Source organism: Copadichromis virginalis, linkage group LG14 (assembly GCF_057382275.1).
Source record: "Copadichromis virginalis isolate Kocher_CV1m ecotype Utaka linkage group LG14, C_Virginalis_male_GT1.1, whole genome shotgun sequence".
NCBI lineage: Eukaryota > Metazoa > Chordata > Actinopteri > Cichliformes > Cichlidae > Copadichromis > Copadichromis virginalis.
In genome coordinates, this window is record NC_140631.1 from 25,716,272 (window position 1) to 25,788,360 (window position 72,089).

General features: G+C 42.4%; 2 protein-coding genes and 1 long non-coding RNA gene across 4 annotated transcripts in view; 1 reads left to right on the plus strand and 2 right to left on the minus strand.

Moving 5' to 3' along the window:
- The first annotated feature begins 3,148 nt into the window (after nt 1-3,148).
- Nucleotides 3,149-10,419, plus strand: tmem160 (transmembrane protein 160). The gene is made up of 4 exons (XM_085430142.1): nt 3,149-3,456; nt 3,653-3,677; nt 8,273-8,365; nt 9,094-10,419. Exons 1-4 carry the CDS (start codon nt 3,235-3,237, stop codon nt 9,408-9,410), a joined length of 657 nt encoding a protein of 218 aa, XP_085286268.1. The 5' UTR covers nt 3,149-3,234; the 3' UTR covers nt 9,411-10,419.
- A 3,639-nt stretch (nt 10,420-14,058) lies between these two features.
- Nucleotides 14,059-51,047, minus strand: npas1 (neuronal PAS domain protein 1). Of its 2 annotated transcripts, none has more exons than XM_085430144.1 (12): nt 50,373-51,047; nt 40,479-40,646; nt 38,800-39,038; nt 28,503-28,570; nt 26,784-26,873; nt 20,395-20,569; nt 20,134-20,246; nt 19,576-19,772; nt 19,287-19,393; nt 18,935-19,082; nt 17,495-17,607; nt 14,059-16,375 (listed from the first exon to the last, which is right to left on the minus strand). In XM_085430144.1, exons 2-12 carry the CDS (start codon nt 40,571-40,573, stop codon nt 15,273-15,275), a joined length of 2,448 nt encoding a protein of 815 aa, XP_085286270.1. In that variant the 5' UTR covers nt 40,574-40,646; nt 50,373-51,047; the 3' UTR covers nt 14,059-15,272. The 2 variants fall into 2 exon arrangements, with proteins under 2 accessions (XP_085286270.1, XP_085286269.1); XM_085430143.1 differs by having other exon boundaries at nt 20,134-20,249.
- Nucleotides 51,048-69,010: 17,963 nt separating this feature from the next.
- The window catches only part of LOC146694056 (uncharacterized), a 6,328-nt gene continuing 3,249 nt past the window's right edge, over nt 69,011-72,089 (minus strand). The window contains exon 3 of the long non-coding RNA XR_014923873.1: nt 69,011-69,224. This is a non-coding gene — a long non-coding RNA (uncharacterized LOC146694056). The remainder of the gene's footprint in view (nt 69,225-72,089) is intronic.

Genomic DNA, 72,089 nt, shown 5'->3' on the forward strand with positions numbered 1-72,089 from the left:
AAATATGTGATTAAAATATGAATATGGCTTTTAAAATAAAAAATTGGGGTGGGAGTAGAAGAGGACAGAGAGTGAAAGAGGCTGGTGAAGATGTAAATCGGGAGAACTGGAGGACCAACTGTACTGCTAGCTTTGCTTCAAATAACTTGTACAACATACTGTCAGTTTTAGTTATGACTTCCATCTCTACAGCATCACCACAGCTAATCCATTAAAAATGACATCCGTTATATAGTATTGACACAATACCCAAATGACAGAAATGCAGAATATTGTTAAAGTCCAGCTTGTTTGTAATCTGCTCTTTAAAATGCTGTTTCATTTCGTCCTGGCTGATTTGGCAGAACAACACAACACAACATGCACATCTACATCTGCATTAATCACTGAAGCAGTATCGTCCACTGCAGGTGCAGTTGTACACTTGATTCTGTGGAGTTGTGCTCAAAATAATATGGCAGCACTAGATTTTTTTTTAAAAAGACACTGTTCATTAGTAGAAATTCCTGAATGGGCTTAAAACCATCATCTGTGAACACGATGTGTCAGTGCATCCTCAAATACATGATGCAACTATGATGCAAAGAAAAAAAGATGTTCTCAGTGCACAGTTAAAAAGCCAGAATCTGTGATGATGATGATGGATGATGGTATGGGGATGAACTGGGGCATGTGGCTGCACATCTGTGAAGGCACCACTGGGACTGTATAATATACAATAAGCTGATAGAGATATGCATATATGCAGCCATCTAGATGATGTCAGTTTCAGCAAAACAATTCCAGACTATGATCAACAGCATGGCTCCTTAAGATTAGCAGTCTCTGTGCTAAACTGGCCTGCCTGCAGTCCACAAATGAAAAACATATTGAGATATTGTGATGAAATCATGTATATAGAAAGAATGCATTATTTTCAGTATTATCACAAGAACAGCCAGACCCTCAGCTGTTACACAAAGTAAGGCAACGAATTGGTAAATGCATCTCTATCTTCAGGGTTTTTATCAAAGCATCACAGGCAACAATTCAACTCTTTCATTCATTTTAAATGCTAATCATTAAATTCTGGCACCCCTCAAAAAAAGACAGGAACTGGAGCTGAAGAGGTTTTCACTGGAGTGAAGAAGACAAAGATAGAGAGGCAATGCTGAGATAGCTGATGGCTGACCTGTGCAGATCAGGGATAGTGGATATATTGGACAAAGGATGCTGAAGATGGAAGAGAAAACAGGGTTGAACAGTGGGAGGAAAAAGTAAAAGAATTTATATACAGACAATCCACTGAGTGACCACTGAGAGAAATTTGTTTCTCAGCAAATATTTTCCATTACATGCCACATTACGGATTACTGCTTAGAAAACAGCATGTACACAACACAGTGATTATTACTTCACCAATTGTTGACAAATTGTCCATACAAATAAGTATGACAATGATCATTCTTTCTAATATACAGCTGTAGCATATAGCAAATTTCACTGTAAGCTGTATGTGTGAGCGCTCTCTGTAAATGTTTACTCAAACATCAGTCTACCATTGTGTTAGAGAAAGTAGCGTGAGAATGACCACAAGGTCAGCTGCAGAATTACATCAAAGATTTGGCTGTCTGTACACACACACAAACACACACACACGCACACACACACACACACACACACACACACACACACACAGAGGAATAAAAATACAAACTCCCATCTGCGCAGCTCTTTATGCTCCTCATGCTGAACAATCAGGTACGATAGGTGTGGTCTTTCTGGGTCCCAGCAGGCCGACAAAGACAAAAGGCGTACAGGAAGAAGCTGTCTGCTCATCCTCAATGAGAACACGCGAGAGCACAAACACACACACACCCACACAGGTGTGGGGCATGTAGAGTGATACAGTATTTGGGTATCTGACACTATTTTTAAATTGAGGAGAAGAATTACAAGATTATCTTTTAATTAAGAAACGTCTGGTTGTTGTCTTCAGGTTTTTTTTTAATGATTGACATCATCATGTTATTATCTGCTAGCAACACAAATTATTTTGTTAATATTCATGTAATATTTATTCATGGCCTCTTTTTGGAGTCTATAAAAACTTAACTGACTTTATTACAGACAGAAGCTAAACTACAGGCTTCGGAAAAAAGAAGTTTCCACATGACTCTGGGCAATCCTGAAAAAAAGTTCATAAGAGTTTGATTAGAAAATGATCAAAAAAGTATGGCTGATCATGAACTCCTCTGTATACCAAAGTATTCTAGAGTCAGATGTGAGGCGATCTGTCCAACAGCTAAAGTGTGGCTGGAATCGGATCTTGCAACTGGACAATGATCCCAAACAGCAACAAATCTACAATAGAATCACTGAAAAACAAAAAGAATCAATGCAACGGCCCAGTCAAAGTCCAAACTTCAGTCTAAGTTAAATGCTGTGGTGGGACCTTAAGAGAGCTGTGCATAAACAAATGTCTGCAAATGTCAGTGACTGAAAGAATTTAACAAGAATAGGGTGGACTTAGTTTTTCACAGGACTGCACAGAGTCCTGTGAAATATTTTCCTTTCACATGATTGTATGACAATTTAAAAACATGAACACAAAATTTATTTCAATATGTGACCAAATAAATAAATAAATAAATAAGCTGCCCAATAAGCTGCCATAACCATACATTTGACGTTTTTAGACCTGCTCAGATCTAAGCATGTTTTTCTTCTGCATATTAAAATATTTCATATTTAGATTTCATTTATTAAGATTTCGCGAATCCTTGAATTCAGTGAATGCATTTAGTTTCACATTGCGTTTAAGTTTTTGCAATCAAATAAATAAAGAAGAACGGAAATGGCCTGTGTTCTCGCGCCCCCGTGTGGCGCAAATGTGTAGTTGCAGGGCGTCTTCAATGACGTTGAGGGTAAATGTCAACATAAGCACTTGCGGAAACAGAAAAGTAAAGTAAGGTAAAGAAAAATAAAAGATATATATATATATATATATATATATATATATATATATATATATATATATATATATATACTAATTTCTACTATATATATAAAGATGTAGATATAGATATAGATATATTTGTCTTCCGACGGATGGTGGCGCTGTTTCCTTTCTGCCTACCTTTTACTGCGCCTTTACCTGAGACTCTTCCGGGTTGAGGGTTCACAGGGCATGCGGAGGTCGTGTTGTGCTTTTTCTTTCGGCTCATACTTTAGCTAGCAGTGGTTAGTGATGTAATGGCTTTCTTGACTTTGTTCATGAGAAGGCAGCTGCCGCAGGCCGTGTGTCACTACGCCCGGCTGGTGAAGCAGGTCCGGCCGCCGGCCGCCGGTGCCACGCTGCGGAGACTGCACGGCTCAGCCCGGCAGCGGGTCGCGGATAAGGGGCCGTGGGGGAAGAGCCGGGGGCCGGAGCAGCAGCAGTACCAGCTCACAGACCTCGACAAAGCCGACGCTTTGGTGAGTTTAGTCCTAATGATGCAGTAGTTGTGTTACAGCCAGTAGTGAGCTTTGTGTAATTTTAATGGCAGAGCCGCTTTTTCTTTCCTTTTCCCCTTATCTGAAGGAAGTAAGATGGAATTGTTTTGAACGTCGTGAAACTGTAAACAAATGAGGGAGTAAGTTTTGCTAATAGATTTTCTTCTTTTATTTTCAGATGCTGAGAAAGTCCCATGAAACAGGTAACGTTGCTGCTCCACAATACAGGCTGTAGTCCCAATTTTCATCCTAACCCTTGTAGGATTTCTGCAGCATGGAGCAAAATGAACTTTTGTATGTTTCTTCTCTGGTCAGTCAGTGTCGGACTCAAAGTGTAATAAGTTATACTTTTATCACGGGTGTGAATGTCATGGTTGTGTTTGCGTGTGTGTGTGTGTGGGTGGTTGGGGGGGCTTTTAATGATTTCTTTGAACTTTTTTTCGAGGGTGGAATGATTGTACAGCACACATCTTTAATTGCTTTGAAAAACAGGTTTGAATTTATTTAGGATTTTCTTTAGAGTCAGAAGCATATGTACAGCCTCAAATAGAGACAGCCAGTGTCTTTTAGTTTGAAAAGACTAAGAACATTTTACTTCTCATTAGTGATCGTGATTTACTGTAACTGGTAGTTTCTTTTTGACAGCACTCATTGGACAGACCAGTATTTAGAACAATGGAAAAGTCCAAGGTAGGCAGTGAAAATCTAAGAAGAAGAATTGTAGATGTGCACAAGTCAGGAAAGTCTCTTGAAGTCATTTCTAAAGAACTGCAGATTCCAGGATCGAACAATTGTCCGTAGGCACAGGTTATTCAGATCTGTCACCACTTTGTCAAACTTTGGATGAAGACCTAAAGAAGACCCTCATCCTCACATGAGAGGCAACTGGTTAAGATGTTTAGGAACAACCCAGGAACCAAAGAGGTTCAGGTCTGCATGAACTAGAAACTGCCAGAAGATACAGAAATAACCACCTTCAAGCTTGACTGAAATTTGGAGCTGCCCACATGGACAAACCAAATGCCTTTTGGGGAAAAGTTTTATAGCCAGGGGCTTCTGGAATGGCCTTCCAGAAGCCCCGACCTCAACTCTACTGAAAATTTGTGGACTACGCTTAAAAGCCAGGTCTGTGCCAGGGCACATACCAATCCTATCAAGAAAAGTGGTAAAATATCCATGAAGAATTATGCAAGAAACCTGCTGGTGGCAAGCAAATGCATCTACTAAGAGACATTTAACCAAATATTTGTGAGTATACATGTATCTACTTGAGTCTATTGGTATAGTTTTGACTCTGTGTGGATATAAAAAAATCCTAAATACATACAATTTGTGCACCCAGTTTTTTTTTTTTTTTAACGTTATTAAAAATGTGTGCGGTAAAATCATTCCACCGCAGAAAAAGAACAGTTCAGAGAAATAAGTAAAAGCCCCAACATTGCAGTGACATTCATGCATATGATGAGTGTATGTACTGCAATGCTTTAAGGTTCATTTGTAGTCATGTTCAGAGATTGAGCATAGCAAAGCAGTTCAGCTGCTGCAGGACGGGGCTCAAACAACACAAAACATCTTCCCGAAATCCAACCTGCATCTACAGTGGCACCTGAAAAATGTCTTGCACGAATAATCTTTAGAAGAGAGTTAAAATATAGGCTGGTAGGTCAGTATATTCTCCAGTATATGGTTAGTATTTAACAGAGATTACATTTAAGTTGAAACAATTAACTGGCAAATCAAAAATGCATGTAATAATTAAAGTGGACATTTCTAATGCTTGCATCTGGCTAATGACAAAAAAAGAAGAACATCTTTAATTTCCTTTTTGTCCCTTTAAGCCAGCTTTTTTTCGTACTTTCGTGCTCTGTGCAGACAGAAAGTTTGGAGGCTGCAGGTGGGTCGAGCTGCTGTGCTCTTCATGCAGAGGTCAGACTAGAAAACTGACTGAGACCAAGCCTTTAGAGCAGTATACACAGGCACAATACAGTGACCTTAATACTTGAAATTTTGGCCGTGTTAAACATGAACCTCCACTGTCACAAGAGACAGTGCACATGGAGCGCAGGTATTTTCAGCTGCTCCCTTATTTCCCAAGAGGTCGCCACAGAGGATGGATCTGCATATTTGATTTGGCACAGATTTTACACCAAATGTTCTTCTTCCTGCAACTTTATCCAGACTAGGAGTACACTAGCTTGTGAATTCCATTGGGGCTTCGTTTGTGTTTGCTCCAAGTTCAAACCCTTCACGTCTTAGGCAAACATGTTTATAACCTTGAAGCCACAACAGCTTACAGGTCTGTGAAAAACTATGTACACTCTCTGATTCAGGAGCTTATAGGAAAACTTGAAGGAATCACCATCTGTGTGACTTTATCAGTCTCTCACATCACTGGAGGAATTTTGGTTTACTCGTCTTTACAGTGTTACTTGAGTAAATTCAAGTTTACAGGCATTCGTTTATGTACAGCTCTCTTTTTCCCAGCACAGGTCCAATCAGGTTGAGGTCTGGCTTTCTTTTTCTGACATTATAGATTTAAAGTTGTATATTTTCTGCTGTGCCTGGGATAATTGTCCTCTCCTTCAGATGTTAGGCGGGTGGGAACATTTAACACGCTAACCGAGGCCTGTAGAGTCTGGCATATGTAGCACTTGGGTTTTTGCATTTGCTCAGAATAAATCTGTTCACTGCTGTAAAGATTATGGCATCGTGTTTACACACGCCTGAACGCTCCACACCAGCAAACTGCCTAAACCTCTGCTTTTAAAGGTGTGCACATATTTGCTGGTGATCAGTTAAGTGCATTTGATTAGCAACACCTGGCTGCTGCTTGCGCTCTTAATTCTCGTGGCGGTAATAAGGATGTGCTCATTTTTTTCTGAGGCCCTGGAAATGCTCTTTTCCACATGAATGTATACAGAGCATGTGACACAGTAAAAGGAAAATGCATAACCGGTCCACTTCTAAGCCTGGTGACATTATGCAGTATGTCAGTTAGGGCTGCCACGATTAGTCGACTAGTCACGATTACGTCGACTATCAAAATCGTCGACGACTGATTTAATAGTCGACGCGTCGTTTGAAGCTTTGTAAGATCACAAAAGATGCAGGAATAAGTAGTAGGATTTAAGAGTGTAATAACGGACTGAAACAGAAGATGGCAGCACTGCATGTACAAGGATGCCAGCTGCCGTTAAACCCCGAAGAAGAAGAAGAAGCTGTGTCCCAGAATTCATAGCGCGGCCCAGCTCAGTTTCCAACAATGGCGGCAGCTAGTTAGTTTTAATGTTACTCTTATTATTCTTTCTGGGTCACAAAATAAACGTTTAACATATTTTCAGGTGAGAATGTAGCTGTGTAAACCTCAAATATCTGCTCAGTTTATCAGGACACCACATATTTTCAAAAGCGCTCCGACGTTTTCGGAGACGTCTGTTACCCACTAGCTCGATAGCGAGCCGGGGGCGAGGCTAACTAGAGCCGGTGAGAACACCGGACTCCTGGCAAATTGTTTTCAAACCCACCGCTGTCTTTCGCTACTCAGGTTAAACATGATATATAAGTCACTTAGATCACTTAAAAATGTTATTGTTTGGCTTTTTTTCAGTATTTTATTTGTTCCTGAGTAAATCTGTTTGGCTGAGATTAAAGTTATAGTTTTTACACAGCTGAATAAACGTCAAACAGACAGCTGATTATCAGAAGTGTGAGATGCTCGAGAATATACTCCGGTGTCCCGTTATATTATAGGTAGCAAGGAGTTTATTAAACTTCACTGAAACAATCTGACAATCATCTTGTCTTTATTTTTAGTTAGCACATATCTTAAACACTTAAAGCTTTAAGCTAATGATGCATTATTATTATGCATCTGCTCTTATATACGTAAAACGTATGCTTTAAGCTGTACGTTTTACCTCCAATGGATGATGATCTGATTAGTTGACTAATCGCAAAAATAATCGGTGACTAGTCGACTATCAAAATAATCGTTTGCCCTAATGTCAGTGCAGTCATGTCCTTGCTTATGAGAATCCACTAAGTTAAAATAATTGTCACTATACCGAGTCTAAATACAACAGTCCTGTAATACACCCGGGCTTCATTAAGTGCTGATTCAGCTTCAGTTTGTGTTCCTTTTAAACTGCATGGCTCTATACTTTATTACGTTTCTGTTATTTTGATTATATCTGCACACAGCAGCTCATTAGCACCCCAAACTACACCCTACAAAATTATCATATAGTTGAATCAGCACCTCTCTGAACAGTTAGAGCATCGTATCCTTCATGGGGTTTGGGTTTACTGCATGTCTGGTGTATGAGACCTCATTAGTTGTCACACTTCCGTTAAGAATTTGGTGTCCTTATTAAATTAGTCTTTGTTTATGCCCCCTGCTCACACACACAGTTTGTTTGCTTTGTCCAGTTTCACCTCATGTCAGGACTCGGTGTGTTTTTTGCAAACTGTGTTTGGTTCCTGCTGTAAGGAAGAGCTGCGAGGACGTCCATCTCTTCTGTCTCCACTGTGGGACAGAACTCAAGTTTAAACCAAGAGTTAAAAGCATTTGTTTCTGAATATTAAGTTATTATAATCTGAGCAAGCCACCATTTTTATCACAAATATGTTGTTTAAACATCATTTTCTTTTTTTAAACATCAGGATCTGGTGTCGTTAAACTGATGCAGATTAAAAGGCAGTAATTAGGCTGTGGTATGCAGCTACAGTAAACAGCATGATTGATTTTGGTTATCTGTAACGTGTCAGTTGTTTATTTCTGCCTTTGATCATTCTGCAGGCTTCCTCTCGTGGTTCAGGAACGGTCTGCTGGCGACCGGGATCGGAGTCATCGCATTCGTCCAAAGCGATGTGGGACGAGAAGCAGGATATGGTACGGGAAAGTTATATGTGCAGAAGAGCTGAAAACCAGACAATTTAAGCCTAAGCCTGTTTGTAAAATACACTTAAAATTTAAATAAAGTAACAAACGGTCGATGCAGCTCTAAATTTAAGATCAAGAGGATTTTTAAACTCTGTTTCTCTCTAGAAGATATTTTTTATCTAAAAATGTAAACATACGTCTGCTGTTTTTGTGAAGTAGAAAACTTTGTAATGGGCACTTGCTGCACTTTTAATATGAATAATTTCACAAGGATTCCTGCAATTGACTTGAAACAGAGTCAAAATCCTTGATATCTAGTTGTAACCAACATCATCATTACCTGACACGTGAGATGAGGCCCTTAACATTTTATTAAAGAAGACCTTCATGGAATCAATATTAATTGACAGCTGATGGGCATGAATATTTGAAAACTGTCTGAAAACAAAACTTTCGAGCCACAGCAGTAAATCAAAGGAACGCGGTATTATTTATGTCAAAATGAAAGCTGCTGACCTACTTGATGTATTCTCAATGCTAAATCACGGGAACGGTTTGTATAACTTCTGAAATAAGTTTGATGCCAGAAAATCTTCCACTTAATCTTTTATTTTAATCTAAATAATTAAAAGGAAAAGTCGATTCAACCTGCCTCCATGCCAGCTTTAATTACAGTGACTTATGAGGAAATTAATTGGGTTTCTACAATAATACCATGTCAATCTGTTTTTCCTCAGCCTTCTTTATCCTGGGAGGTGCGTGCGTGTCGTTTGGCGGTGCCTCGTATATTGGCAGCCTCTTTGCCTTGCGGAGGATGATGCTGCTGTCTGTGCCAGCACTGCTGTTCCAAGGAGCCGTGGTGGGCAGCGTCGCCCTCTTCTGGCTCTGCGCTGTATCGCTCTACATCGGACGATTAGAGGTGGAGATCATCCACGAGGGAGAGGAGGGAGAGGATGAAGAGGAGTGCCGAGAGTGCCGGGAGAGGCGCGAACACCGGGGTTACCGTGGCCCCCACGACAGTGAGGACAGTGACGGCAAGGGGCAAAACAAGTAGAGGTCTTCCAGGAATGCAGAGTGGAAAGCTGTGCATGTGTGCTGCTCCAATTCAGGGTTTCCCTTATTTGTATGTGTGTGGATTTTGTGTACATGTGCGTGTATAAGCAACCTACATATGCAGGCCGTGTGTGAGTCTGTAGATACGATCTTATTATCTGTTGTTATCAAGATGAATATTAATGTGGGGAAAGACTTTTAAGACCTTTTTGAAAACTGGTCGAAGAAATTTGTGAAACATGCTGGTAATTGGGTAGTTTAACTACCTTCGAAAATAAATCAACATTTTGTAAGTTTTGTTATAACTACATGTAGCCAGAGCTGAGTCTCTTACTTCATCAGTCTGAATTGTTTTCTTTTTCTTTTTACATTCTGCAAAGACTCGCCGAGAACGCCACGTTATTTCTTCAAGTTTACTTTTTGCTGCCCTATATCATTTTAATCCTCATTCACAGCCAACTGTTGTTGGGTGCTGTTTGTCTTATTCAGTATAATTAACTGTGAATGACTACTTGAAGTTTTCTTGAAAGCGTGGAACTAAAACAAGCTGGATGTGATAAACTGCGAGACCTACGAGGAGGACTGCGGAGTGTGTGTTTCAGGTCTGTAATTTTGTTTTGATCAAAAATCTCAGAGTTTTTAATTTGTTTTTTTCCAGCTTTTTTTTTTTTCATTATTATTTTGTTTTCGAAGGGCAATAGCACTTCTGTCACTTTAGTTTGAAACTTTAGTAACTACAGTTTTAGAAGCAAAGCCTATTTTTCACAGGCTTTCCTGTGATTATTTACACACACTCTGTATTGCTGTAGCCATGTTTCTGAGTGAATTCCACACTATAATCACTATGATTGCTTATTTAATGGATGTGAAGGGTTGTTGATCATTAAAGAGTTTGAATGCAGATGTGGAGATGGGGTTCAACATTGTTTACTTTTTTTTTTTTAATGCACGACTTCCTGTGCACTCTACTGTATATACAGTAATAAAACAAGAAGAAATCTGTCGAGTTACATCAGTGCGTATCCTTTAATGACCCATCGAATGAGACCTCAGATATGTTTGTTGTTGGTGTTTTTGACCAAACTCTACGGAGAGTTTCATAATAGACGAATTATCTCATAAAATGTGATGAAACTGATCAATTATAAATCCCCCGAAGGGCATGTTCTCAGTGACTTCAGGATTAACAGCTGGGGCCATTTAAAAAAATCACTAATATGGAGAGCACACACATACTGTGAATAAATACTTGCGGACATACATGAGAAGGGGAGATGTGTAAACATCTCTCTCCTGCACCTTAAGAAATCAAAAACCTTCAGCTGAAGCAAATTATCAAACCACATAAATCTCAACGTGTATATTGCTTTTTAATTATTATTTTTTGGTTCATGCAGACAGCGCCCAGTATAATGTATACGTGCTGTCAGAGTTTGTAGTTAAGGCTCCCTGCAGCAGGAGTCAAAAGATGTAAAAACTGTCCGTGCACACATAGACGTCTATTCATGCTGTACATGAATAATTTTTATAACGAGCTGCTCATCGGCGAGCATGTGTGAATATCTGAACTCAAACGGGCAGCATGTGGTTGTGTGTGTGTGTGGGGGGAGTGTTAGTCATGGGGGGGCTTTGTCTGTGATTACTATCTCTGACTGGGTTAGGGCGAAGGTCTGTGATATCTCCCAGCTATCGACACACAGTGTTGCTGTTGAGACTCACCTCGGAGTCACCCTCTCCTCCTCTCCTCTCCTTCTTCACTCCGGCTGTCCTCTCCTTCCCTCCCACCTCTCCTTTGCAGATTCCCATGGCGTTTTGGAGCAGTTCTGCGAATAGGCTAGATGGCTACTGCAGCAGTGTGACGAGCACCCACCACCCACACCCACACACACACAACCACCTCCTCCTCCCTGAGCCCCTTTCAGCTCTCTTCCTCAGATCCTCTTCTACCCTTTCACCCTCAAGTCCTTTCTTTCTGGTCTCCTCCTCACGTTCCCTACTCCTCCCCTCCCACCTCTTCTCCGTTTTGCTCCTCCGTGGCTGCATCTGACTGCACAGGTCTGTTTGGCATGCAGGAGGCTCCTGAGGCCTGGCGCGTCTAAAGGGCAGTGCGCCCAGAGGCAGGAGACGCGCCCTCACTGATAAACACCATCTACGCCAGACCCAGAGCAGCTATAGGAACCATAACGCCAGCACAACATACCCCAAAGTCCAGGTCTGGCCTCATACATCTCCAAACCTCAGCTTCACATCTACGCTCTCAGCATCGAAAGTTGGAGTCTTAACCTCTGCTTATTTTGAGCGCCGAGTGCTCATCTGCTTTCAGGTGTTAAATGCCATACGTACGGATCAAAGGATCTGCCTTAAGAACTACATTAAGTATGGATTGGCCTTCTCCTGGCTGAGAGGAGAAAGGGGTGATTGTTGGGAAACAATGACAAAGATGAAAATCATAGAGGTAGAAAAGAATCAGGGAAAAAGAGCCTGAGAAATGTAGTGAGCCCATGTCAGATGGAAACTGTCTGGCTGTCTCCCTCCGTCCTTCACGCTATTATTCCTTTCCATATTTGTACTTTTTTTTTCAAATCCATTTACATGTGGTAAGGTATTTCCCCAAGGAGCACGACTCTAATTCAAGGGGTAAGATAAGCCATCAAAGTTAGTGACAGAGAGGGCGCACGGGTGGCTCAGTGACAGGCTGAGAAGAAGACAGTCAGGAGAAATGCCACCGCCACACACACACACACACACACACAAATAACCCACGGTGATTTAATCTGCAGAAGCCGCACCTTTACTTCCCTCTATGTTACTCCATAGAAAAGAAGAGATAAAGAAGAGAGGTTATTTTGTAACTCAATTCACGGCACATCAGCACACACGCACACACACCCACTTATACAGTACATACGGTTTTGCACGTACAATGGCATTTTCTCCCCAACAACTGCTCTTGTTTAGTATGCGCTTCCTTTGGTCTTGAGGAGGAATGATCCTCACTCTAATGAACTACGGCCTGCCACTTGAATGTAAAACAGGATTTAACCCGTCTTCAATGTCAGAGCCCCTCCCTGGGGCTGCTTCAGACAACACACACAAATTCACGGAAATGCACGCACACACACACAGACAGACATGCAAGCAAACGGCCAATGTACACACACACGTGGTAATGCATGAACACCTATAAGTGAGAGACTCTCTGCGCTTCTGGGTTTATTTCAAAGCAACTAACACTCAAGTGATGTCTAGTCTGACCTGCACTAACTAACTAACTAACTAACTAACTATCTATCTATCTATCTATCTATCTATCTATCTATCTATCTATCTATCTATCTATCTATCTATCTATCTATTTTAATAAAGAACTGTGCAAGAATCAACACATCCTCTCTGCATTTGTCTTCTAAGTACTCAGAATATGCATGTTAAATGAAAAGAATTAACAAATGTGAGTGCAGAAAAAATTGTATCTATTTAAATCACATGAAATCTCAAGGAGCTATATGTAGAAATCGAAAGCATCAACACATTTAAAACTTCAGATATCACAACTGCTTACTCTCCACGCCTGCAAAAGCAAGAAAGAAACAACCGACATTGAGTTGTGCTCCTCTACTGGAATATTTTATTGTTATCATCATCATCATCTGTATCACTGTTATTATTTTTACATTTGTTCATTTTATTTGACGAGTGGGTGGAGTATTCACAAAGATGGGAGAATAATGTTAGATTCACAGTGATGGGCGAGGGGTTAGCCGTTTAATTCAACAACAACAGAAAAACCCAAAAACAAAACAAAATCCAAACTCACTCACACACTTTTAACAGGCGAACACGCCCGCATTCAAACACACACACACACACTTATTATACCAGTAAACACCCGAGAATATGTGCGCTGACACATATTTGTAGTATGGGTGTGTAGTGCACCCTTTCCCCCGCCCCGTCTTTTTTTTAAAACCCCCACCCAGCCCCACCCCGCCTCTGTCAGACGTGACGATATGAGCGGTTCCATGAAGCGAACCCTCAGATCAGGCTGTCGATCATAATCTCAATTTAGAAGAAGGACAAAGAAAATAGTGCCAGAAGGCCTGGCTTTCAACAAATTGCTGTATATATAAATTTACATGTATTTGGCTAACATGGCAGATCAGACGACCTTATTACAAAGTGCTAGACTGTTTTTAACGTATCTCTCTCACAGCTTATATCACTGCATATCGTGGTTAAATTTTATTCTTCTCACTTCTTTTTCCTGATGAGTTTGGCCGGGTGAAATTTCCAAATGTTATTATTTATGAATTCTCCTTCTTCTTTATTATTTTAGTTGTGATTTTCTTACACATATATGTATAATTTTGTTTTAGTTGTTTCATTTTTTCCAAGTCAAAAGTGTTTTGTTTTTCCTGAGAGGAGCTCCAATCAATTGCTATGAAACTGAAATTTAAAGTGTTTCATATCCCCACTTTTTAATTTAAAACTTTATCTCCAGTTGACTCGCTTGAACTGAAACCAATATCAGAACAATTCTGTTTTGTTTTATCGACCTCCGACGGTCACATTTTAATGACCACATGTGGTCTTGTTTATTTACCTGCCTTTCTAAATGAGCATTTATATCCCCCACCCCCCCACCCCCACTCCACATACCGTGCTCAGGCTATGATATTAGCGGCCGCTCTTGCATTGTTTTCTGTTTTAACAGGATCACACGCCGAACCGTGAAGTGCTTTAGAGTTCACACCAGAACAAATTTCGGTAAGTGCTCAAAAAAAACAAAAAAAACAAAACATGTTTAAATGATAAAAACACTTCTGTCCAGCACATTTCCCCTCCTAAAGCATTTTCACATTTTTTTTCATCCACTAAAACAGTCGTATTTTAAACAATTTCCCAATCGGTTTCACCTGGTGAAGAAAAACAATATAAACCTAAAAACAAACAAGAATATGGCTTTCATACACAAACACAACTGCAGCATTGTACATTGTCATGATACACTAGAAGTCATAATCAGTTAAACAAATCGCCTTCCTATAATCAAACAATACAAATAGCGTCCTGTCTGCATTGCATTTCCTTCCCTTATATATAATGGAATGTCTGGGACTACTTTAATCATACTTTTGTCCCAAAAGTGTGCTTTTAGTATGGCTGAATCGATGAATACTTGGATCTTTTTTTCAATATTATTGTTTTATATTATTATTTTAAGTATCGATACAAAACACCAAAAAGCTGTCTCCACCTATTTTAAGTTGAAACCCTATAATCAAACTGTCACCCGGAGCCCACTGAAAGAGATGATTTGTATAATACTGCAATAATAAAAATTTATATTCCAAAGTCATTTTTATTCCTACAGACGAGTGCCCATCTCTTCCTACTGGTTTTAGGGTTAATTGGGTTAATGTGCGGTGACGGACATTGACGGTGAGGATGTGAGCTGAGGGTCGTCATGGTTTTCTCTCTATGTACAATATGGCTTCTCTGAGTGGAAGAGACACATAAATCAACACAGTCATCTAGAGAAAGTCACAGAGCAGAGTTCGTTGTTGTCGCGAAGATGAAAAGTCTTGAGGGACAACCAGTCAAAAGTTTCCATGTCCCCGTTTCTCTGAGAGTCACTGTCACTCGTACACAACAGGCTGACATGATAAAATCCTATGGCAGCGGCTTGTCACACACTTTAGATTGCAGTTATTCAACTCATTGTCCAATTAGTAACGTCCTCAGAGGTTTAATCTACTGCCACTTCTGTCTCTCCTGCCCTTTTCAATGTCTCTCTTTCCATCCTGTCACTCCGCTCTCTCCTTCAGTTTATTTTCTCCTCTCACATCCTCCCCTCTGAGACTCAGTCCTCCTCTGTGCCCGCAGCCCCCCTCAGTCCATTCATACAGAAGGGCAGGCTAGAGGAGAAGGGGCTGTCAGATGGGGAGAAACCACTGAAGGGTGGAAGGCCGGCCAGCCGCTGTAGGTGGGGGAAGAAGGCCGGTGGGGGTCCCTTGTGGTGGTCCGAGCGTAGCTGCAGGCCATCACTGTGTCCTGTGCTGTGGTGGTGGGAAGGGGGGAGCTCAGGTGGAGCGTAGCGGATAGTGCTTGGGGCATAGAGGCTCTGAGGGCCCTGCGGGCCGAGGGCAAGGGGGTGGAAGAGGACCCGGCCCGCTGCACTTCCAGCAGCCAGTCTCTGAAGCAGCTCAAAGTCAGGACCGTTACCTAAACCACCACTACCGCCACTGCTCCGGCTGACCACCCCCGCCGACACAGCCCTGTCCTCGCGGGGCAACGGGGAGGACACGGGCATGGCGGGGGACAAAGCTGGGGACGGGGGAGTGAACAAACCCTTCGGTGGGGCTTCGCTGCTGGAAGAGGAGTCCGGGATCGGGGTGGTGGGGCTGTCACCATTGAGGCTGCTGGACGGCGTGTGTGCATGCGAGGGCTGGGGCTGAGTGGTGTGTGTGTGTGAGGTGGAAGTTTGAGTGTGTGATCCCCAGCGCCCCCCGGTGGTCAGGGCTTCATGCTCAGTCTTGATGCCTGGGCTGCCGGGCAGGGGAGATGGAGTCACTACACTTTTCAGCTGCTGGATCACAGCCCGGCCATTGTGCACCCTCCCTCCCCTCTCCCCTCTCGTCGGGGTGTCTCCTCCTCTGCTCTGTTTACCTCCTCCTCCGCTGTCTTCCCGTTTCAATCTGTCGCTGTCGCCTCCCTGGTCCCACTCGGTTTCATCTTCCTCTTCCCCCTCGCTTTCGCTCGCCAGGTCTGAGGAGGCAGAGACACTCTCCTCCGTGTGACGGAGCTCCTCCAGTCTGCGACGGGTTTCGGGAGGTGCGCCCTCCGGGTCAGACCTCAGCAGGCGCTTCCTCCTGTCCTCTGATTGAATGGCCGTGGTGGTGAATTTGTCTCTGCCTTTAGTGTCAGGGTCGCTTTTCCCCACTGAGCTCTTCACAGGTTGCGAGCCTGAGGAGGAAGGAGATTTTTATGACACGATGAGGCACGGGCGAGTGCATCAATGGGACGTCACAGTAAGGTAGCAATGTACGTAGTAGGGCTGCCACAAACGATTATTTGGATAGTCGACTAGTCACCGATTATTTTTGCGATTAGTCGACTAATCAGATCATCATCCATTAGACGTAAAACTACAGCTTATTGCACCAGCAGCATCTGCTCTTATATAACTATCATTAGCTTACAGCTTTAAGTGTTTAAGGTCTGTGCTAACTAAAAATAAAGACAAGATGATAGTTTATTGAATTTTAATGAAATTTGCAGATTGTTTCGGTGAAGATTAATAAACTCCTTGCTATCTAAAATATAACAGGACACTGGAGTATATTCTGGAGCATCTCACACTTCTGATAATCAGCTGTCTGTTTGACGTTTATTCAGCTGTGTAAAAACTATAACTTTAATCTCAGACAAACTGATTTACTCAGGAACAAATAAAATACTAAAAAAAAAAGCCAAACAATAACATTTTAAGTTATCTAAGTGACTCATATATATTTAACCTGAGTAGCGAAAGACGGCTGTGGGTTTGAAAACGATTTGCGGGGAGTCCGGTGTTCTCACGGCGCTAGTGAGCCTAGCCCCCGGCTCGCTAACGAGCTAGTGGGTAACAGATGTCTCCGAAAACGTCAGAGCGCTTTGAAAATATGTGGTGTCCTGATAAACTGAGCAGATATTTGAGGTTTACACAGCTACATTCTCGCCTGAAAATATGTTAAACGTTTATTTTGTGACCCAGAAAGAATAATAAGAGTAACATTAAAACTAACTAGCTGCCGCCATTGTTGGAAACTGCGCTGGGCCGCGCTATGAATTCTGGGACACAGCTGCTTCTTCTTCTTCTTCGGGGTTTAACGGTAGCTGACATCCTTGTACATGCAATGCTGCCATCTTCTGTTTCAGTCCGTTATTACACTCTTAAATCCTGCTATTATTCCTGCGTCTTTTGTGATCGTACAAAGTTTCAAACGACGCGTCGACTATTAAATCAGTCGTCGACGATTTTGATAGTCGACGTAATCGTGACTAGTCGACAAATCGTGGCAGCCCTAGTACGTAGTGTGGTACCTCGGGCCTGTGTGGAGCCATCGGTCGGGGACGAGCTGATTCGAAGTCGCTCTGCTCTTATGCTCTCTGGTAGCTGCAGCAGATCCAGGGGAGTGTCGGGCAGCTCTGTTCGACTGGATGGATAGATGTAAAAAAAATGGGAAAAAAGAGAAAGGGAGAGAGTGAAAAGCTGGATGTATACACAAATCATCTACCACTTAAAGCCACTTACACTTAAAAAAAAACAGGAATGCCATGCTGATTTAAGTGAATACTTAGAGATGGAAACAACATATAATCAGCCTAATAACTACCTCCAATAGCCAAACTGCCTCACACCCTTCTAACCTCCATCTAACACACACTCACTCCTTCCAACAGCCCTTATCACACATGCACAAACACTGACACATGCAAACAGACACACAGGCAGACCGCACCCCCCGAAACACACGCAGATGCACACACACACACACACACACACAAATGCTCCACTCAGCAGCCCACCTATACACAGTTAAGCTCAGACAAGGAGGAGGCTGTTGGAGAAGTTAATGAGCTCTTGTAATTACAGCACTAATTAACTAAAACACCATTCAGCCCCAAAATTCTGACATCCATTTGTTGTAATTATATAGCTTCAGTCCAATTAGCATTGAAATTCAGCCTACTCCTCTTGTTTTTGTCTGACTGCTCTGCTGCTATGCGCGCGTTCTGTTGTGTTCTCTCGCGCTCGCTCCGTGGTAAACACACCAAAGCCTTAAACAAAGGTAATATGACACTTAAAAGGTAATTTATATTTAAAAAGAAATCAAGGTGCAAGGTTTTTCAAAATGTTCTTAATCTGATTTGGAGCTTTCTGTAACAGGGTGTCTGCTTATTCAGAATAATAGCGTTAAATAACAATAGAATAATGCATAAAGGAACATTATGCAGGATGAAAAAACCCGAACTGCAAAAGGTATGAAAAAGTGATAACTTTTACTAATTACTATTTAAAATACAAGATAAAATAAACATTTGACTGTCGAATGAGGAACATTTTGAAAGAAAAAGTACGGCTTTTTGAAGCCGCAAATTTTACTGTATGTTGGTCGTGACGCATAGAAACTGTCAGAAACATTAGCAAATTCAAACTAATCTAAAAATCTATTAAAAGAATAAGAAGAATTTAATGATATTTTAGCCAATCTTTCAAGATTTATAATAAAATCAAAAATAACCATTACATTAATTAGGCAGTGGTTTGCTGCTTTGATCTCCTCGTTTCGTGTGTATCCTTACCAGTTTTCTCACATGCTGGAATAAATGAACCTCCCTATCCCAATAATCCCTCTACATTTCATCAGCTATCCCTTCAAAGGGTCTCTGTACACAGTGTGATGCCTGCATACATAAAATGACTTCCTAACAGCACTCGTGGAGAAACGGCGGTTTCAGCTTTGCTCCGGTTCTACTGACCTCAGGACGTAGTTAACCCAGATAACGTTGCGTTCGTGGGGGGCTTTGTGGTTGATGGACACAGTGGCAGTGGACTGGATCCACAGGTACCCTCCTCTCCTCTGGAGCCAGCGATAATAACCAGTCACTACCTGGCCTTTTCTTAGCACTGAGGAGCAAAGATGGGAAGAAAAGAAACCTGTTAATGGTTTGACAGTTCATGAAGGTGGCAGCAGAGGGCGCCTCTAACAACAGTACAGGAGGAGATTTCAACAGGCTCTTGTAGCAGCTCTGCCAAGTTCAGATACTTGAAGAAAGAGAGGGATGGGGATGAACGTCATATATTATACATATCCATATGTATGTGACTCACAGTCCTCGTGGCTCTGCCGGAGGTTCTCCAGGTCTTCTACATGGATGAAATGGTAACAGGTATGTCCCACTACCTCTGCTGGAGTCAGATCCATATACTCAGAGATCCTGTAGAGCATTGGAGGAAGAAAACAAACAAACAAACAAAAAACACACACACACATTTGTCAGCCAAACAGAAGCAGATGTGTGTGCTAACACCACCAACTGGCTGGGTGCTCTGCCAGCTCCTCATGAAAAAACATGAAAGATAGAGCGACTCCCAAAAGGCAAAACAATAGATGGATTACCTGTTCTCACAGTATGTAACCTGTAGGTCCATGTTCACTCGGAACACAAACATGTGGCTCTCCATGCGGACTTCATTAAGCGTGGAGGGCGGGAGAGTGTGCGCCAGCGCAACCAAACCCATTGGTCGACGCACTGATCGGGTGGAGCCCGGGACGAGAGCGGGGCGGCAGCGGATTCGTCCCGTCACGTGGATTACCTGACAAGCACAAAGTCTTTCTTACGCACTCATACGCACAAGCCAGTCTATAAGAGGATTACTAAATAAAGATCAGGTGGAATCAGAGCTGTTTGATGCACTGATTTAGAAAATGTAGCATTTATCAATATGTAATAAACTTGGACATATTAGCAGTGAGCGCAGTAAACTGTGATACGTGGAGCGGTTCAGAGCGAAATAAGGGCACAGCCATAAAATATACTGGCAATGACCACCTTGTGCGTGTGTGTGAAACACCAGCAGCACAAACCCAAATTGTTATTTTATTCCGAACACATGCAAGTAAGCTAAGGAATGCATAATATGTTCTCAAATTATGGTGGCGCATTTTCTCTCATACCTTGTATCCAGAAGACTTGACATGCAGGCCTCTTTTGGTGAGCGTGGACTTCATGCGGATAAAAAAGCCACGCTCGGTTGGATCGTCGGCAGGAGAATGAGGACTGGATGGAGCTGCTGGGGATGAGAAAATAACATTAGCTGTTTCAAGAATATATTTTTTTGACTTTTGTCTTAGTAATGCCATTTGAGCACAGTGAATTGTTGAAAATCATATTATGTATTTGTTATATTTCTTTCTGCTTTCTTGCCATGACAGTACCGGGTTCAGGGGTACCAGCTAAGGAGGAGGTGGACGCAGAGCTGGAAGCGCTCTCAGGGGCTGTGTGACAGCCGGCCTCGGCCCGTAGATGTGGCCTGATTCCCAGCCGCTCCGCCATCTCGACGTGGTCCGCTGGGTGGATGTAGTCGAAAACACTGCTGCCAGTCAGCTCCACCTGAAGAGAAGCACACACAAACCGATCAAAACCAGACGCTTTGTGCAAAAATAACTATACGTGAGCGAGCACACGCCTACAAATACAAACAGACACACACACACACAAGTGCACTGAAAAAAAAATCAATATATGTTATGACGGGAAAATGAAAGTGCCGCTCTGGGTTACAACTGAACAAGGAATGAGAGGATGTAAGACAGCCCCACCTGCCACCCCTCCAACATGCTCGCGCACACATACACACACACATTTAAGTCCTGTCTCGGAGGATCAAGTGACTACAGTGCTACACAAATAAAACCAGGAGGAGATAAAAATCAATTGTATTTGCTGATTAAAAACAGGTGAACTCCAACTATCTCCAAAGGTCACATTACTATACTTCTTATTCCCCGTGTCCCTCCCAGCTCCTTCATTCAGTTACAGTCTATCCCAGCAGGCAGCAGCGTAACAGCTCATACAGCTCTATATGATCCTATCATCATAATGCATCATAGTCGCATCTCTAATCATTTAAAGGCAATAATGGCACTGCTCTTGCATGGCATCCATAAAAGCGGCACAATTGAAGAAGGTGTGATTCCATCTGAAGCAGCATGAATAAGTGTGTGTGTGAGAGAGAAGCAGAAAAGGGGGGGGCATGCATGCTTACACACATCTATGCAGGTTCCATTACATCTGTGAATGTGTGTGTCTGTGTGTGTGTGCGCGCATTTGTGTGTGTGCCAATACTATTCCATCTGATAAAGCCGTGGCTGCAGCAGCCTCACACCCTTGTCTGTAGGACACAGCCATTTATTACCGGATTAGAGCCATTTACTGCAGGCTTTATGGGAGCTTCAGCAGGCCCTCAAGGACATCACAGCCGGGGGAGAGGAAGAAGGGGAACAGGAAGGCGGGAGCAGGCGAATAAGAGCGATCGACAATGAGGGAACAGAGAGGGGTAAAGATGTAGGAAACCCCACCGAGTGAGGGGAGATGACAGACGAGGTTTTATCACCCCTTATGTTATTCAGCGCCAGACACGCAGGCCTTAATTTCTTGGGAGACGGTGCCACATTTCGCAACTGCGCCACCTGTAATAAACATATTATTAAATACTAGATTTGATGGGCACCATATGGAGAGGCTGCCCTGCATACTTGCAAGACTCGAAAAGTAATTATCCCGTAACAACTGTGCTACTGTCACACTTTGAAAACGTGCGAGAACGGCTGACCATGCTGACCTGGGAACATATTTGGATAGATATTTGAGGATTTTAATATCTGATAGCATCAAGACAATAATAAATGCAGTTACTGAGAAAGTCCAAGATAAGAAAAATCAATTAAATCTTATGCATTTTAACCATTAAGACATTGAGCAACACAGGTTTCAGATAGTTCAGGGGTCTAATAAAAAGCAGAAACCTCAAAATATATGCCCCCCTACACAAAGGGGAATTAAATGAATGACATTATTTACATTTCTTTTCTTTATAAAAATGTCTCTTTTCTCAGCTAACCTCATGCATCACATAAGAGCACACTGGATCGCAGCTCCCACAGTGATAAGCAGAAGCTCTGATAACGGCTCAGCAGAGTAATATACAGCAAGCGTGTGTGTGTGTTTGGCTCTCAGTTGGCAAACTCTTTTCACTTTTTCACTTCCAAAGACTGTGCTGTTGAGGTCTAATGTATTTATTTCTCCCTCGTTCTCTGTCCAGCTCTAACAGGTGAGGCTGGTAAATGTGGAGACCAACAGCACTGCGCTAGCTGACCTTCACGTACGTCAGCAAACTCTTTTTAATCAAGAATTTTTAACACGAGGAAAATTCAGTGTTTTTGTTTACCGATCCTTCTTCTCCTCAGCGTCGATAATACGTCAGCACTCTACAGCTGCGTGCTTTTTGAGTCTGACATCAAAACTGACTCGTTCATTAATGTTTTAAAGTTAAGAGTTTGCAGCTGTCCATTAAATGGCTGGATATCTCTATTAAACTCTGGATGAACCTCGCTTTGAGCATTTCATGTTACCGATTATATCAGTATCTATCTGTTTGTATACTTATCCATGTATATGTAATTGTTAGCACATTGTCATTCTCAAGGACCAAGTCTGCTCAGAACACTGGACCAGCCATTTGAAAGAGGCAAAATCCCTCGACCCGGTGGTGTTGAAAAACAAGGTAGAGAGGCGAACAGGTCCTTATGGGCTTTACCGGGCTTAAGAACTATCCGAATAATATCACTTCATCTCAAGCAGGAGGGCGAGATTGAAAAAAGATCAGACAGAAATGAGAAGATGAGGAAGGGATGAAGCGATTGAGAGGATGAGTCAGGCTCAGACATAAAAACAGGTATAGAATGTGGCGCAAAGGGAGGCGTGAGGAGAGACCGAGATCATTCAAATCTCTCTGAGAGCGTGTGTGTGTCTGCGTGTGTGCGTTTGTGCCTATGCAAGCACACGGCGCGCCTCTGTTTCCCTGCGTATGTGACTAGACTGTCTGTTTTTATGTCTCCGTGTGTCATTGTGTGTCACTGTTTGTGCGAGTAGTTGTCTGTCAGCGCATCTGTGTGAACCTGTGTGTGTGTGCGCGCAGAGATGCACGTGCATGCATGTATGGTGGTGTGGTGGGGACGAGGGGCAGCGAGCAGGGGAAGCAGAGACATGATATAAATAATAGCAGGGGGCTTTAATATGTATGAGGCATCCGGGCAGTGGTCCACAACATACTCTCAGCCCTCAGCCCTCACTGACTGATGGGAGAGGAGAGGAGAGGAGGGAGGGGAAGATGGGGTGGGGCGGAGGTGGAGTGGGGGCTGCATACTAACCATTCGCAGATCAATTCTCTCCTCCCTCAATCTACCATCCTTCCTCCCTCCTCTTTACCCCATTTATCCCTTTTTTTAATCCTACTTTTACTCCTCCATCCTTTTCATGTCTCCTCCCTCATCTTCTCCAACCTTTGTCTCTCCAGCTATTCTGCCCTCCCCTCTTCTGTTTCCATGTCTTCTCCCCCCTGCCTCATCTGCTATGTGTCGCTCCCAGGTTTATCCCTCGTGCTCCCGGGCCTGAAAACCAAGTGAGCCAGACAAAAAAGAAAAAAGATACCTGTGCGCCAGGGGAATGGGCGGAGGGCTGTGCCCTTGGTCAAGGTGCCTGACCTGGGCTAAGTCGGCTAAGCAACCCCACTGTCAGGGGAGTGGCCCGGGTGGTAAGCCAGGGCAGAGGGGTCAGACGGGGGGACAGGAGACGCGGGGCTGGGGCGGTCCACAGGGGCGACATGCCCTCTAAAACAAACAACCACTTATACTTTTTCACTCAGAACATTGTTTGTCTGTCCTTCCCCTCTCCCCTGTGTCCGCCTCCACTCACCAGCAAAGTATATTGAAGTGTTTTGTCCTCTCCCTCCCACCTTCCCTTCTTTCCTGTTGTGCGTTTTTCCATCTCATTGCTTGTGTCCATAAACACACTGTATATTCGCGCTCGCCCCCCTCCCCGAACCCCGTCTACCTGCCCTTTCTGGCTGTGTCTTTCTCATCATAAACCTCCTCTGTGCCCGGCCGTCCTCATCTTTTCGGGAAGGTAAACGTGGCGCTGTATGTTTAAGGTTTGGAACGTAATCTTAGATCATAAATAATTTCATTAGAATGCTGATGGCTTAGGCCCACTTTGAGGAGATGTGATGGGTTAGGCCATCTGCTCAGCTGATAAGAACAGCTCTGTTTTATTAGCATCTCCACCAAAGCCTCGGCTGTCTTGTTTACCTAGGCAATCCCAAGGCGAATTTCATTCCTACTGCACATTTAAACTCTATTTACACACTCAGACTCTCTCGCTCCTCTTTACCACCGTCTCTCCCCATATTCCTCTGCTTTATTTTCTTTCTCTCTTGTAATTGTCTGTCTGGTTCTCGCTGTTCCTCTCTGCAGCTCCCCTTTTTGTTCTGTCTTCTCTACGTCACTTTCTTTTGTATCTCTCTGTGTTTACATGTACATTGTGTGTGTGTGTGTGTGTGTGTGTGTTTGCAAAGAAGACTCAAAAACTCCACGACAATTCAAGACAATCCTTGTCCTAATCCAACTTTATATTAACCTTCATTGAATGCCCCATGACAGGAAAGTTTAAAGAATAGTTTCAAGTCTGCCTCACATTAAGAGTAATTAGGCGTTGTAATCGTTCTTCTTCTCCTTACTTGCTGTGAATCGATCTTAGCTGTAGAGCAATGGGTGCTTTTTATTATGCTAGCATGTCTTCAAGCTTCCCTCACTTTTTTCTCTTCCCCGCATCTTAACTCCTCCCAGTGAAAATGGGAGACAGAGAGTGATCTGTGAAAGGAAAGACCTATGTTTCCTTATTGCAAGCGCCTTCTGAAGCCTCCTCTATCTGTAAGGCACAGCAGCTCTGCAGGAGTGGCATGGACAACCACAACAAAAACATAGAGGGAAACTGAATGAATATTTGTATATGTGGAAAATAAGAAAGGGCTTGATGAGGTCATCTTGAAAATGTGATTTTTGATTCTTTTTTATTGTGAATAATTAGTAAAAACAAAGTGAGGTGAACTTTTTCAACTTTTCAAGCTCAGCATACAAGAACAAGCTTGAGAACCACTGATTTAAGAGACTGAACTATATCTTCTGTTGCAAGAACAATTTTGGGGGTCAAGAGAGTAGTGAGAACACGGGGAGGGGGGACAAACATGTCTTGTGGCTCTTCATGATATGAAACTCCATCAGGAAAAAAATGGAGTCAGTGAGCTCATTTTTTTCCTACAAGTCTCCAGTTCAACATTAAACAATGACTAAATATCTGAAAACTAAAAACCTATTTCCCCCCTCAAGTTTTCTTTACACTGACTTACAGGTGCAATTCAGGACATCATTGTGTACAGGTGGAGGAAAGTATATTTATGACCAGGGCCAAAATTACAGACTATCAGTGCAACTTAACAAAGTTGAGGAAGGATTTAGTAAAATGCATCTAAAGAAAATCTTTCCATTTCAAACTTGCTTGCTGCATTTTTTTTCTTTGTATTACGGTGTAAAACAAGAATGTAGTAACATTCATCACATGTGCAGCAATCACAATAGACTGAAAACAGTCAATATCAGTATGCAATTAAAGAATTACACAGCCTTAACAATACAGAAAGAAAGTACAACATCCATCTGAAATTAAATGAAACAATGAGCAATGGTTTAAAAGCTAAGCCTGTTATCCTCTTGCATGTGTATAGATATATTTTTTGTTTAATATCACATTTTCTGCTTAACAAAAAACTACTTCTGACATTATATCCCTAAGTTACAGTGATTTCATAACTGGGGACAACATCTGTTTGATTTATCTGCTCTGATAATTATACATATATATATTTAGAGATTTTTCCAGTCAGTACAGATATGAATGATAATGGTGGCCAAGGACCAATGAAGACTAATGAGATCTCCTTCATGTGAGTACTGTACTAAAAGGAAAAAAAAACATATCCTTAAAACTTATTCTTAAGTTTGTTAATGGTTTCAGCGACTGCCCTTAAACAAAGAAAAAACCCTCAGTTACATCTGTTATTGTTACACTTGCCTCTCTCTCGCTCTCTCGTGCTGTACCCATTCTTCTTAGTTTGAAACATCTCTCTCTTATCACACCTCTCCTCCTTTCCTCCCCCTCTCTTTCTCTCTCTGGCTGTCTCTATCTATCTTCCCATCCCCCTTGGTGTTTTTCCCCCTCCCTACAATCAATGTGGCTTTTAAGATGCCTATCGATTTGTTCCCCTAGACAGGCCCAGCGCGCTGGGGCGACACTTTGATTGCTAGGCCAGTAATTACTGTTATTATTTATGCATCTGGGCAAAATGGCAGGACTTAACATTCACAGTACAAGAGGCCACAGGCAATCAACAGAGGTGAGCACCTGGAGAGGGAGAGAGGGCGGCAGAGAGAGCTAGAGAGAGAGAGAGCAGCATTGCCCCTGTGAGAGTTGTACTCCAGAGATGAGCACAGAGAGTGCAGTCAAAGATATTCACACTCACACACAGACACACAAACACACGCGCTCCTGGGAAGGGATATGAAAGCATAAAGAGAAGACAGGCACATGTGTGCAAATGCACTTGTAAATAAAGGATTATGTGGTCACGTGTGTGTGTGGGTGTGCGTGTGTGTGTGTGTGTGTGTGTGTTGTGTGAGAGAGACATAAAGAGAGTGAGATGAGGTTGTCTTACCTGTGAGAGTCCCAGGTAGATAGAAACTGTCTCTGAGATGTAGAGGAACCGTCCCTCCTGGCTGACCACAAACACAAAGCCATCTAGAGACTGTGCACATAAACACACAGGGACACACACGTGGGCACACAAAAACACGCACACACACACATGCACGCAGAGACGCAGACATAAAGGCAAACAGAAACAAGACAGACAAATGAGAGCAATTAGCGTGTATCGAACAAATTACAATGAGCTAGAGAACAAACAACCCATCACCCTTCGGCCTCTTCTCTCAACTGGTGAGCACGCTCACACGCGCGCGCAAAAAACTCACATGACGTGCATAAATGTGAATAGACATGAAACAATTCCCATAGACGCAGCTACACGTGCGACAGCTGCGAGTGAGACCTGCGTGACCGAACAAACGGTGAACAAAACAGAGGCAGACGCAACGCATGCGGTGTGGACGTCCACAAACACACACATACGCACGTGCATCAAGAAAGGCGCACTTAAACAAATTCAGCAACGAGACATGAGAAACTGAGCTTATAGACCAGGGGCTGTTCCAATCAGCCGTAATAAACCAAGAGTCGAAGCTTCATCCTGGATCTCCAGCCACACACGCACACACACGGACAAATAAACACAGACACAGATAGAACCAGAGTCATTACGGCCTGCAGTGATTCTAATGAGAAGTGAAAGGTATACAGCCAGCCCATTAGAGGGGACTGCTTCAGAGAATAATATTAATCGTCATAACAAGCATCCAGGAGTGAGCTGACACAGTCTCAGCCTCACACACACATGCACACACACCAGGGCCACTTTGCTCTAGAAAAATGATTGCTATTTTGGCGGCCTAGTGCTTAAAGTGGCAGTGGTAATTTATGCAACTGACACATCCAGTATGCAAATGTGTGGCCGGGGTGTGGAGCGTCGTGTGTCGTGTGTCGCGTGTCGCGGCGAGGAGAAACCAGCCGCATGAATGTCGGAGAACTAAAGTGCAATTATCAGGCTATTACTGTGGAAGAACGGCTGGGAGGGGAAGAATCATACAGTTTTTCTGGAGCGTTAATTTGATTTCTATCAGCGCCGTTCTCTAAGCCTCTCTTCCTCTTTAAAATGCCAGAGGAGAGCAGACATATGTAATGTTTCTTTGTTTTACCACAACCTTCTCACTTCTCTACTCTCCTTTTATCCCTCCACCTGTTCCCACTCCTACCTGTTCTTCCTACCGCCTCCCCCTCCCTAAGCTCCCTCCAAAGTACAATCTGCAGTGCTACCTCCGTTGCTCTTCCTCTGAGTCTTTGCCTACATTCTGCATTTCGTCACCCCAGCAGCCCTCCTGCCCCAGAGTACCCCTCGGGCTGTGTTCATCTGTTAGTGCAAAAGGGAGGTATTCTTTGGCAGCATCTGAGGGTTACGCGATGTGCTTCTGTGTCTGAGTGTGACTGTGTTTAGGAATTTGCCTGGAAATATGAGTCAAGGCAGAACGACTTGAGCCAGTGCAGGCTGTGATCACACATAGCAGCGACTTAGCACAGCTGGATAATCAAACAAATGTGACTGTTAGGAGGGGAAAAAACATTTCTAACTTCAACTTTTGATACATCTGAAAAAACTAGTTTCTCTGCTTAACAACACAACATAAGCATGGCAAAAAAGTCAACTATAGACATAATCAGTGCGGTACAAGAAGCAATGTGTGGGTGATGCGGTCGTTACCTGCAGGAGGTGTGCCCCTAGGTGCTGCTCAAACATGTCAGTCGCCAGAGAATGAGATGAACGTCTAACTGCAGAGAAAAAGGAGACAGACATTGTCATAAAATGCTGGCGGGCAGCATTTTATACCTGTTGATATTATAGCAGGTGAGTAGATTTTGTTAATTGATCATGAGCAGGGCTTTTTCAGTGCAGAAATTTGGGTTTCTGTAGGTAAGGTGCGTGTTTTTATTACTGTAGTATGACAAAATGCTAAAAAAAAAAGTCTCCATGTTTAGTACTAGACAGTTAAGATCACATATTACAGTTAGAAAGGCCATGCTCTTGGTCAGTGTAACCATCAGAAACAGCTTAATTAGTCAAAGCTGCATAAATAAAACACAAACGTCTTAATATGTAGGAAATCATTTTGCCGGTCGGGTTTAAGCCACGCTGATGGATTAATTTCCATTTTTTTGGATGAGTTAATACAGCTTTGAGGAATAAGTGATTACACAAATTGATCTGGAAATAGAGGATTTTGCATTAACGTGGGATCTCTTTCACAACTTTAAAATCTTCAGCAAAATCAAAAGTGAAACTTGAAGCAATTATGTCTGATAAAAGAAGAATTTACCGTGCTTAAAAGAAAAAAGTGCACATAAGGTGGAGCGCTGCGTGACGCATACCACTCAATCTCTGCCAGGCATACAAACAAACAAGCAAACACACACACACACACACACACACACACACACACACACACACACACACACACACACACACACAGTGTCTGCATCACCACTCTTAATGCATCCCAAACACAAGCTATCAGAGCTGCTTCAGTGCCAAAGTGGTGGTGTTTACCAAGGCAATTACAATACAAATAGAGTTGGAGGTGGTTAGGTGGAGGAGGAGGGGAGGAGGGCGAAGATAGGTATGAGAGGAGCACAGAGGGTAGGGAAAATGAAAAACCTTAAGGAAGGAGAGAGTGATCGCTTTCTCCAAAGCAAACATGGGCATGGGGGTTGGGGGTGCCGCCACTGACGTGGAAGATTAATTTTGCAATCAGGTGTATTTACTGTTTTATGTCAGAAGGAGTGTGTGACGGTGTTTATGCACCTGCAAGTGTGTGATTGCAAAAGTGGGGACCATATGTGAGAACTAATCTCACTCCAACAGGGCTGCTTTTGAACACAATGTTCCCCGTCCAATGGAGACAAACTGCGTATGTCCGTGTGTACCCAAAATATGTGTGTATAAGAGCATATAAATGTATGTACGCGTGTGAGTCTGTGTGCGTGCCTTTAAGGATCATTGGATATCTGCGCGTGTGTATGTGTGTGTCGCTGCAAGGCTGCGGGAAATCAATACACGTTATGACAGGAAAATGAAAGCGCTGCTGTGGGTTACAACTGAACACAGAGGGGGGATCGGAACACACACACCCACCAACACACACACACACATATACAATCACACGCACATATATATTGCCCAGCTGCCTGCTTGTGATGTGGGTTTGTTGAATAGAAGAGGGAGGCATTCCATTAGAGCTATAGACACACACATACACACACTTTAGGAATACACACAGCAATGAATTCTCATGCACAGACTACACAGCAGCAACATGCTCTCCGATTAAACAACACAAATACCCGTGCACACACACAAACTCTCTCTCTCACACACACACATATACACATAAATACAGAGTTGCCGGACAAAGCCACAGTGGCATTGTGAGATTGGGGTCCCCCTGTGTGACAGAGTGTGAATTTAAATAAGGCAAGTCCATTCAGGGCTATGAAAGGGGGTCTGGTGCTGGGACCCTTCAGCCTAGTCAGTCCCTGCCTGGAGGGGGATGGGGAGCCCATTTCGCTCTCTGCCTGCCTAGCAGGCTCCCTTGTGGGGCAGCGATGCAGCCGCAGTGCTAGGAAGCTTGGAGGAATCAACCCCCGTGGTAACCATATAAGAATTAATCAAAAAAGAAGACAAACGCACTTCGATTGTTGTGAAAGTGTGTGTGTCTGTTCTGGCTTTCGTGCCACAGAACCCTGGAGGAGCGACGGTGATGGTGGGTGATCAGTTGTGCTGAGTAGTGTCAGCGGGCCCAAGGAAACGCTGAATGTGACATGAGGCCAGCGGGGCTGACAGATGAGTCACACCCCTGCACACACACGCAGACACAAATACACAGAGGACCATTTATTAAAGACTGCCACAGTACAATAGGGCAACCAGGAAACCAAAACACTGGACCTGATGTGTGTGTGTGTGTGTGTGTGTGTGTGTGTGTGTGTGTGTGTGTGTGTGTGTGTGTGTGTTTGTGCGCACAGCATGCGCGTGTATGGTGTATTCTTGCGCACATGTGAAGGGAAAGAGTCTCACAGCGTTGATGGTATCACACTCTGAGAACAAAGATCCCTCTGTAGTGCTACTGTGAACCCCTTCTCTATGTGTGTGCCCGTGTGCGAGTGAGGGCTTTGCATTATTCTGTGTGTATACCTTAATATTACAGCTTCTATAATATTTTATGTCATTATAAATCATAATTCAAACAATAACATCTTTTTTTACAACTTAGATCTTATTTTGAACTTGCTGTGCATGCGTCTTATTGGTAGACCAAGTCAAAACAGATGACAAATGATTGGACAGACATTAACAAACCAACAATGTGGCCACGTTATTAAAGTCTGATCTGATCTGCTAAATGTTTCATTTAGATAGTTTTGGACAACACATCTCATCATTGTGCCTGAAAACATCATTTGTAGTTGAATATTGTTGTGGTCAAACAAGATTTTGGAATATTTTTGTGAATCTTAACTCTTTTGTACAGACAACTGGACGTTATTCCCTCTTGTTTAAGCATAAATATATAACCAAGAGAATTTTGCCCCAAAAGATCACCTTCAGCCAAGAAAAAAAGTGGTGGCACTCAGTGTAATAAAAGTTTAATTTGCCAGATTCCTGTATCTGTGACTCCTGGCCCAGTTGAAGCGCTGGAAAGAAAGAGGGCTTCAACTCAACTCCTAAATCAAGAAAGTGGTCTCGATCATGGGTGTCAAACATGCAGCCCTCAAAGAGTCAAAGCACAGCCCGCTGGAATTTTTATTTTTTTTTGCTAAATGTGAAAATTGCAGAAAAGGAGGGCATCATGTTTGACCTTTTCAATGAATTTTGCACCAGGAAGCATTGCATGTCGCTAAGAATAGATCATGTACTGAACCGGGACCTGAAACGCTACATTCACCCAATGCAGAGGCCTAAGTAACTGTCAGTTTGACATGATTCCTATTAACAAAGACACTGCACATGTAATGCTACAATTAAAGTAAGGGAGTTTTACATACATATATTATGATGAGTATATGTGCATGTTTGATTTAACTGGTCCGGGCTGTTTGAGCTTTATGTACTAAAATTAGTTTGACATCCCAGTCTTGGTTTCCTGCATGAACTGTTAACTTGTTTAAAAAATGTGTGACTGCCTGATTACTCTTTTTTTGATCCCTGATCTCATCAAATCCTTCAGTTTTTAACCATAAAAAAATGTTCAAAAGCAATAAAACCTGACTTTAGTTAAGATGCGTTAAATTGCAATTCTCCTTTAAGTGAGTTTGTGCCAATAAACACCGTGACTTGTGTGCAGAGCTGGACGCAGGGATGGCTGAGGTCTTTAATCGAGCTATTCTGTCACACTCCGATTCCATTAGCTTCCCGGGACTCTGCTAAGAGATTTAATTCCATTGTGGGAATAAGAGACAGAATGGGACAGGGCAGGAATGGACACGTTAATTATGATTTGACTCAGAGGTCAACTTGCACGGACTCCCCAGCGCTTCACAAGCAGAAAAGATTTGAATGATTGAATGAAAAAATTTGAATGATTTTCATGATACTTTTGTCTAATACATAATTTAGTCCCAGTTCAGTCCAGAGGAATGGCCACACACACACACAGAGCCAAGCATCCCCACGTGGGGGGCTGTAGACACACAGACTCCACCCCCACAGTGTCAACCTCTTTTAACCAGGTTAGGATGTTACCATGGGAACCAAACAGTGAACCCCCATTTCTCTCTCTCAGTTTCCTCTCTCTGTGTCTTCTTATTCATCTCTGTCTCTTAAGTTTGGCTCTGCCACCGCAGCTTCACCCTTTCAAAACAAGAGCCCGGTCACTTGCCAAGTTGTTTACTACCAATCCAAATGTGATGTTTCGGCCGTTCGACAGACAGCGAGAGAAAAAGTGACCCTAATCGCAGCGTCCTTCTCTGGCACAATTATCTTCTCACGCCGACATCCATCCCTCCCTCCTTCCCTCCCTCCTTCCCTCTATCTGTCCTCTATCTTTCCGTCTCTTCTCCATCGCTCCGTCACTCCTTTTGCGGTCGAACATAATTTGAGTGCAATTAACTTCCCTTAAAAGCCCAGGCTGCTTTAAACGCTGTGAATTAGAGGGGAGGCAGACGCAGGGAGATCGTGAAGAGGTGGGGGAGACAGAAGGGGAGGGGAGGGAAGATGAAAGCAATGAAAGAAATGAGGGGGAGAGTGAGAGGGAGAGAGAGAGAGAACGAGCAAGTGGAGGCAGAATGAAAGTCAATGTCACCAGCGCCGGGGAGGGGAGAGGTGTGTTTGACCTCACTAGCCGAGACAGTAAAACACTTCAGCTGGCCCTGTTGCTGGCGCTGACTTGTCATTGCACTGTGCCTTGTGAAAAAGGCAGAGGGCGTTCTCCAGCTGCCCTGCACACCTGTTACAGGTTGATATTTTCTCCCCTTTTCTGTTTTATTAAACAAAAATAAAAGTAGAAAGTTAATTTCAGATAGGAAATTTTAAAAGATATCTCTGTCTTACCACAATCAAGTTATTTTCTTTACATTATTATTATTATTATTATTATTATTATTATTATCATTATTATTATTATTATGTTTAACTAACATGCAAAAGTAAAAACTGAACCAAAGTGCAAAAGATACTTTTGGACTAATTTATATTCTGCTGAACCTAATAAAATGTTTTTTTTTACATTATGTTCTTATTTGTTATTTTATAAAAACATTAATACTGTCTGCATGGTTGGGTGTGGTTTATTCTTGCCAGTGCAGAGCAGCATAATACAGAGTGTGTCAGAGGTTTAAAAAATGTATATAAACCTCCAAAAAGCCTTGAATTACTTTAAACAAACAGCACACCATCACACTACACCGCCTGGACTAACCTGTTTAACCTTGCCTGTCCAACAGGAAGACTGCTTTGGTTTCACCTGTAGAATCTTGTTAAACTGTCAGTTTGCTTGATTGCAGATCTGCCACTAAGTTTAAGTAGATTCTTATCACAAGCAATAGAAAGCTTAGGAATAGGAATCAGGCTTCCTGGATTTTTTTCAAAGGAAGTGTAGTATGGGGGAAAAAACTGTCCCTGATAGCAAAATTTACTTAATACAGAGGCTTTGAAATATAAATGATGTCAAATAGTCCTTGAATATGCTGTGCAAACAGGTGCACAAATACCAAATACAGCATGGGTCATTTTACCTTCCCTGCCTTCAGCCTTTCCTTTTCCTTTGCTCCTTTCCTTCCATACTCTGTCTCTTTCTCTCTCTCCTCCTTCTCTCCCGCTCTCTCCTGCTCTCTCAATCTCTCTCTTTCTCTCTGTGAAGGTCATGCAATTGATTTTCCTCTGTCTATTCATTTTTCAAGACTGGCTTTGAAACGTGGGAAGCAGACAAAAGCCACTCCGGCCCCTCCCCTGCGCTCCATCCCTCTCCTCTCCTCCACCCTCCACCTTCCTTCCCTCTCCGCTGCCCATCCAAAAACCCCGGACAAGAGGGAATGTGGAGGAATGCAACCCCCACCCCCCAACACACCCCATCCCAATTTCCTCACACTCTTCTCCTTCTTCCTTCCTCCTCTCTTTCTGTCTTTATTCCTCCTACATTTGTTCCTTCCCCTGCTCTCTGGCCTCCGCTCCCTTTCAGCCAGATCTCTGACCACATTCCACTAACGGAATTAAAGTCATGCATCACACTTAAAACCCTGCCAATGCATTGTGGGTAGACTTGTTCAAACTGATGTCCAAATTAGCATTGCATTTTCAATATAGGCCCTGTGGAGACTGTGTGACCTGCTTGTAAGAAATCTCCAAATATTTAATTAAATACTTAACATATCAGATGTTGACCCAGTGGTAAGAATGTGAAAGATAATTCACAATTTTCTCGACCTTCACATAGCAGCTTCCGCGGGGGCTCTATATATTTATCGTTGTGGCTCACATTTGTACGAGAAGTGCCTCTCGTTGTAGCGTAAACCGCACACCTCACATCTTTTCAGCGCACTTCCACTTTGTACACAGGGCAAGAAGCACTACTACCTGCGCACCAACTATGCTGAACAGGAGGTATTTTCTATCAAGGCCAAGAAAAGTCAGGAATACAGAGGAAAAACAATTCGCAATTCATGCGTAGAGTCAAGGCTGCGGCTGTGTGTATGGGTGCTAGTATATGAATATCACTCAGACAATCAGATTGTCCTGCGCAGAAAGGATGATGAGATATTGATGTACAACAATGGGCTGATGCATAGGAATACATGTTTTCACACACTATGACTGTAGATTAGACTCAAGTTGTAACAGGATGGAGTTCAAAGTTCTTTAAAAGCAATATGTTGGCTTTGAGGTCATCCATGCTATTAAGTGGTCAGATATATACCATATCTAATCTTTAAAGCCGTCCTACATTGCCCCTTAGGGCCCAGAAGTCACCATGTGCAACTTGTCTGTATGTACAGCCTGGTTCTACTGGAGGTTTCTTCATGTTAAAAGGGAGTTCTTCCTTCCCACTGTCGCCAAGTGCTTACATTTAGAGGGTCGTCTGATTGTTGGGGTTTCCTCTGGATTATTATAGGGTTTGTATCACACAAGCACTGGCAATTTGAAAGCTACAACTATGACAAAAATGTACTTAGACCATATTAGAAGTTAATTTTTTTTCTAATTCAGCTATCTCATGAATACTCATTTTCCTTTATGGCCATGTATACATCAGTAACTTATTTTATTTGCATGTTGACTTTAAATCTGGTATATCGTTGTTTTACTTTTGAGTTTCATAACATAACATAACATGAGTTACATAACATTTTTGCAGTGCTTAACACCTTTTTAAGCTGTTTTGATTTCTTTGTTAGTCTCCGTATACTGTAAGCCTCAGTTTAGCTTCACTGACGATTATATGATGGCCTACAGTTTGTGATGTTATTGTGTCTCTGGTGGTTTTTATGTTTGGCTTCTGGTAAGAATTCAGTGTTGAAATATCCTGTGTTCTATCCACGTTTTGTGTGTTACTTGTAGTAGCTGTTGTAGTAATCATCACCCCCATGTTTCCATTTGTGCCTTCTTCTGTCTCGTTTCTATCTTCACGCTCTGGTCACTTTGCGTTTTCTTGTCTTGTACATCTTCTTAAGTGTTAGTATTCATATCTCTATCAGTCTCTTTTGGTTATTTTCTGTTTTACTTTGAAAGGCAGGTTTGCATCCTGTGTTCGTTTTGTTTCCTGTCTTCACCTGTGTGTGATTACTTTCACCTGTGCCTCATTACCTTCCACTCTGTCATTTCCCTGTCAGCATTCTGTGTATAAACAATCCTGCTTGCCCTTGTTTGTTTTGTTCCCAGAGTGGGTTCCTCATGTGCAGCCAAGTGGTTTTCCCCTTGCCGTGTGTAGAAGGCTGCTGGCGCCCGAGGAATTTATTTCTGAACTTGATACAGCATTAAAAGCTTGATTTTGTTAAGTCGTTTTGCTTCCAAGCTCCCATATTTGGCTCGACACCTCTACACTCGATATCGCTCGCAGTGAGGCCTTGGATTTTGGCATTCATGTGGATGTTTTACACCTACCAACACCTAAACATTGTTGGAAGTCAAGCTGATCAAGAAGGGTTTGAAACCGAGGGAATGACTCATCTTCCAAGCTGCCCAGTTCCCAACCTTTTAGCACACCAACAGATACAAGCACAATCCTCAACCCACAGACCCAAAGGGATCCACTGACAACATCTGAGGTCTCAGGTCATGTACAGGTCCTGTTTCCATCTTCCTGTGGGACCTACAATATTAGCCTGTGGGTGATTTGTTTATATAAAACTTCCCATTGATGCTTATATCTTAATTCTTTCATAATGGAATCCATCTTTAACGCTACACCTTAAGTCTCCGAGCAAAAAAGAAGACATTACATGAGTGTTTTCATGTGGTGAGCGATGTTCCAGATGAAAACCGCATTGACCTTAAAGATACTTTCAGCTTCTCCCTCTTTTCCCACGGGGTCACAGTAGATGGATCCACATGTTTGATCTGGCACAGATTTTGACACCAGATGCCTTTCCTGATATAACCATCCCATTTATCGAGACTTATGACCGACGTTAGCAGCAGGCTAGCTCTTAACACCCTGAGGCTGCGGTTGTGTCTTTCACAAGTAAGGCGAAGGTGTTAACAAACTACACCATGGAACCACGGAAAACCACACTGACCTTAATGTGTAAAAATTTCTATGATGCCCCCAAAGGATACTGGGAAAAGAACTGGTTTGGTATTTTTTACTATAACGTCACACTCAGACCGCACTGGTAGCATTACTGGTACTCACCCCATCAGGAAATGCAGTGCATAATGTGGGTAAAGCACACCACATGCAGTCTCACAGAAACATGCTGTTAATACGACAGGTTTTTTTTGTTCACATTTCCTCAAATTTACCAGGAACAGGCACAAAGGCGGACACACACACACACACGTCTATTTACACTGTAGCTGCATCATTTCCCCTCAGTAATAGTAGCAATTAGACAGGCTATATAATTACACTGTCCTCGTTATATAGTTAATTTCAGTAATTACAAATTGCACCAATAGTTTCCTCCCTCTTTTTTTATTATCTACCCCCTCTCCTTCTCTTTCTCCCTCCTAATAGACACACACTCACAGACACACGCAAACACACAGTTGCGTGTCCCTAACTTAAGAGGACATCAATTTGCCTTATAATAATTACCTGGAGTCTTGATCTGAGCTTAACCACTACCACTACTGCTACTACTCATCTAATCACAACCTGAAACCTGAACCTGACCTCCCCCTTAAATGGGTCTTCACTTTAAAATGACTATTATAGGGACTTTGCTTTTTTTCCACATAAGGAAAACATGTTTTTGGAGTTTTGTCTATAATATGAGTAATATTTATGTGCCTACACACACAAAAAACATAGATTTTATTCATACTCACTCTTGTCTATGTAAAATACTTGTATGATTATTTGCATGTGTGTTACAGGGGAAAAAAGAAAACGCATGAGCTTGTTTGCACGCATAGACAGTGGCAGTAATTACTATTGTTAATAGGAGGCTGGATCAATACCCCAGTCCGAACTGAATTTTTGTGGCGTGGGGTGTCACTGTGGGTAGGAGTACGTAGGCAGAACAGACAGCTGAGGTCTGCTTCTGATTGAAACAGAGAAGTGAGTCGAAATATGAATTTTAGTGGTTTGCGTCCTTTGGCAACAAAGCAGCATATTTATCTCTGCTATATAATTTTCATATTGGCTGAAATGTAGGAATCATTGGCTGAAAGTGTTCCACATATGCGTGTTTAATTTAATCCTGCATATTTGCACATTGCTTTTGTCAAGGTTGAATTTTGTGAACAGATAACAACAACCTACTCGTGACATACCCAGAAAAAGTGTCAACACTTAACCAGTCATAGAGATATTTTCTGTTACCAGGATGTTTTTTTAAAATAAAATTTTAATTCAAGGACAAGACCCTCAAAAAGGCCTTAAAAATGTGTTATCTAGATTATCATATTTTAGGCAATTATTCACTAGTATGTCACTACTAGGGCATTTTGTTACTCAGCTGGAAAGCATAATACTTTTCCAATCCCATCCCAGGCTCTGAGAAAATGTTAACTTTGGTAAGAAGAGAAAAAGGAAAAGTACTGAGTCTACAGCTCTAAAACTCATTCAGTCTGGGACAAATACGATATCTTAATGCAAACACACTACTGCTACATTTGATGTTAAAGTCAAATAAACATAAAAAGTTGTTTTTAAGTTACATTTTTAAAAATGGTGCACCAGAATTTGCTTCATTTTCAATGTAAAACCCACATTTAGAAGGTTTAGATCATTGTACATATTTCTTTTAGTTGAAAACATAAAACCTAAACTTTCTTCGTCATCTTCTTTGTAATATCTCAGTCACAAAAACTTTTCTTTTCATGTGATTGCTTGTTTCTTGCTCACCTTTGCCGCAGTTGCTGTCTCCCTCCAGCAGAGGGCTCCAGGGTGGGTCCCCCTGACTGGCAAAGGTCCGCATGTGCAGGTAGCTGATGGTCAACCGGATGACCGAAGCTTTGTCCAGTTGGCTTGTGATGGCCCCGGGCAGTGGCAGCATCTTGGCCAGCTCAAAGAACTCGAAGTTCTCCTTCCCCCGCCGAGAACGAGCCGCATTGCGAGATTTCTCTTTACGCAGGTTCTGGAGACTGAGATGTGGACAAGAAGTCGGTATGAGGACGAACGGGACAAGGGCGAAAGTGGTGCAGAGGGTGAAAGACAGAAGTAAAATGAAGGAACAGATAAACACAGGGAGAAAGGATCAGAGGGGCTCACAAATCTGAATCAGCGCGACGTAAGACAAGAAAAACTGATGGGCTATCGCTTAATGGCCATTTGCTGACCACCTGTTGATTGATTCGTGCTCTGTAAAAATGACCTCAGCATCAGTCTGAAAAACTCATTTCATAAATACACATAATGGGAATGGCTCCTGCAATTCAAGTGAAACAATCTCCATTCTGACCCATCTCTCGCAGATTGGCCTGGTAATTACAGACAAACTCGCTTCTTTTATCGGGCAGAGTCCTAATAATGCCATTTGCTCCAAAATCCATATGTGAACACATACACACAATTTCTCACTGCCTATTTTTTCTTACTCTCCCTCGCTCTCACCCTCTCCTCTCACCCTCTCCTCCCCCGCCCCAGCTCCCCCTCTCATCTGGTCCCGGGCTAGTGAGCTGAAGCCATGATTGAGGGATCAATAGGCGAGGGAGGGGCAGAGTGACAGAGGGGGGCCGGGGCTCAGGTAGCCTGTCTCTGTGATTGGGTATTGACTCTCCTCAATGGGGCCTGAGTGGTGGAATTATGTTGTCACAGCCACTTCACAATTTGTGTCGGTGCTGCGCTGGGATAAAGTGTGTGTATGTGTGTGTTAGAGACACACAGAGAGAGAGAGGAGAACCAGCCATTCTCCCTCGTGTCTGTGTTGTTGATTTTCATCCGTAGACAGACCACCGGGTGGTGTGTGAGTGAGTGAGTGTGCGCGCATACACGTGCGACAGAAGAAAAGAACAAAGGAAAGACGTGCGCATATTGTGCTTACATATGTTTGTATCTTAATCAGCTGACACAGCTGTTGCATTTCTCCCTGTTAGGTTCTAATAAGTGAAATCAGTGTGTGTGTGTGTGTGTGTGTGTGTGTGTGTGTGTATGTGTGGACTCATGCTGCCAGCCTGTGTAACATCTCATTATTATACTGCCTCGACCCCGGCCACTGAGAACAATCAATACACACACATTGATTCTGCTTAGTTTTTATATCCGCCTGTAAATTACTTCCCATTAATAATTCCAGCCAAATTTACTTAATCTCCCACTAAGGGTGGGGGACTCGCAACTCTGACAGGATTGGCAGGTGAACAACAATACAGGTGATATGTAGCACTAAGGAGAAAAGCGTATGTTTCTGGATAATGTTTCGTTGATAAAAAAAAAAGAAAAGAAAAGCTTCTTCAGACTGTCAGTGAGTGCAAGGGTGTTAATGCATGTATTCCATCTTGCAGAGATTAATTCATGGGCATGCACGTAGGCTTATACAGTTTCAGCCTGTGTGTGTGCATGTGTTTGTGTGAGAGATGTCTCACCAGGGCAGGGTGGGAGGCTTGGCCAGTAGTCCTTGCAGGAAATCCCACTCCACACTCACACATTTCCCCTCACTAACAAATGGCATGGTTGCCATCCTTCCTCCAATCACGTGCCCACGCCGCTGTTAACGAAGGCTTCGATTGGCTGAGGACGTGATGGACTCAGACCTGGAGATTCACAAAAAGAAAGGAGAGAAGTGACAAAGAGACAAATGGGGGTGAGAAAAAAGAGCCAAGAACAATACTATCAAGAACTGCCAATGAAAGCCGCAATATAAATCAGGAACTACAGGCAGGAAGACGCATGGCATTTTTGGGTTGTTTCCATCAAAATTGATGGTTTAATCCCCCTTTTTTTAAAGAAACACTAGAAAAACTCTTAAACCTGCTTTTAATTTTAAGAAAACAATGACACTTTATCTCTTTTTACAGTTTCCATTCAACACTTTTAATTTGACTTTTGACTATAATTTGCATCCAAAAGCTTGGGTGAAAATTGATCCCATCTTGTGATATCTTACTGAAGGCAAGAGTGATTAATTTAAAAGAAGGGAAGAAAGAAATTGAGGCAGAGTAATTAGGTACCGTGTATACTTCCCTACATAAAGGTCAGTGGCTGCTCCCAAGATAACAGACATAAGACAAAACACTAACCCTCCTTTGAAGTCACACTTACTCTGAAAATCACAGATCTCAAAATGTCTCCCTTCATCCCAGAGAGAATATTCAAACCTGTGTGTGACTCGCGTTTAAACCGAATATGTCTGAAGACAAAACACCCCGCCCGTCCCAGATCTTTTGCTGCGTTGTGCCAGCTTCTAACACCCTCCTGCAGTAAAAAATCACTTGCCAATATTCTTTCCTGTCCTCAAACAGAGCGCCGCTCCTCACCAGTTTCCCTCCCCTCTGTGCTGTGTTGACATTTAAAGGGCTGGTGTGGCCCCGAGCACCCCAGTGTCATGCCCTTGGGCCTGAGATGCCCTCTCTCTCTTTCGTTCTGCCTCTCACTCTCTCACTTCCTCTTTCTTTGGCCTGGCTGGGTCAGCACAATCATGTCAGTAGAGCTGTGCCAGGGCAAAAGAAAATGGATTATGTCTCGAGTTTGAGCATGGCTATGCTGACCTTGGCTAAGAGGGGTCAGCAGAAGCTCGGCAGGTTTGGCAGATATCATTTTGCAAATCTGGGCAAAAAGAGCCAACATTTAATGCATTTGGACTGAGTTCAAAGGCAGAGGAGTCAATAATCAGTTCAACAAAGGCGGAATAGTTGTTGAAAGGGAAGAGTGGGTCATCAACTTTAATAGTTTTACTCTGTATTTAGGCCGCAACAGTGAAGCAGAAATGTAAAACTTCTATTTCGAACATGCTCTGAGGTCAGTAATCCAAAGGAACTGAAGAGGTAGTTCTAGCAGGGAATATTTTGTTCACAATTATGCAATGCATGTACAAAAAGCATGCAGTAACAGTAAAGGAAAAGTAAGGAGATCGCTAGAATCAGCACGCTTTATCCTCCACTATGAATGCTTTACATCAAAATCCATGTAACTGCAGCTGAAATATTTCAAGCTGGATCAAACTGGGGACTGACCACCTGACTGTGGCTATAATTTATGAACTTTTATACCTGCAGATTGTTACTGCAGTCCAAGATGAAGCAGAGAAGGGCAATCTTATCTGTATTTATTAAAGACATGGAAGAATAAACTGGTGCTGTTCATACATTAGTGCACTCCTAATGTTAAATGCTCTAGCTCTTCAGAGTTCTTTTATGTGAAATCCAGACAATTTGCCTACAAATTGATTGCCTGTTAAGTAAATTTAAATCAGCAGGAAAGCAATAAAGCTGCAAATTGAATGAGTTTGGTTAATTTTCCAGATTCAACATCTTCCCTGGGTATTCGAATTGGCAGAATATTCCTAGCCTTAAGTTTTAAGGCTCGGGCTTTACTCCAACATAGGTAACCTACAGTATGTGTGTGTGTGTGTGTGTGTATATATATATATATATATATATATATAGATAGATAGATAGATAGATAGATAGATAGATAGATAGATAGATAGATAGATAGATAGATAGATAGATAGATAGATAGATAGATAGATAGATAGATAGATAGATAGATAGATAGATAGATAGATAGATAGATACTAAAGTTACCAGCCTGCAACATTGACAGTCTTTTCCAAGAGTCTGCTGGAGAGAAGACAGGGTCGAGCAGAGGGCATTGCACCTCTGTCTAACAACTTCACCTTTGTCACCTTCTCCACCTCGCCAGGATAAATGCACTACATGCCAAATTGGGCTGTGTACAGTAGGACAAAGAGATCAAAAGGAGACACAGACAGGAAGCAATTTACTCTCAATTTTTCACCACGCACACAGGCGGAAGCCTCTCTTCAACCTATACCTGTATGTTTATCTCTTAATTGACCCTATCTGTGCTTATCTAATCTCTCCTTTCATCTTTCTGTCTCAAACTATCTCTCCATCTCTGTCTCTCTCTCTCTCTCTCTCTCTATCTGGGCAGACACACAGGGGCGTAATGGACAGGGACCTCCACAGTATTTATTCAATCAGCCTCATAACCTTGTCGCTGGTTGGTCGGCCCATTAATGCACTCACCCAAATAGACCCCGCCACTTTGACTGCTAATGCTCCAGCTAGCTAGCAGCACAACAGGCTTCTGAATGTCAGAAGTGTCATCTAGGCGGAGAGTGTGAAACAACCCCACTCGAGAGAAGCGAGTCAACTTATTCTGTCATGGCACAGTGGGAAATTTATGAAAAAGAAAAGTGTAACTTCTGAGAGCACTGGAAGTAACAAAAATAAAAAAAATTAAAAAATAAAATACTGTGCCCACAGCTGTAGAGATCAACTTGTATCAAGTGTGACCGCAGGTGTTCACAATGTTGCTGCAGTGCTCCATATTCATAAGTGTGGTGCATGTGTGCCAGCCTGAGTGTGTGCGTTTGAGACCACTACCCTATAGAGCCGTGCACTCTTGGCTCAGCCTCAGCAGCAACAGAAGAGGAGGGCACTGCGGCGAGCGCTCACAGCCGCTGTTTGCAGTGCGCTTCTCTCTGGCTGCTTGCTTGGCTCCTGCTCTGTTTATTTTCAGCAGGGACGTTTAATTAGGGCCTCCAGCTGTCAGAGGTTCGTTAGCGTGCCCCTCCTTTCCCCGGGCCGCCCCTCCCCACGGGGAGTCAGGGGCATCAGGCAAATGAACACATTTAAGTCAAACAGCACGCCGACAGACAATAGCTCCACTGCCATGCCACCAGCTCCCCTAGGTAGAGACATGGTTGTTTTATGCCTCATCTCCCCAACCCCTGGGGCCCAATACAGAGGCTGGCCAAGACTGCCAATGTGGAGGCAGAGGAGTTCTCATTGCCCACTAGAGACTACATGCACACTGCACTCATGTAAAAAGGGGAAGAGCAGGACCGAGCCTGTGCGATTTATAGTTTACAATAAAAACAACAGTTTCAGAGGATTTTTCACAAATTTTGGGGATTAAAAAATATCAAAGAAATATGTAAAATGTTGCTTTAAGGGTTGTATACATTAACAACACAGCAAAGAATTATTTTAGAAGAATTGTTTGCTCTGTACAGCAGAATAATGGTGACCTTCGCAAACAATCAAAGTCACACTCTGGGCTCCCTCCCTAGCTGGGCTGCGAGGACGTTAGTGTGTGTGAGACCCTCCCTTTGAAACCTTTGGACCTCCCTGTGTTTATAAGGAGACAAGAGTCAGTGGGAAAGTGGGAGTGTAACCCAGAGTGTTCAGGCGGTGCACCGAAAAACTATTTTATTTGTGTTAATTACCTTACTTAAGTGCAATTATTTTATTTCGGCTCAGAGTGAGAGTCTTTACTGCTGCTTTCCTGCTCTCTCTGCTGCTTTCTGTATCGCTGTGCGTGCTGTCTATTAAAAACGATGTTCTCATACAGCTACTGCATTCTCAGTTACATGTCAAGGCAAATAAAATTCTGCCTCACTCTGTTTGTTTGTCATGTTTTAAAACTGTAATCAACTCATCTAAAGATGTGACTCGTCACCCTGGAACTCTGAAAATAGAGAAGGCGCTTTTTCATGCGCTAAATGATGTAAAAATATCTGGTAGAACCAAAACTAGATCTAACCAAGGAGTCTTGTTGTCTTAGCCATGGCTTTTGTTACCAACCAGTAGCTGAAAGAAAACTTACAGGAAAAAAAAAACTAGTTAAGTATAAAACAAGGACTCCTTAATGGGAGTAGAACCTCATTCTCCTCAATGAAAGTCTTACAGATTATGTGTATGATGCCGCTGTCCTAGTGCATCACGCAGAGGCTCTTAATGTTACTTTTTGCACTTTTAGATTTTTTTCTTTCGCCTAAAATAAGTGAAAAAACTGTATTATTTTTAGTACATTTTAGAGCAAATACTGATCGATGGCCTATTGCGAAGGTCAGGCTAATCAGGGCTGAGCCTGATTCACAAAATCTGCTAAATCCAAGCAGAAAGTTTTACACATTTACATCAAGTAAACCTACAAAAGCTTTGTTGAACTTGCAACTATTCCTGTAATTTACAAATGATGGAAAATTCTGAAAGATGACAGCTCTCATCTGCCATGTGCTCACAAGTTATTTTTGTAAAGCTGTAAAAAGCCTGGTGTTGTCTTTCAACCTCTCGATCTCCTCCGTTTTCATGCCCACAGCTGAATAAAAGCTTCCCCCACTTAAATACAAAAAAAAAGGTTTTAACATTCAAGGCCCATTTAAGACATATGCAGTTCAGTTTTCAGTGCAATCAAAATTTAACTGATAATGCTTTCTTGACAGCTCTCCTCTGTTCTTCATTCATCCAAGTCTAAAGGTAAAAGTAAAGTATATACACAGTACAACAGTGATGAAGCATTCCTGTGAATAAAATTTGATCAAATCGAGAACGTTCAATATCATGGAAGATGTAGAAAACACGGTTGGAAATAACATGAACAGAATATTTGATGCAGCTAGTTTTCTATCTTGCCTTTCATGTTGTTGAGTAGTTGTAAATGAGTGTCTGGAGTGTCTGGGGAGATGAAGTTTGGTATTCTGGTTGGAGGGCTGAAAACTACTTATCATGCATTACGGCCCTGGTTGGACCTCAGGATTTGGAAGTCAAAAGACTTTTTAATGTACAATTTTTCAGCTGCTGATCAATCGGCGGCTTCTGGACATGAAGATCTCTCTCCCTCCTCTCTCTCTCAGCATTCCATATTCCAAACTCGCTCGGCATTCTGCTTCCGTATCGGAGCTCCGGCTCCGATTGACCTTGACGACTCTGGATGATTCCCAACCCAAGGTTCTCTCCAACTCTCAAGGGCCTTGGCGTCTGCAGCTACCCCTCCCTCACACACACACACCCATCCACCAATTTTGCCTCTCCCATCATCCTCACCACACATCCCTCTCCTATAACCTCTCCTTTGCTCCTCCCTGGCCCTTGGCTGGATCATTAATTATCTAATGGAATCAATATGGCCTTAGATTGGACCAGTGTGACCCCGCCCGCCCCCAGGTATCTCTGCGTTGATGAGGAGGAAGAAAAAGTGTTTGGAATGGGTGTAAAGGAATGATAATAACGGCACCGTGTGTTCGTGAGAGTGAAACACCATCGTACACAGCGTGGACTGTCCCTAAACTGAACGAATACAGAATAAAGAGATCAGCAATAAATAAATGATTGGAGAGGGAGAGGGGGTGGATGGGGAAGGCATGGGGGGATGGATAGAGCATACGTAGAGGCAGATAGAGGCAAATCAGACAGTCAGAGAGAGAGGGAGAGTAGTAGTGAAATGATAGACAAATAAAGAAAAAGATGGAAAAAAAAGGAGAGAGAAAGAGATTTACTAATGTTCACCCTAATCAATATCTTTGTCTTTCTCCTCTTTTATTGCAGAAGGCTTTGGTGAGCGCTCTTTGATGTCCACTCCTAACCGGTGTGGAGATACACAGAATCCAATCCATGCCTGTCATAATTACCGTCTGACTTGGCCCCATGTGTACACAAAAGGAGTGCTTGACTGCACCTGCACTGTATCAAATATGAAGCTGAAGCTACTATTACACAGAAAACCATATTTACAGCAAAAATGATGTATCCCCTGCAGATTGCTCTGCAGATTTATTTATTTTTTCATCATACGAACTGAATGCAATCCCTTTCTTAGTAATTCAATTAATGAAAAAGACCCGCCGTCTGCTGAGTCCGAAGGTCTACAGTCATATTGCTATAGAAGCAACCACATATACAAGATAATCCAAATAGTGCATGAAAGTATGTTATGTTTCAAATACTTTAGTCCTACAGTAGGAGAAAAACAAGTTCTAGGGTTAGGCTTCCCTGTTGGTAAAAGTAGTCTGCATATGGCAGGAATAATATTTCAGTTCCAATTTAATACACTAGATATTTAAATAGTGCACCAGAGCAACTACAAAGTATTAACAGGAGTACAAAACATTAAAACATGGATATGGCTGAGGGGAAAATGCAGTAAAAAAATTGCATTAAGTAAGTTAGTTAAAATGTTCCGTCCATCATTAAGTTAACCATCTTTGACCTTTATGATTTATATGCTTCAAACAGAAACCCCCGAGCACAAGGTTAAATAATAAATGCAGTCTATTCTGGGGTTAAATGCTCCAACATTAATGCTAGGGAAGGCTTGAGGTGAAAAGTGAGACTTCAAATACTTTTTCTAAAAAGAATGTCAGTGTGCTCACATGTAAGGGGAATACTGATAACATTCCCACATATTGCAGCGTTTCCTATTTTTTTCAAGCGCTCCCAAAATCTAAGCTAATAGTGAGCGAACACCAAAAGGGAGAGAGAAGGCAGAAACTTCTCCCTCTCGCTGTGGAAGAGTCAGCCAAGTGGATGCAGCTCTCTATACGGCTGAAGATGGTAAATCCACTCCCGCAGGCAGAGACCACATCAGCACTGACCTCCAAATAACCACAGGCCAGAGAACAGCACACAGGGTCACTCAATCTCTCCAACACACACACACAAACAGCAATGTGTGTGCTCAAACCAGGACTTGAAAGCACACTCTAGCTCTGCACACCAGCACAGAGAAGTCCACATGCTAATATAGACACATCAATTAGCATGGTGCAAATGTCAGAGTTCAGAGCACCGTTGAACAAGATGTGTAGGTGTCTGGCAGTACACTTGGGGGAACCAGGATACCCGCCGGGCTCATGCTATATTTCCACACAGATGCGTTTTTTTTTTTTGTACATTTCCAGATATATTTTGCGTAAGTTCTACTTAAACTATAAAGTAGAGATTGTAAAGAAAAAGACACGAAAGAGTGAGGATTTACGCTCTGAAGCCCACACCTGATCTGGTATTCCATCTAGAGGGAAAGTGTCTGCAAACGTGGACATCCATACATTGTGTGCATATCACTAAATAACTGTGTCTGCGAGTGTTTGCGCACAAAAGAGTGGTGGATCCCTTCAGGCTGGTGTGTGAATGACAGCAGGGGTTATGTAAGGAGCCACAGCGGGGCCGGAGTGGACAGTCCGACCGGAGATCAGGTCAGCAGAGTGTGACACTAAACACATCTCTCTGACACTGCGCTGACACCCTCTGTCACAGACCCACACACTGTCTGTCAACGCTCTTCACACATACACTGGCACGCACGCACGACGGGAGCTGGAAGTGTGTGAGCGGCTGTCTGTCAACACGCCACACACTGACCACGTTGGTGTGTGTCTGTGTGTGGAAGAGAGCAACAGAGAGAGACAAAAATATCAAGAGAGGAATAGAAAGAGGAAGGGAGAGGCGAGGCGAGGTGTCTGTCTACCTGAGAACTTGTCAATGAGTCAAAAAAAGTGGCTGCCTGCCTCTGTCTACTAACCAAGATAAATTCCTAAAATGCCTACCTGCTGTTGCGCTTCTGAAATGAGCAATTTTATCCACTCGTGTGATCATCGTTTATGCAAAGCGAACAAAGAAAAACATCAGAAATGCACGCCAGCCCTGATCTTTGATGAGCTGAAAAAGAGGTGATCTCAGAGCAGCCTTTATCACATTTCCCTGTTTCTTTTTTCTGCAGTCTTCAAACAGGGCTCTTACCAACATTTCCACTTTCACACAGTAATCCGAGTCAGCTTCTGTCACACAGTTGCCCTTTGGCATAAACTGCAGCTCCCTGAATGCAAAAGCCGAAGAAGAAACCTGCATCTGGGACTAATAAAAAAGGCCCGAAGGTAGGTCAGGACCAAAGCGTCCCGCACACGCAAGAAGTGAAACGGATGGGGAAGCTTGGTGGCTCAGTGGGTCGGGGTATAAACTGTACCGTGCTCATGCAATGACTCGGCCTGACCCTGCTTCATGTCAGTGTTCTGATCCAGTCTTTACTCATCTAATGCCGATTTTTTAAAAGTGGGGGGAAAAACTGAAAAATTACACCAGTGTGGACGGTAACTTTTTTTTTTTCTAACTGCTGGTAACATTTTGACACCCGAGTGAGGAAGTCTGCACTGAACGTACTTATTTGGTTGGATTTTATCTGCAGCACCTGCAATCTCAGCAGGTGTGGCTGCAAATGATGCTTTAGGTGGCGTACGAGACGGAGCAGAATTTATAACAAACACATGCCACTGATTTCAGAGTGATGCTGAAGGAGAGTATACAAAATAAGCACTCAAGGCAAATATCCGCATATGGAGGAGTGCAGACTTACAAACTGAATCTGGCAGGAAATCAAACAAATCCCATTTTTGCACTTGCCCGTCGACGCACATACTCATAAATGCGCATTTTTCTATTCTGGTAATCTGACTTTTTCTTCCAGTGACAAGCCTCTGAGCACAATAACAGAAAAAAAAATTATGAAAAAAGAAAAAAAAACAAAAAACGAAAACACTCTGTGATAGTTTGTTATTTACTTTACAGCAGCAGTGAACACCGTGCGTTTGTCACAGTCATTCTGCCAATTTGGACCACCTGCTGCAAACACCCTGAAGGCAGCGAATGTTACCAAGCCAGTAAACTGTGACCAATTCTGCCTCTGCAGGTGGAGACGGGCAGGCAGCCGTTCACTCTGTGCCTCCATATCTCAAATGGCACGCACACACACACGCGCGCAAACACACTCAAGCACAGGAAATCTGCAAAGAGGTGCACTCAGCACAAAACATAAACATGCGTAATTATTCGGCTTATCTGAAAAAATGAAGATTGGAGTGAAAATGCCTGCCAGCTTAACTGAACTGATGAAGAAGTTTGTTGGGAAGCGGTATGCTTGATGTGTATTAATATTATTCATAATAAATGTTATAAAGTTAGACTTTTAAAAAAAAAGCATATTTCTGTGTTTTTCTTTTCTCTAACTAAATAGATTTAAACAAGCTGACACAGTACAAACAGACTCCAGTAAAAAAGGTTGAAAGGATACAGTCAGTTTTACCAATGTGTCCTTTTTCTATCTTTGTAATAACAACCACACTGATGATGGACTAATTTAGCAATATAAATGAAATCAACTAAAACATTTATCGCCCATCCTAAACGAGACTGGCTACAAATGTTATCACCATGGCTACCAAGCTTATCTTTCATCTAAAGGGGTGGAAAAGTACTTTTGAAGTAGATTTAACAAAATACAATAAAAGTTTGATAAAATTTAATCTTGTACAAATCATTTAAAAATCATAGCAAACACCAAACAAACAGATCAAAATTCAGTCATTTTAAACCAAATTATTAAATAAAAGGAGACACAGTTATTCCTTCTAGTCACAGAACTTTACAATGTGATCAGTGTGTGTGTGTGTGTGTGTGTGTGTGTGGTCATGCATGTGTATTCATTCTGACTGTAAGTTGTTAGGTCCATTATCTACTCACCTGACGGGCATTTCCAACATTCAATCCACCGCTGTCGACCTGATCCACTTTGTCTCCTTCTTCTTCCTCCTTCTCTTCTTCGTCTTCTTCTTCTCCTCCTCCTCCCTTTTGGTGCCCCTGCTTTGCCCTGGCAGTGCCCCCTCCCTCCACACCTCCACCAGCACCTCGAGCTTAAACACGGCAGGCAAACACTGAGTGTGTGAGCCAAGGGGGCTGGGACAGGGGCAGCGGCAATCCCCTCACTTTCACAAAAGCCGTGGCCGTGCAGCCGGACACATCGTGGACTCCCGTTGCACGGAGAGTGTGTGTGTGTGTTTGTGAAAGAGGGAGAGAGCGAGAGCGCGAGAAGGAGAGGGAGAACGTGTGTCTGTGTGTGTTTGTGCGAAGTGGAGTGAGCTAGCTGATGTAGCTCTCCTCGGCTCTCAGACTCACTTCACTAACACTCTGCTCCGCTGCTTCTTTGAGATGGACTCGGATTAGGACACAGCCAGTGTGAGAATCTCTTTCTCTCTCTCTCACTCACTCTCTCTCCAGCCAGCATGCTCCCTCCCACCCTTCCTCTCTCCCGCTCACTCATTCATTCTCCTTGCTGAGCTTCTTTCTTTTCATTTCCTCTTGGGAAAGCCATGCACACCAGTTGTCTCTGCCTTCAGCTGCTCCCTTTCTCTCCCTCCCTCCCTCTCTCTCTCTCTCTCTCTCTCTCTCTCAGTCACTAGTAAATATAAAAGGCATGCTTGTACAGCCCCTCGCCTCAGTCTCTCTCTGGCTGGCTCTCCCCCCCTAACTCGCTGTGTCTCATGCTTTCGTTTATCCCCACCTCCATGTGCCCCCCTCACTTTCTTTCTCACTGTCAAAGCTGCCTTTCAAATGCTGATTAGCAGCCAGAGTAAAAGAGGGAAAGAGAGACGGAAAGAGATGGAGAGAGGATGACTAAAACAAGTGGGAGATTCCATCACATCCAAACATATTGTAATGACTCCCCGTCCTGTACATACACAAACACACACACACACACACACACACACACATAAACTATCCTCAGCTGAACAATAAGTAGTACCCCAGAAATTGTAAGTAATTTTCTCCAATATTTCACTGTTTTACACTAAACTAAACATTTTTCTGATGTTTACTTTTGACGTGTTCAGCTTTCAATTTTTTCCATCTCTAAAATCACGGAAAACAAACAGCTTAGGTCCTAATCAATCAAAGCTGCCACAAGCGTGACATCACTATTTTTTAAGATAAGAGCTACCTTGGCTAAGGTTAGCGAAAGATCAAAGTTGTGTTTAAAAGTTTGACTTGTTAAAAGAAAGACACGAACAGAAACGACACGCTTTCCTGATCCTGCTATTCATCATCTGTAACTATGTTATCTACTTTCGCTTTGTCTTTTAAGACATAAACCTCATATCCTTTACTTCACACTGTGATTAACTGAGGTTATTTTAGGCAAGTCACCTTCAGTGACTAGCAGAACCATAACACTGTTGTGGAGAAAAGCAAAAAAGGATGTTTTTTGGAAAGAATAGTTTTTATGCATGTTGGAATGATTACTTTTTTTGTTTTCTGATTAACAAGACTTTGGAGAACAATTAAAAAAAACCCAAAGAATTAATATTGTAATAGCATAGGGTTAAGGTTAGGCTCAGGGATGATGACTTAGACCTTACATTTTGTAAACCTCCATAAAGTTCACAAACTAATGCACAAATGAGCTGCTAAGTTCAAAGTATTTACCTTGAAAGCATACTGGAAAGCATAAACTACAGTGAGTACAAAAAAATAATTATTAGAATGTAATGTGTTAAATTTGTTTAGATCACAGTAATAAGGAAGGATTGGTCTGTGTTTCAGTTTGGTTTAGCTGTGGCCTGAGAGTGTGTGTAATTGTTTAGAGAGAAAGGAATTTATGGACACTGGGGTCTGGTGTCATAAATAAAAGGAGTCAGGAAGCTACAGTTGGGGGTTGCTGATGCTTGTATCTTTAATAAAAACTCCTAATTGTTATAACTTAGAAGTAGGTTCGCAGGAGACTCTCCACCTGATCTGTAAATGTAAGACAACAAGAGGCCAACGACCCAGTGGATGCAGAGTGGTGGTCTCAATATTTGTAATATGTTAACTCTGTTTTGTATGTGGTCTAAAGGAATTTGGTGTAGCTTGGGTGAGGTTACTTTTATGACCCCCAGGAAGTCACGTACGCAGACACACACACACACACACACACACAGCGCTTAAACTGTTACACTCACACATCCACACGCACACTCACTCACGTGCACTCACACATACACACAGGTACGCACATACATTCACTCACGTGCACTCACATAGGCATACGCGTACGCGCACACACAGGCACTCACGTGCTCGTGCATACACACAGACACACAGAGTTTGCAGCACACCATGGGGGTTTTATGATGGGGTCGCTTCTATAAAGCTGGCTGTAACTAACAAAGGGGTGAAGATTTTGCAGAGGGACACCGGCCTCGTCTTCCCTTCTAGAAGATGCACGCTTAAATGAAGATGAATAAAGATGAATAAAGGTTTTGTGAAATGACTACTGAGTCCAGTGCCGTCTCTGGAAGCTTCGAGGAATAAAACAAACCGGGGTAAAACTGATTTTGCAACACTACATATTTAATCACATCTTACTCTACTAACACAGAGTAAGATGTCATTAAATATGTCTCTTGCAGGCACTCTTACTTGCAGAACTTCAGAAATATAAAAGTTTCTGGACCCTTTTAAACTCTAAAAGCTGTGATAATCACAAAAGAACCAATGATCATTTATTAATTTCACTCTAAAGTGTAAAAAAAAGTTTAAAAAAGCAAGATTTGAATTAGAATTATATTAGGAAGCTTATCCCAATATTACTTCACTACAAGACTATCGACTGCTTGTTTTTGGCATATCCCATTTAATAACAAAATCAGAATCAGAAAGGGGTTTATTGCCAAATGTTGAGCAGGTTTACAACATTAGGAAATTGCTGCGGTGCTTCAGTGCAAACATAGTGTCATAAATAGCACTTAAATAGACATGAAAAAATAAAAGTAGGGATAAGAATCATCACCTGTCTGCAAAATGAATGATTAAATTAAAATAAACAAATAAAAAAGGCGGACTAATTGAACCATCTTGACGGGTTGCCAATCATGCCAAAAGTTTGGTCAAATTTTGAGGTAAACATGATCATTACAGGCATTGTGCAAAGGCAAATGAAGACGGAAGTAGGCCTATTTTAAAAGGGTATCAGTTATACTCTACCCTAATACCTCTAAAACCTTACTTTCTGTTATATATATAATGATGTAAGGTTGGATTTCCAAACTAAAGACAGACAAAATTTCAAATAAAGAGGTGAATGTATCTAATCCCCGGGCTTTCAACTTCTCTGAAAGGTTTTCAATGCTATTTTTTCTACTTTCGTGCTGAGGAGACATAAGCACATCACAGACCTCTTCTTTTCTTGTCTTTTGCTCGGTTGTGGACAGAGACAGGTGCAGACAAGAACAATGTGTAATTATGTCCGCTATAATTTTTTATCTCTTGCCTGCAATCATCCATAGAAAACACCAACAATCAAACAACTCCTTTTGAGCAAGCACTTGGCGACACTGGGAAGGAAAAACTCCCTTTTAACTCACGTTCTCAGGGATGTACTATTTACCAAACAGAAACATCCTGCTGTTATCTGACTGTTGCAAATCAGGCTTTGGCTCAACATAAATGTATAGCTCAAGACGCAGTGTTACTATCTTTAGAGTTTGAATTTGGTAATTCAACACAGACAAAAGAGGGAAATGATGTTCAAAAGCACTGGTTTCTGCAAAGCCTGACACTCAGATGAAGAGCTCGGAGCTAAACGAGTTTGTTTAAAATATGTTTTTACATTATTGTTTAAAGACGCAAACATAACAAACAAGGATATCGAGAGGTCAAGTTGAGCAATACAGCCCCCACTTTTAATGGACTGGGCTGTCATGAGTATAGTCCTCGTCTGTTCTCCAGAGTTGACCAATCACAGCTGCCATAGACATATAACTGATTTGAACAGATTCTCACAAAGATTTGAAATATTTAGCCAGTCAGCAAAAGCCTGCTGCCTTCTACTCTGAATTAAATAACACCTTTGATGACACGTAGAATAGAAATACTTTTTTTTAAAAAGTACAACGTCCAAAAATTGCAACTGAGGGCACTTAGTTACATACAGCTACTGTCCATAGTCCATGCATGCTAAGACTAACAAATCTACACACAGAGAGAGACAAAAACACATTCAATCAAAGATGCAAACATATACCTGAACAAATAATCACACTCAGAGACTCACTCAAGCACTCTCTCTCCCACCAATCTCCCTCCCTCCCTCCTCCCCCGTCCCCTCTCCTCTATTCGTTCCCCTTGCCCTCAAACACTACTCAGAATATTGATACATCACCCCCTCCTCCTTCTTTTTTCTCTCTCTCTCTCCCTCTCCCTCTCCCTCCGTCTCTCTCCCTCCATCACTCACTTTCTCTACTGAATACTGATAGGCTGTCTACTCCGTGGTCTGAGTTTCAAATCTCTCCCTCCCTCCCGCTCCCTCTGTCGCTGCACCCGCTGCAAAAAACAGCAACATAAAAGAGGAAATAGCAGAAGTTAATGCACTGAGGTAGACATAAATTCAGTTAAGTACCATTTCAGATTATGTCAAGCTAAAAATGGGCTTAACATTGTGGAAAGGGGGGGGGGGGGGGGGTTTGACAGAGAGAGAGGAGGGAGGAGGAAAAGTGCTGCTTTGGTTGGCTGTCTCGCCAGCGGAAACTGGCCGAGTGGCTCGCAGCACAGTAGTGAACTGGCGGCCGGCGACAAAAGGGAAAAGACGTGTGAAAAGTTCAGGCAAATGAAGACGCATTCAGTGGTTTTTGTCTGACTCCCCCCACCGCCCCAACCTCATTGTTGGGCATGTCGACTGTGGCGCGGACAGGGTGGGGGGAAGAAGGGAGTGAATGAGGTCGTCAAAGAGTCCCAGAGAGCCCCCTCTACCTCACACACACACATGCAAACACAGACACACACTCACACACAACATCTTGAAACAGCTGAGAGCAAGAAAGCGCAAGAATTAGTAAAAGAAAGAAAAATGGCACATACTAAACTGTCCTGCTTTTCCTATGGATGGAAAGGTGGCAAGGCCTTTCAGACTATTGGTGTATCTACAACTCTGAGTGTGTGTAAGATTAAGTGTGTGTCTGCGCGGGAGAGAGCTGTGTGTGCCTAGTCTCTTTGGAGGAGGTTTTCTGTCTGCATTAGAAGTGCGGCGCGTCTGAGACGCTGGTAGAGGGAGTGTGTGATTTTGTCCTCCAAGTCTTCCCCAGGCGTCCTTGAAGGAGAGTTGAGGGGAATATCTGACTGTGTGTGTGTGTGTGTGTGTCTGTGTTTGTGACAGTGAGCCCTCACAGGCTGAGTTTAGCACCAGAGGCTTGCCTCGCAGAGCAGCATTACAGGTGTTCCCTGCACAAATCAGGGTGCTCCTGGAAATAAGATAAACCACAACCTGCAGCTGGAGAATTAACACGGCCTGCTGAATGAGAAATGTAATTAAATCAGGTGAATAAATAAGACTAAAAATGGGGGAAAAAATCCTTACTCAGTGTGTTTCTGTAAGTGTGGGCCTTCACATGCAAGTGGTATAGCGTGTAATGACTGTAGCAGTCAACAAGACAGTCACACCCATGTCTGACCTTGTTTCTCCGCCTGTCTACACATGCTATCGGCTGTGGTAAGTTCGATGTAGTGACAGTAAACTGCCCTTTCAGGAAAGCAGTGCAGACAGGTTAGTGATAAAGGAAATATCTTGTAAGGGGGGCTAAAAATATACCACATGCATTAAAAGACCAAGCTTTTTTAAAAATCACGAAAAACTGTTGTTTTTGCTGTGCGCAATAAAGCACCAGGAAGGTTGTGGAACTTGCATGAAACACTTTTGGTACTAAAAGATCCTAAGTGTAGCAAGAAACTATCCCCCATTATTATAGCAAAGTTCACACTGGCCGTACAAACACTGACAGCAGCCCATTCTTTCATTTTCATTACATCCTATACCTTAGGTGCACAGATGCAACTTGTGGAAGTTTAATGTGGAAGAAGTGGTGAAAAAATGGAGCTAAAAAACTAAAACTAAAAACTAGATAGAGCAAAACATGTCAAATTAACCGGCGTGTTAGCTGTAGTAGTACCAGCACCAACCAGTAACCAGGCCTCACATTTACAGGCGGCTGCTGCTAGCACCCACTGTGGAGAAGTCCAGAAGGAGGGACAGCAGTCACAACAACAGAGTGAGGTAGAGAGAGAGAGGAAGGTGAAATTAACGTGTTAAGAAAATAGATGGAGGGATATAAACAAGGAGTAAAATGCATGGGTGCTTTCACTATGAGCCACTGCTAACAGATAAAGTGCAGCTTTTAACTGTCACATGCTGCAGTCCAGCTAAGAACTAACCTAACAACAGCAGCACCAACCAAGCAAAATGTCAATATCTCTCTCTTTCAAAATGTCCTGATCAAAAGTTTTAGACCATTTGAAAAATAACTGCAATAAATTGGATGCTCAAAAAAATGTTTTTTCTCACTCTCATTTCTTCTTGCTGCACGTTGAAGTTCTATTTGGAATCTCGTTAAGATCCAGTCATGCAAAATATGATTTTTCAAGTGGTCTTAAACTTTTGATCGGGACTGTAAACATGTAATGCCAAAGGCCTGCTCGGTTTAACAAGTCGCAATCTAAGTTACTATTGCCTTCCCTTCAGCTTGAAACATTCTGGCTTCACATTGATGTCGGAGGTCTTTGTCCTGTGATCTTGGACATCAACGAGGCACTTTCAGCTGGAGAACTGCTGCTCATTGGATATTTTCTCTTTTTCAGACCGTTCCCTATCAACCTTAGAGACTGTTGTGCAGGAAAAGTCCCAGTATATCAGCAGTTTCTGAAATACTCAGACCTGCCCATCTGACCCCAACAACCACAGTATCATGACACAGTGTGTAATAGGCACGCTGGTCCACTGTGTCCATTTGACACTTTACCAGTTTCAGTATGTAGCAGTAAGCTGCTGAGATATTTTATTTCAGGCCAATATGAAAATAATCACGGGAAAGCGCTTAAACAGACATTACTGACACATTTACATGTAAATCCATATTAGCTGCCTAGCTTTATCATTTCTGGAATGTACTTCTTACCTTCCTTGCTCACTAGAGACTTCTTCCCTTTAAATATATTCTCTCCTCCTGCTGTAACTTCTGCATGCATGTCCATTTCACGTTTTGGAGAGACAAAGCGTGAAATAGACACAATGGACTGGCGTGTCTATTACACGCTTTGCTCTGAAGTGTCACAGAAAGCCACTATTCTTCCCTATTCTGATACTCAGTGACTGTATTGAGCTCCTGCCATGTGACAGGTAACTCTAACTACTAAATAAGTTTGTTTATTTTAACTAGTGGGAGGAGTAAACTTATAATTAAGTACACTATATTCACATTTACTTATTGCTTATTCCTTATTTGAAGCAGGAAAGGAAGGAAAGTGAGGCTACAGAAAAGACTAAAAGCATAAACGCTCGTTCTTAACCCAAAATCTGACTTGGCGTAAAAACTCTGACATGAGATGCAGCTGAAATTTATTGGGAAATAAAAAAACATCTTCTGTTCGGGGATCATAGGTGACGACTATTTACTTTACTTTACAAAAAGAGAACTTATGGCTGCTATTTAAGCTTAGGTCACAAACAATGGGAAGAAAACCTGTGGCGGTTTTATGTTAAAGACAGATGAGATTTATAACGTGTCCCCTGACCTAACACACCCTACTTTCTGTTTCCGTAGAAAGTAAACACAGCGAAACTGGCAGCAAAAACACACTGCGTCTGTGCGCTGAATGAAAATGAAGCTGTTCTGCTGAAAACTTCCAAAAATAAACCAACCATATAAACAATGAATTTCAACATACCGTATCTAAATGTGCAGACAATGACTAATTGTGTGATCTTTAATGATTAATCAACAAAATGCACCAGATAAATAATCTTAGATTTTTTGGATAATAGTCACCTTCTGCTACTGATCATAACTGTTAAAGCAAAATTATAACATTCCAAGTCTTGTTCTAAGTAATTAAGAGGTAGTTTCTTCATGACATTCAAGTAGCAACTGTTAAAGTGGAAGTCCTACAATTGAGCACATAAACAACAGTTTACTGGTGTTTATTAGACCAAAATGACACCATTAGGTTGCATTTTTCCCCTTCCCTATACAGCAGCGCATAAAAGGCATAAAAGGGTGTTTGAAGATAACTGCCACAGAGTAGATAATATTCCAAATCTATCAGACAATAATTCTTTGAGGGCATGTGGCCATTAAGGAGCCATTTCTCCTTTTTGTTGAATATGCTCCTCCATATTTCATTGAGTTGCATATCTGCCTCTCACACTGTCTGCCTGCATCGCTATTCTCTATTCAACAGTGACCCATTGCTCCCTGCCATACAATCCTTCACCTTTCTGGGCTTAAAAGTAATTACCACTTTAATTTGCTGTCCGCTTTTGTGCATGCCTGAGTGTATCTGTAACTGACTGGAGTGCCTGCTGTGTGTATTAATGTGTGCGTGAGGGGGGTACATGTATGCATACAAGAGATAATAAAGGGCGCGTATTCACATAAATGTGAGTAGAGGTGAAAGAATTAGTCAATAATTGATTAAACGAACTGACAACACTCGATAATTAATTGTTTGTTTCTCAACCATAAATAAAGCCACTGTCTTCCATTTTTGCATCTTAATTGTGATGATTTGCTGCTTCGGTATTTCACAAACAAGCGTAAGACATTGCGACTGATTCAAACAATTAAATGAAGCCCCCAAAAGGTGTGCACATCTTTATGTTTTCTGAGTAAAAGCATTAATGTTTTGCATGCATACGTGTATAAGTGGTTTGCACAGATCCGTGATTGGTGAGTACCTCTGCAGCTATTATTTGCCTTGATAAAATCAAAATATGTATTCACATGCATGACTGTGAATAGCTGTGATTTTCTTAAATATAGAAGTGTAACAAAGTGCTATTGACGTGTGTGTGTTTTTTTAAATATATGAGTGCTGGTGTGTGTGCGTGTTTATGGTTAGCCTCCCATTGGCCCAATTACTCCACAAGCAAAACCCCAAAGCTTCCAATCTCTCCTCTAAAATCCCTCACCCCTCTCACCTCACGGTCCCAGTGGTAGAGCCTCCAAACACCCCAACCTTCCAACCCCGCCCCACAGCCCCGCACGGCCAGATTGTCCATCACAATACACCCAACCCTTTGCAGGACCTCCACCACCTCCACTGTACTTTCTGCTTCCCTTCCCTCCTAAGTCACATGCAGTCATCACCGCTGCTTCACCTTTCTCCTCTTCGACAATCATCTTGTATTTCTCCTCCTTGATTTACCCTGTAAACTCCTCTTTTTGCCCCCTCTTCCCATCTGCCCCTTCCTCACGCCTCCATTCTTCCTCCTCTGCCCTCCCCAGTCCCAGGTGAGCTGACGACACAAGGAGAGCAGAAACACTCTGCGAATATTAATGGTTTGATCTGAATATTAATAAAGCTTGCATCTTAATGATCTATAGAAAAAAAACAAAGAGCCACAGTCAGGGCTATACTGCCTGTATTCACGCACACACACACACACACACACACACACACACACACACACACACACACACACACACACACACACATATTCATAGGCTTGCGCATACATGCAGACACACTGGGCTGAACTATCTGTCCTGCACTGTGTAGATTAGTTAAAACAGGGCCTTATCCTCCAACCTGCTGTTTAAATGCTGAGCATCACGTTCAAGACAAATGTGTTGTCTTTTTTTCCTCCTCTCAGTAAATGAAGACACCTCTTCTTTCCCACGTCCTTCTCCTCTATCTCCTCCTGTTGCTTTCTTCATTTTCTTTTTATCTGCTTCTACTCGTTTAGTTCAGGCAGCCCCCACTCCTCCCTCTACCTCTCACGGTTGCCCCATTTCACCCCTCCTCCCTTCCTCTTTACCAGCACTCTCCCTCTATCCCCCCCCCCCCCAAACTATCTCACCCTCTCACGCTCTATCACTTTCTCACTAGATTACCCCATCTCTCCCTCTCTCCCACTCCCAGCCTCACCTACTCGATATTCCAGCCTTGTTCTCCTGCAGTCTCCAGCACAACTTTCTGACCCACTTCCTCTCTCCTCCCTGGCCCCCTGATCAAAGCCTGCAGGACGGCATCGCCTTGGGCAGAGGAGAGGGAGTGAGCGAGATGGGGGGATGAAGGGATCCGAGCTGGGGGAAGAGAGAAAGAGACAGATAGAGAAAGGATAGAGCGGCACGAGAGAGAAGGAACAGAGAGATCACAAGGACAGGAAGAGGAGCCAGGTGCCCTCTCAGCCCAAGGACAAAAGCTCTTCCTGGCTGATCACACACACACGCGCACACACACACACACACACACACAGCAAGCCTGTCAGCGCCGTCACATCTGGTCGTGTACGTTATGTCTGACGATGGCATTGACATTAATGTGGTGTGATAAAAAAATACTGTGTTTTTTTTTGTGGGCCATTTTTGTGTGTTTTTTTGGGGGGGTTTTGCGGTACGAATCCCCAAAACAAGTCAACTTTACAAGTGATGGCCATTAAAATTCAACAGGATGTTTAATAAATTACACTTTCAGATTACATGTTGTCCAATCTTGTTATTCTGTTTTGCATTCAGGTGCGGCACAGGTGAGTGCACTGACAATGTGTATCTGTATCTCAGCAGGTGTCAGTCAGCCTGCAAACTCTCCCTCCTATTAAGTCATTTTTATCTCAGAACAATTGAAAAAAAGATCTGCGCAGATAAGAATTTCAAATATGTTGCACAATCAAGTCATATTTTTCTTGATTGCGGTGCAGCAGCCAGCCCTCTCTCCTTTGTTGATTTTAAGAAACGTGCACTCACTTCTTAAAAGTGAGTACAAAAATTTAGTGCAAACTGAATTTCACTGACATGTTCTAACACATTTTTAAAGCCCAATTTTAAAATAGCCCTTTTTTTTTTCCTGCAGCGCACAGCTTCCTCCTCTGTGGAGTCGTTATAATTTTAAGAACCTGTGTCTGGCTTTGAGATGTAAGATCTGTCCATCCCAGTGGCCGTGTCGGTGGGGCAGCTGGGGCGGGCAGAAAGGATGGAGGAACATCAGCCCATTTGTATCCAGAGCGAGGTGGCGTGTACTTTAACATTCCCGGCGCATCCCGACAAAGAGCACTAATTATAAATAAATTAGGGACACGACACGGTGTGCCACAGGGGGACCAGCAAGAGCAGTCACAGAATAGAGAGACTGATAGAGAGAGAAGAGGCTGCGTAAAAGAAATGGAGAGAGTTAGGAGAGAGGGAGAGGAGAAGACAGAGAAGAGCAGACAGGAGAGATTTGGCAATGACATAGAGGAGCAAGTAGGAGAAGAAAGTAGATAAGAAAATAGAGGAATGGAGCACGGGGAGGCCTGGGGATAGAGAGGAGCGCAGAGAGGAGGAGTGAATGCAGGAGGGTATACAAGGCCTGAATCCTCAAAATATAGCTTGAACATACCGGTACATCTGCTGCCAAAAAACTGACAAGATTCTCTCTAGATGACGGAGGCAGTGCAATATGTTTGAACTGAGATAGAAAAAGGTGGCAGGGAAATTAACAACCAAAATGAAACCGAGGGGAAAAAAAGAAATAAACCCAATACCACATGAACTGAACAGTAAGTGCGAGATGAGGGAAAAAAAATACTATCCTCCATATCTGTTAAGAAATGAGTTCCTGTTATTTTAGAAGTAAATAATATAAATCTGATGAAATAAATACTACACAATAATCATAAGGTTGTGATATCGAGCAGAGTGTTCTACACACACTGGTAGTCAACACTCCCTACCTGCCACTCAAGTTTATCTGAGATGACTTGTCAACCAAGCAAGTGCATGTCAAGAGACTGCTGCATATAGTGTGTGTGTGTGTGTGTGTGTGTGTGTGTGTGTGTGTGTGTATATGGAGCAGGGAGATCTGTTTCTTTGTGCCCATGTGCACGTCGTTTTGTGTGTTTGGAAGCGCACGCATGCTCTCGTCTGTGTCTGGGTGTCTTGCGTGTGTTTAGCTAAGTGTGTGCATGTGCACAGGGAGAGAACCTCGCTGCTATCTAAATGGATCGCACTTCAGAGCGTGCCACCATTTCTCAGAACCTGCCATCTCCACGCAGACAGACAAACACACCGGCGGACAGACCGCGAGTGTGGTTTTTCGTGTCGGGGCGTAGAGTAAGGGGTGGGGGGTGGGGTGCATGCTCAACCCACTTGCTCCACTCAAGGTTATGTCCTGCCTGAAAGTTGAGAACTGATGACCGTCGCCGCAGCAGGGAAATGCGCTGGAGTTCCGGAGGACAAATAGCCGCTGTCTTTTACTTGCGGCCATTTCTCTGTGTAATGTGAACGTCTTAAATGATGGAAGAACAAAGTGGCTGGAAGATAATGCCAGGAGACATTTATCGTCGCGAGAAAAAAAACCTGCTTTGTGTCTCTCCGGCTGGACCGAGTCTTAGAGCTGGGGGTCAAAGGTCAGCTAGCAGTGACACAGACAGAGAGAGGTTGACAGACTGACCTGCGACTGCCCCACCGATATGCTGACCTCCCACCCACCTACCCCCCCCCCCCACACACACACACACACAAACAAAAGTGACACCACAGTAGCCATAGTTACTGAGCTGCAGACAAACATGATGTCAGTGTATGACACAGGGGTGGCGAGAAGACGACGAGAGATGAAAAAAACAACTCATCTAAGATTCTCCTCAACACGCTCACGTCCACGTACGACTAACTAGCCCCCAAAAATTAATCTTTCCAGAGAGAATAGGAATCGGCGTGGTTGCTCAAATCAGGCGCGACATAAAGTGCAAATAATATGAAACGGTCAGGGTCTCCATTATCAAAGTCTATGCTTTTGTCTTATAGGCTCTAAACTTTCTGCACAGAGGAGAGTTAAAGAAGAAGAAAGGTAAAGAAGGGCGGGAAGACAAGAGAGCAGCAGCTTGTTGCATTAGCATTCCACCAGCAGAGAGGCTGTCTGTTTGCCTCTGGCAGCAGCCGAGAGAGGGGGACACTCTCTGCATCCTCACGCAGCTCGTCTATCTCTCCCTCTGTCTGTCTCTGCCTGTCTCCCTCTCCCTCGCTCACCCTGAGTCTGTCTGTTACATTTCTCCCACCACTCTGCCACTGCCTGTCACTGTTTTTCTCCACTCTGGATGATTTTCTCTGCAGTCTTCTTGTATATTCCTATCACTCTATCTCAAACTGTCATCTTACTGTTTATCTTTCTCTCTACTAATTTCTATTTTGTCATCTTTTCTCTTTAGCTTTTCTCAGGACCTCGTGGCCCCGATCTCGCACAGAAATGATGCTGTTCACAAACTAGAGAGCCCTACAGATCAAGCCACGAGGGACGATAGTGAGTATTGAAACAACGTGCTGTGTCGCGATCTGGGTGGGTTCAACAAGTTCCTATAATGAGTTAAAGTACTCAGATTGTGTTTTTGTTGTAACGACTAAGGTGACGTGTTCGTGTTGCTACTCAAGTAATCAAAACACGCCTGTTGAAGAGGAGAGGAGTCACAGCTTAGGAGCAAGACTGCAGAGAATTCACAGGCTTGTTGCTTTTTAAGCGGTGGCAGAAATATCAACTTGCTATGCAATGAGGCAAAACACTCACAAAATAAATGGACTACAAATCCTCTGGATGTATACCCAACATTCATCCATTTTCTTTCACTTATCCAATTCAGGGTTACGACAGGGCTGAAGCCACTCCCAGTTGTCATAGGGCGAGAGGCGGGGAACACCCTGGATAGACTGCCAATCTGTCACAGGGCTAACGTGGGGAGACAGACATGCATTCATGCTCACATTCATACCTACAGCCAGACTGACAATCAGTCTAACACGCAAGTCTTTGGACTGTGGAGGAAAGCCGGAGCATCCATTGAGAGCACGCACTCCGCACAGAAAGGATGCTGCCCAGATTCAGACCACCATTGTTCCACCCAAACTAAACTCAAGGGGATGTAATTTTTTTGTATGTCATAGAGATTAGGAAATGCTTTAACAGGTTTCTTTTTAATGGCACTAATGTAAAAATTGTACCGTGTGATGATGCATGTGGACTTGAATTTACTTACAGTGATGGCCAAAAGAACCTCTTATTTCGAAGTTTTTACATTTCAGGATATTTTTTAAAATCATCTGGTCTTTAGCAGATCTTATCAATAACACATAACACATTACTCTGAGTTATTATTTATCTGCCCAAAAACTGAAGCCAGAAGCAGTGTTTAAATGTAGCATACTCTTCTGTATATCCTCTTCTGAAGTAAGACTGTAAAGTAGCAGGGTTGTTTTGCAGCCAGATCACCTGGGTCCCTTGCAGTCATTGAGTCAACCATGAACTCCTCTGTATACCAGAGTATATGAGGCCATCTGTGTGACAGCTAAAGCTTGGCCCAAAATGATGTCATGCAACAGGACAGTGATCGCAAGCACAGCAGCAAATTCACAGTAGAAAGGCTGAAAAAGAAAAGAATCGAGGTGTTGCATTGGCCTAGTCAAAGTCCAGACCTCAACCTTACTGAAATGCTGAGTAGAAACCTTAAGAGAGCTGTGCATGGGTGCTGGTTTAGCACACAGGCTGAGCAGGCAACTATTTGCTGTAAGGCTAAATGAAACAGACTGGTTCAATTCTGACCTCAGGCCCTTTTGCTGCTCGTCCTCTCCTCACATTCCAGTCCTGTCGCCGTGTTATGTAATAAAAAAGTTGTGTGTAAACCTGCAAACCTCAAGAAGAGTGGTCCAAAATGACTTCACAAAGTCACACAGATCAATTACTGCAAGCTAGTACTGCTAAAGGTGGTTCAGCAAGCTACTGGATCATAGGGTGAAGCTAATGTTTAACACAGCTTCTGCATTTTGGTTTAGTTTTTGTTAAATAAATAATGATGTAACATGGCATGTGTTGTTGTTCGTGTGAGTTTTTTTTTTTTTTAAAGCCCATAAAAGCACTGGATGACTTTCTATTACACCCTGATATGTAAAACTTTCACTGACAGAGTGAACTTTCTTTTTACCATAACTCTATGTGTGAAATTACTTGTTAGACTTTCTGAAATGACAGTTAGTTTTATCTACCAGTAAAATAGAAAATGTATAAAACACAGCAAATAAATGGATTTATATTCACACACGAGTTTCAGTCTCTTTGCTGTTATCAACGTCTGAAACATGTCTGCGCGTACACATCGTGCACATTCATTCCAATAATCATTAGATTATTGCATTAAAATGGTAATTTATTTATAGAACTATCGTGAGGGTTAATAAAAGCTTTCTACAACACTGAGTCACGAATGTGTAAACTTTGTCATACAAGTCAGTGTCGCAGTCAAGTGCAAAGCTAAGCTGAGTCCCTTTTTGCTGCCATGGTGATTGTAATAATTCTTGGCCACTCCAAGCATGCAGATAAATAAAAAGCAATCCACTAAATAGTATCATATTCATTTTTAATAATTCATTGAATGTATTAAAGCCAGAATTTTGCATTAATTATTAAATGTCATTCGTCCTGTAAATGAATACAGGACAGAAAATGGAGAGCACAGCCCAATCAAAACATCCTATTTAATCTTATTTTATATTGTGCAGTGCTCTGGAGGGAAAAAGTGTTCATTTATTACCTTATCTTTACTGGATGGTGGCAGCAATTGGACAAATGTACTGTGCAGTCTGTAAGTCTGCAACGATCACATTGTTTAAGTTCTGTAGTTAAAATTAGAATTTTAATGCGATTTGAGTTCTGGCCTTCAGCTATTGTGGCATTATTTTATGTCTTTAGTATGTAACCAAACAGAATGGTTTTGCAGTAAAATCAAGATTTGAGATCAAAGCTGTAGTCGCTCTACTGTAAAATGTTTTATTGCAAGTAAAATAAATGGAATCAAATGTTTATCTAAAGCTTTAAACTGATGTATACCTGGATTGATTTTGTACAGTATCTGTGAAGGTGTAAAGACCGGGAAAGACATATTTCTTTTTTATCTCTCGAGCCCTTGCCAAGTTGTCACTGGCCAACAGAGGCCCATCTTACTTCTGCCAGCCTAAAAGATTCTGCTCAACAGCAAACAAAAGCTGTGAATTTGCAAACATAACACTTTATACATGTTTGTGTTTGCAATCTTACTTGCAAAAAGGACTTTTATTGGAAAGAATAACTCAAATAACCACTCGTTAAAATCAAGGGATACAGAAGAGCATCTCTGAATGCACAGCATGTCAAACCTGGAAGAAGAGGAGCCCACCCCGTAACACTCCTGTCAGGCAAGAACAGGAAACTGAGGCTATGATTTGCACAGGGTTACCATAACTGGGCAACTGATGATTGGATAAAAATTGCCTGGTCTAATGAGCTTTGATTTCTGTTGTGCCATTTGGATGGTATGAGGGATATTTTCTTGGCTGTGGGTCCCTTAGTTCTGACTCAGCATTGTTTAAATGCCACAGCCTACCTGAGCATTTTTGCTGACTGTGTCCATCTCTTTATGACCACAGTCTACCCATCTTATGATGGCTGCTTCACACAAAGATAATGTGCCGTGTCACAAAGCTTAAATAATCTCAAAGTGGTTTAGCTGACAAATCTGCAGCAACTTGTCTGATGCTATCAGATAAACATGGAAACCAGGACCTGGTAATTTTAAGTAAAATAATTCTGAATTCAGCGACTGTATCTATATCTGATTTTAACTGATGAACAAAAAATACTATTAAATTATTAATTACTATTAAATGGAAGCATTCTGGCTTCTACATCGATTACATGGTTCTGCAGAGATCTTCACTGTGCACACGTCACACATAGAACATCATTTTGAGACATGTTGAGAAGTCAGTTTTGGTCCCAAACACAAAACCTTCAGTGCACAAGTGCAGAGACGCATTACTACAAGTTCTGAATGTTTTAGTGAGTGACAAGTTATTCCAGTTCATTCAAATGTTGTTGAAAAATGAGTCTTAAATGGGTATTTAACTTGCTATTTTGCACTTCCCCTAAAGTCCCCAAATTATGCAATTATTACATTTTTAATTAATTATAAACATAGCAATTAAGTCAAAGCTGAAAGTAGGGAGAATCAGAGCAGTTGTTTCATTTAAATTCAATTTGTTATATTAAGCAAGTTTAATACAAGACTTTTCTAGTCCAGCCATCACAGCATACTTTTTTATAAAAATATGGGGGGGGAAACAAACCCCCATATTTAACATAAAAAACACAATTTGAAACAAAAGTAGTAGACATAAATCACTATCTTCCTAACTACAGACTATTCCGTCTGCCACATGTACACACATTTGAAGTGAGCTGTCAAGAGGGGAAAAGGGGCCTTTGACTCAGCCCATCTTCTCTGCCATGAAAGAAGTCAAACATTTTGAGGATCCAACTTTTGTCAGCAATTTCTACCAGCCTGCGCATGAACTGACGCCTTGTGAAAATCCATCACAGTTTACCATCACGGTCTTTGTGAAAACAACAAACATTTGCTTTTCTATAACCCACACGGGCTTCTGCAACAAAGTGTATGCAGTCTGAAACATATTCCAACAGCAATGCAAAAAAAAAAAAAAACCTTAATAAATATATTTAATAACAATAAAACGAAATCACCTTATCAGTATGATGAGTACTCACCATAACATTCTAATGATTGCTCAGCTTTATCAAATTTAATTAGATTATAAAGGCTTAGCCTCCAAATAGCTCTGGGTAAGTAAATCACGTGCCGCTCAAGAGCTGAGCTTAAGCCAAGACAACTCTGTACTGTAGCCACAGAGACAAAATGCATTCAAACAAATTAATAGTCCATTAAATAAAAGCAAACCTCTGCCAGCTAATAGTACCTTAAAAGCATATTAGCATTAGAACAGGATAGACACCCATTTATCTCGTAGGAAAGTGTTTCAGCAGCGAGAAAGTCGGAGTTAAGTGAGCATGAAGCCTCGTGCTTCTTCCTTTACATACATGTGACTTCTGGTGGTGGAGGTCTTTATCCCCCACGGCGCTGTGAGTGATGGTCGACCTAGCCCGCACATGATCAATCCCCCCCCCCTTTTTTTTTCTTTACTTTTATTTTTTTTTTACATTGTCACTGAAACTCATCCTTCTCATTTAAAAGGTACTGTATCTCCCATGTCTCGATTAATCTCACTCTCTCTCTCTGTTTGCCCTTCCGCTTTTCCTCTCCCTGCATCCCCGCATCCATCTTGTTCCGGCCCTCCCCCTTCCCTCAGGCCCAGCCACCACTCTGGTATTCCCAAAGTCATCTGCAATCAGACATCTTCAGTGGATTAATTACACTGTCCTCACACAACTTGATTGAGCATCTAACATCTACACCCACCTCCTCAGACCCCAATGCTCCCTTCTCACCCCCACCCACTTACAGACGTTGAATCCTTTCTTCTCACCATCTTTTAAGCGCTCTTTCAAGCTGCCCCCATTCCCTCCTTTTTCCACCTTCTCCTCTGAACCTCTGCCTTCACCCTAACCCTGTCTTTTCTAAAACTGCTTGAGCGGTCATCCCCCGTCTTCTCTGAGAGCCTGGTTAATTGGACATTGATTGGAAGAGCCCCTCTCCATGATCTCTCCAGAATATTGGGATCGCACTAATTGAAGAATTAACTTGGGTGAGACTTGGACCTGGAAAAAGAAGCAGGAGAAAGGAAAAGACAGACAAGATGCTTCAGCTTAAACAAATAAAACATCTTTTTTTGTTTGTTTGTTTTTCTTTTTTCCCCCCCTTTCTCAACATCTCTTCTCTGCTCTATTTTTCTTTCTCTCCCTCTCTTTCTTTCATTCTTTCTTTCTCCCTGTCCTATCCCCCAGTCATGTCTGTCCCGTCTGTAACAACCGAAAATAAAATTAAAATAAATACATAATTAAAATAAATGTCAATCCAATGGACCAATATGGCAAGGCCATGATGATGCACTTGGTAAAGTAAATCTGCCAGGCATCTTTCTTGGCCTCAGACAACAATTCTGATGGCTAAAGATCCAAATGGGACAGACATAAAACAAAAAAAAAGAAATACAACAGCGGACAGACGCATGCACAGGAAAAGGCATGCGATGAACTGCGTTTAACAATGAGTAGGTATAGACAATTTGCCACATTGTGAGAGTCGTTATCATTTGATTTTGAGTGACTTTAATCCATCAGCTTCTTTAACAAAACAAAACAAACAAAAAGAGAAGAAATTAAACTTCTCCAGAAGAAGTCTTTAACTACAGGGCAATCTTAACTTATTTCAGCAAATAAATACACACAGTCTCTTTTTCACTCCTCTCTCCAACACACAACAAACACACACATTTCACATCAATCACAGATCGCAGACCATAACCCCAAAAAGCCGAGTGCAGCTTTGAGTCATTCTAAAATCATGATGGATGACAACTTCCCAAAGCAATCCCTCTGCGTGCCACCATCATTTAACTAAAGGCATCAACCTGCCCCAGCTCCTCTGTTTCCTCGGCCCGGGCGCTCTGGACACCTCCTTTCAAACCCCTGACATGATTCTGAAAAAATATAGTCCTGAGCAGACATATGAAGGCTGCCACTGAAGAATGGGCTTCACCCAAGTTTCTGATCCTGAATCCCCCTCCCCTATCCCCTTCGCAAACTGTAAAGGCAGCGGGAGACGGGACTGTGAGGAGGTTAAACTGACCTCGGGCTCATGCTTTGGAGCAGCTTACCCTGGAGTGTGAGATGACAAAACATTTAGCCCGATCTCACTTGCAGCTCACTGACAGGCTGAAACAAAAGAACAGCCTCGGAGGAATTTCAAATCATTGAATGAATGTCAATTAATTTCACAGGACAGAGTTGAATTGATTAGAATATAAAACAATCTTTCTTGAAAGCAAAAGGGAATTGATGTCCAAGGCCTTCAAACAGCGAAAGGGAGGAAGACAGAGAAACGACAAAATGAAAGGAAAAGACGGATGATTTTGTGCGTATCGGTGTGCGCGCTTAATTGTACTCAGGTGCGTGTGCCAGTGCGTTTGCGTGTACGTGTCCGTGTGTGTGTGAGCTCAGCACTTGTGTTGCACGCTTGGCTGGCAGGGTGTGTGTAAAGTAATTAACATGATAGCCTCCATCTCAGCCTGATAGCCTGTTCCCTGCAGCGAGGTCGTTCAACAGACACCAACAGACACCTGAGCTGCATCTCAGACACAACCCTGCATCTCAAATGCAAACACACACACACAGACACACACAAACATGTTTAACCCACATACGCCTGCTACCAACAAACACCGAGAGCATACGGTTATCGGCGCAAATGACAGGATGCATCTATGCCTGTCAGCAGCACATGGCATGATAGCTGACAAACAGTTTCTTCAAAATAAGCATTTGTTAATTCACCCTGAATATATCTGAGATATATGTATATATATATATATATTTTTTTTTTTTTTTTTGCAGAGCGAAAGAGAGTGCAGAAACCAAGCAGCAACCTTCTTGGGTCAATGCAGAGGAGCCACAAACTGCAGAACCCCAAATGCTCACACAGACTATTACCACAAATGTTCAAATACCTCTGAGCAGAAATAAGCAGGTTAATAGCAAATTACAAAAAACATATTTTCATTCCCATGGCTACACTTATAAAGGAGGGTAATTTATTTTATAAATGTTTTAAATTTGACAAATAATTATTTGCCCCTTTAAGTGGCAGGTGGATGCCAAAACAGGCTAGCTGCCTTCTTTTTTCACTGAACTTAAAAGTGGATCAAGTTTATAGTTTATATGTCTTGTGAATTATTTTAAATGGAATTACCTCAATAAATAATATGGCTTGCTGTGCCACTCGTGTGTGAGTGTGTGCAGTGGCCACATATAGTTTGCAAAATGCATTTTGCTGTGCAAACTGTGACAGTGCTAGTGAATTAAAGTTGAGGCTGCAATGTGCACCCACAAACCAACAGGTGACAGGCGATGTCAAGATGAAAAATGTGAAGTTGTTTTTAATAGATCCAATCTCCACTGAATATAATTTAACAAAAACTAATGCCAAACTTATGGTCTATGAGTTATGGGAAGTTAGCTGAGATATGCCAGAGATGTGTTTGCATTACGGTGAAGAGTTAATTTTTTTAATTAATTTTGGCCTAAACATGATCACATTTTCATGATGCATACTAGCAGCAGTTCACACAAGCATGATTACAAGAACAATATGGCAGTCAATGACATGAAATAATGTAATAATACTGTAATAATAAGGAATAATGCTTTCTTTTAGTGTACAAAATGTTCTAGTCAAGCAAAAATAGGTTAAGCTCATATGGAAATATATGAATCGTGTTAGGAATGTTGACTATAAGTGCACAGGTGAAAGTTGTTGAAAAGTGGCCCCATATTGGAGCTCTCTATACCAGAAAAAGAGTATTCTTAATGATGCTGTAACTTTTTTAAAAATTTGACTGAAAGGAATTAAGCACATTTTGATTCTGCTAACTGACACATAAACAAAAATGAGGGAGTCAGAAACAC

Coding starts and splice junctions, on each gene's coding strand:
- tmem160 (XM_085430142.1), top strand. CDS start 3,235: ATGGCTTTCTTGACTTTGTTCATGAGAAGGCAGCTGCCGCAGGCCGTG. Junction 3,678..8,272: donor GAGAAAGTCCCATGAAACAG/GTAACGTTGCTG, acceptor ATCATTCTGCAG/GCTTCCTCTCGTGGTTCAGG. Junction 8,366..9,093: donor GGGACGAGAAGCAGGATATG/GTACGGGAAAGT, acceptor GTTTTTCCTCAG/CCTTCTTTATCCTGGGAGGT.
- npas1 (XM_085430143.1), bottom strand. CDS start 40,573: ATGGCAACCATGCCATTTGTTAGTGAGGGGAAATGTGTGAGTGTGGAG. Junction 28,571..38,799: donor AGACAGCAACTGCGGCAAAG/GTGAGCAAGAAA, acceptor TTTTCTCTGCAG/TTAGACGTTCATCTCATTCT. Junction 26,874..28,502: donor TAGGGGCACACCTCCTGCAG/GTAACGACCGCA, acceptor TTATGTGCACAG/TCTCTAGATGGCTTTGTGTT.